Source organism: Myotis daubentonii, chromosome 2 (genome assembly GCF_963259705.1).
Source record: "Myotis daubentonii chromosome 2, mMyoDau2.1, whole genome shotgun sequence".
In the NCBI taxonomy this organism is placed as follows: Eukaryota; Metazoa; Chordata; class Mammalia; order Chiroptera; family Vespertilionidae; genus Myotis; species Myotis daubentonii.
Window position 1 is genome coordinate 105261805 of NC_081841.1, and position 71640 is coordinate 105333444.

The 71640-nt window shown below is 45.0% G+C and overlaps 1 protein-coding gene across 1 annotated transcript; it reads left to right on the top strand.

Moving 5' to 3' along the window:
* The first annotated feature begins 15585 nt into the window (after positions 1 to 15585).
* Positions 15586 to 51015, top strand: ALOX5AP (arachidonate 5-lipoxygenase activating protein). The gene is made up of 5 exons (XM_059684091.1): positions 15586 to 15805; positions 22700 to 22799; positions 32338 to 32408; positions 36774 to 36855; positions 50541 to 51015. The coding sequence occupies exons 1-5, from the start codon at positions 15736 to 15738 to the stop codon at positions 50701 to 50703; spliced, it is 486 nt and encodes a 161-aa protein (XP_059540074.1). The 5' UTR covers positions 15586 to 15735; the 3' UTR covers positions 50704 to 51015.
* The last annotated feature ends 20625 nt before the right edge of the window (positions 51016 to 71640 follow it).

A 71640-nucleotide genomic window follows, 5' to 3' on the forward strand; every position in this document is an offset into this window, starting at 1 on the left:
CCCCGGCCTTCCCGCTGCAGTTTGACAGTCTGTTTGAGGCAGCTCTGCCTCTGTATCTATTATTGTTCAAAAGTTTATAATGGTCTCTATTGTCCATGAATGAGTGAGATCATGTGGTATATTTCCTTCATTGACTGGCTTATTTCACTTAGCATAATGCTCTCCAGTTCCATCCATGCCGTTGCAAATGGTAAGAGTTCCTTCCTTTTTAGAGCAGCATAGTATGGAGTGGCCACACCAGTCCTGGTTTGTGTACTGCCACAATTTTTTATAAATGAGAGAAAATAAAGTTTAATATTTAAGCCATTACTGTTTTGCTTTTTCTGCTTATAGCAGGTACATTTTATTCTAACCAATATTACCATTGACTGAGTCTATTTTGCTTAGTACCAAACCAGTGGTATGTATGCTCAATAAGTATTTGTTGAATGAGTGAATAAATGAGAGAAGATAGAGAATACATAACATTTAGTCTTTCTGCCTAACTGTCATCTGATCATTTTTAGGATCTAGGTACTGTATATAATTCCATGATTCTTTTAAAAGGTCAGTTGAAGATCCTGGATCATTCTTCTAACAAATTACTTAGAACTCTAGTCACCACACATCTCTAAAAATAGTTGATCTGAAATTCCTTTAAACTTTTGATTTGTTTCAGATCCATGGACTCATTGTTAAAGATTTACAAGAAGCAGAAAACGCAAAGAGACTAATGTGTTGGTAATTTTGTGAAGAATTTAAGGTCAGTGTCTAGAGTCATTCTTTTGCACATAACAAAAAATGTTGCATATAGCAAAAATGGTGTTGTTCCAGCACCATTTATTGAAAAGATGATCTTTTCTCAATTGTATTGCTTTTGCTTCTTTGCCAAAGATCAGTTGACTATAGATAATCTATATATATATAGAAGCTTAAGCGACCAAATGACCGAATGACCAGTTGACAATCGCTATGATGTGCACTGACTACCAGGGGACGGATGCTCAATGCACAGGATCGAGCTCCCTCCTGTCTGGATTGGGCCTGTGGAGATGGAGCTGAAACTGGCTATCTGACATCCCCTGAGGGGTTTCAGATTGTGAGAGGGCACAGGCCAGGCCAAGGGACTCCACCAGTGCATGAATCCATGCACTGGTCCTCTAGTATTGTAATAACTATGTATAGTGCTAAGTGAGTACTAGAATATTGGGAGGGATCACTTTGCAAATTATGTAAGTTTCTTACTATGCTGTATACCTGAGACTAATATAAAATGATATTGAATGTCAACTGTAATTGAGAAATAAAAAATAAATAATGAAATAAGTCATGGAGATGTAATATACAGATGGTGAGTATAGTTAATAATACTTTATCATATATTTGGAAGTTGTTAAGAGAGTAGATCTTAAAAGTTCTGATCACAGCCCTAGCTGGCTTGGCTCAGTGGATAGAGCGTTGGCCTGTGGACTGAAGGGTTGTGGGTTTGATTCTGGTCAGGGGCATATGCCTGGGTTGCGGGCTAGATCCCCGGTAGGGGGTGTGCAGGAGGCAGCCAATCAATGATTCTCTCTCATCATTGATGTTTCTATCTCTCTCTCCCTCTCTCTTCCTCTCTGAAATCAATAAAAATATTTTTAAAAACGTTCTGATCACAAGAACAAAAATTGTAAGTATGTGTGTGTTGGATGTTAGCTAGACCTGTTGTGATGATCATTTTGTAATTATACGGATATCAAGTCATTATATTGTATACCTGATACTAATATAATATTATATATACGTTATATCACAATAAAAATACAAAAAAAATAAAGTTTTAAAAAATCAGTTGACTATATTTATGTAGGTTGATTTCTGGGCTCTATATTCTGTTCCATTGATCTATTTGTCTATTCTTTGCCAAAGAATAAAAACTGTCTTGATTACTGTAGTTTTATAGTTAGGTCTTAAAGTCAGGTAGTGTCTGAATTTGTTTTTCTCCTTCAATATTGAGTTAGCTATTATGGATCTTTTGCCACTCCATGTAAATTTAATTGTCAACATCCACAATATAATTGGTAGAATTTTGCATTGGTAGAGATTGCATTGAATCTATATATCAGGTTGGGAGGAATTGACATCTTGACAATATTGAGTCTTCCTACCCAAGAACATCGAGTATCTCTCCATTTATTGCCTTATCCTTTTATTTAATTCATCGGAGTTTTGTAGTTTCCTCATATAAATCTTGTACAAATTTGGTTAGATTTATGCTTAATTATTTTATTTTGAGGGAGAGGTGCTAATGCAAATGGCATTATGTTTTAAATTTCAAATTCCACTTGCTCAATATAAGAAAGTGATTGACTTTTGTATGTTGACCTTGTTCCTGCAATCTTGCTATAATTATTGGTTAGTTCCAAGTTTGTTTGTTTGTTTTTATTGATTGTTTCAGATTTTCTACATAGACAATCATGTCATCTATGAACAAAAGCAGTTTTATTTATTTCTTCTCAATCTATACATCTTTTCTTTTCTTTCATGTCTTGCTGTGTTAACTAGGACTTCCAGTATTTGAAAAAAGTGGTGTATCTTTCCTGACTTTAGCAGGAAAACTTCTAGTTTCTCATCATTAATTATGATGTCAGCTGTAGGTTTCTCATGGATGTTCTCCATCAAGTTGAGGAAGTTTCCCTTAATTTCTAGTTTGTTAAGAATGTGTTAATAATTGAAAGTATCCAGGTTTTATACCAGCCAATTGAGAATTTAGTAGAGGAGCAGAGCTTGCAGCAAAATTCATAAAAGGTGAAAACTAGACCAGAAAAAGAGCTCAGTTATTCCTTTGGGTTATGCCATTTACTAGCTTAAATATTGAGCAAGTAAGTTACTGTGAGTCTCAGTTTCTATTTTGGTAAAATGGACTAAATAAGATAATGCATGTAGTATGTTTAACACTATTTTGAGTAAAAGGTGAGCCCTCAGTAAATGTTAGCTATTACTGCTTGTTCTTTGATGGAATTCCTGTATCAATAAGTCCTTTCCCAGTGCTCTAAGATCCAGGCTTAAGTAGAACTATTCCATTCTTTCTTGACTTGGGGTAGTTTGTCCCTAGGATTTTATTTGGTATTGGTTATACAGTGACCTACTTTTGTGAAGCCTTTCCTAATCAGTTCCTAACAGGAAAAAAGAAAACTGTTAACTGATTTGCTCCTTCTTTTCGCAAATTTGTAGTTAATTCCTTCCTATAGCTTCAAGATGCTTTTTTCCCCCTCACTCTCCTTCAGGGATTAAACAGGTAATCCAATCTCATGGTTGGGTACTGTTTGGGCCAGTTCAGGATATCTGGTCCCTGACCTTAAAATCTCAGACAGGGGATCATACCACCTACCTATGTAAAATACAGGCCAAAACAAATAGTGGAATAAGAGATATATAATAAGATGCTAGAGTTCCTGACTTTGTTCTTTAGGCGGGTTAGCTCTTTTGTGAAGGAAGAATAAATTATGGAGATTTCCACCACCTGATATTTCTAACCTATTTGAAATGCAAAAGCTAGAAGATCCTCTAATCCATACAGTTCATAGTTCAGTTAATATAAACTCCTTTGTTGAACCTTTTTCAAATGAAGTGATTGTGTAATTCTATGCAACTTACTTTAACCTCTAAGAGAAAAATACTACTGAGCTACTAAACCAAAAATTTTTTTAATATAAATTTTATTGAGGTACAATTTACATACAATAAAATGTACCCATGTTAAGTGCACTGTTTTGATAAATAAGTACATCCATGTAACCATCATCAAAATCAAGATATAGAACATTCCCCATATGGTTTCCTGGTGTTCCTCCTGAGTCACTATCCAGTCCAGCCTCAGCTCCAGGCAACCATTAATCTGCTTTCTGTCACTATAGATTATATTATTTATCTTTTCTAGAGCTTCATGTAAATGGAATCATATGGCATGCATTCCTTTGTGTCTGTCTTCTTTTGCTCAGCATATTGGTTTTGAGATTCATCTATGTTGTGTGCATCAGTAGTTTGTCCCTTTTTATTAGTGAACTAGAGGCCTGGTGCACGAAATTCATGCACTTGAGGTGGGGGGGACGGGGGGGTCGGGGGGGGGGCTTGGCCCTCAGCCCAACCTGCGTCCTCTCACAGCCTGAGAGCCCTTGGAAGATGTCCGACTGATGGTTTAGGCCCGCTCCCTGTAGAGATCGGGCCTAAGCCGTCAGTAGGAAATCCTTAGCGTTGCTGCTTGCCAGCTGTGAGCCTGGCTTCTGGCTGATCGGTGCGCCCCCTGTGGGAGCACACTGATCACCAGGGAGCAGCTCCTGCATTGAGTGTGTTCCCCCTGGTGGTCAGTGCATGTCATAGCGACTGGTCAACTGGTTGACTGTCTGCCCCTTGGTGGTCAGTGCATGTCATAGTGAGTGGTTTAGCGGCCTTAGCATATCATTAGCATATTATGCTTTGATTGGTTGAACAGACAACCAGACGACCAGACACCTAGCATATTAGGCTTTTATTATATAGGATTAGAGGCCTGGTGCATGAATTCGCACACAGGTGGGGTCCCTAGGCCTGGCTGGGGATCAGGGCTGATCAGGGCCATCTTGCACAGTGCCTACTTTTGTGAAGTCCTTAATCAGGGTCGATCAGGGCCTGCCGGCTGAGGGGAGGGACCGGCTGGGGACAGGTACTGAAGGAGGTTGGCTGTGGGAGTGCACTGACCACCAGGGGACAGCTCCTGCATTGAGCGTCTGCTCCCTGGTGGTCAGTGCATGTCATAGCGACTGGTTGACTGGTCGTTTGGTCTTAACAGTCACTTAAGCTTCTATATATATAGATAATTTCATTGTAAGAATATACCACAATTTTTTTATTCCATTCACCTGCTGGTGGACATTTGGGTGATTTCCAGTTTTTGGCTATTTTGAATAAAGCTGCTACAAATATAATAATACAGGCCATGTGTCTACATGTGGTGAATTTATATTCCACAAAATTCTGGGGCCTGCTCTTACTGTAAAATTTCTCAGGAATACAGTATTCTGAGACCATGGCAAATTATATATTCCAAGGTAAAGGACAAGTTCTTACATCTGGCCCCTCCTTCCACTAGAAAGAGTCATAGTGCCTGGAAGATCTATGCAGATCTTAGAGGCAGCATATACTTCATTTGGGCATGCTAGTCCAACACATTTACTGAGTAACCAAAAAAGCTGCCAGTTTTCAGTGAGACTCTACAATAAGAGAAGGCTCTGTATACAAATTCAGGCTGCTGTGCAAGCTGTACAAATTAAGACTCAGTGGATATTAATGGTGCTTGAAGCATCAGTGATAGGTAGGAATGCTGTTTGGAGCCTTTGACAGCCACTATAGGTGAACCTGAATGTAACTCCTTAGGATTTTGGAGCAAAGCTATGTTACCCTCTGAAGATAACTATTATCCTTTGGAAAAACACCTGGCTTACTATTGATAATAAACACTGAACACTGTACCATGAGCCATCATGTTGTCTTGTGACCTGAGTTGTTCATCATGAACAGTGTCATCTGACCCACACCAGGAATTTGGCTTCACACAACAGCACCCCATCATCATGGGGAAGGAGTGGATAAAGGAGACAAGGCTCCAGCAGTACCTGAAGACACAAAACATGGCACAAGCAAGCACATGCCCTCAGCCAGTACTGTTGCCAAGTTGACTGCTCCCTTCAATCTGAATCTATGTCCTCATGAGGAGTTCTCATGACCAGTTGACTGAGGAAGAAAAAAATTGAGGCGTGGTTTATAGGTGTCTGCACAGTATGTTGGTACTACCCAAAGTGGCTATCTGCAGACTATAGCTTCACTCTGAGGTGGCCCTGAGGACAATGCTAAAGGATAATCTGCTCAGTGGGTGAACACAGCAGTGAAAGTGAATGTTCCTTTTGCCCAGAGGAAAAAAATGGCCCTAAGCACAAATCTGCAATAACTCCTGGAGAGTAGCCAATGGTTTAGGCAGATAGTCAGGAACTTGGAAGGGATCTAATTGGAAACTGGTGGCAAGAAGGTCTGGGAAAGAGGAATATGGATTGATTTCTCTGCATGCACAGAAAATGTGAGAATTTGTGTCCCATGTGAATGCTTAGAAAAGCAACTGAGGCAGAGGAAGGAGGAGCTTAATAGTCAGGCCGACAAGATGATCCCTTTTGGTGGCATCTGTTAGCTACGCTGGTTCTTACCCAATGGGCTTACGAATACAGTGGCCAAGGGGGTAGGGTTATGTATTGACACAGCAACATGGATTTCCACTCATCAAGGCTAATTGGCTAATTGGCTCTAGCTACTGCTGAGTGCTCTACCTATCATGCATGAAAATCTGCATCAATATGGTGCCATTCCCTGTGTTAGAGCTGGTGAATAGCAAGCCATCTGGTTTAGGGTGATTCTAATGTACCACTCCCATCAGGGCAGGGACATTGCTTTGTCTTCACCAGAATAAACACTTGCTCTGGAAAATGACTTGCCTTCCCTGACTATAGAGCTTCTGCAAACCCACCATCTCTGGACTTAATCCCATTGTCCTGGAATTCTATCCAGCATTGCTTCTGATCAAGGAAGCAATTTTATAGCAAGGAAAATCTAGCAATAGACTCATGATCATGGCCTTCATTGGCCTTGCAATGAAGCAGTTGGCCTGATTAGAACTCTGGAATGGACTTTTAAAGGCTCACTTATAACACCAGCAAGGTGGCAACACCTCGTAGGGCTGTGGTTATATCCTTCAAGATGCAGTATGTGCTCAAATCAGCCAGGACTCTGGGGTCCAGGAATCACTGGGTGAAAATGAGAGTGGATTTCTCACTATCACTCCTGATGTTCCAGTAGTGATTATGCTTCTCATCTCTGCCACTTTTAGCTCTAGTCTAGCAACCTTATTTCCTATGGGAACAATGCTTCCATCAGAGAACACAACGATGGTTCCATTAAACCGGAAGCTGAGTTTACTGTCTCCTCATGCCAGAGAACCAACCGGCAAAGAAGGAGGTTCCTTTCTCTGCTTGGGTGATTGTTCCTGATTATAAAAGGGACACTAGACTGCTACTATGCATTGGGGTGAGGAGTTTGTGCTCCCAGGTCCTGTGATTCCTGTCAATGGGAAACAGCAATAATTCAATACCTACAGAACTGATAATGGTCTGCCTCTTCAGGAATATAGATTTCAGTCACCTCTTCATGAAAGGAAGCTGACCAGCTGAGGTACTTGCTGAGAGAAACTGTGGTATGGATAGTAGAAGGTAATTACAAATATTAGTCAACAGCCAGCAATTGGCTAAAGAAATGAGGACTGTACTAGAGTTGAATATTTCTTCTTTATCTTGATCTGAATATAACTGTGTATCTACACTAATAAAAGAGAAAAATGGTAATTGGCGTACGACGATACCCTTTTCATTGGCTAATCAGGGCTATATGCAAATTAACTGCCAACTAAGATTGGCAGTTAACTGCCAACAAGATGGCGGTTAATTTGCATATGTAGGCACAATGCAGGGAGGTGAAAGGGAAAGCAGGAAGAAGCCCCCTGCCACAGTGATTGGAAACCCAGGGGGGAGCTAAGAGCTGGGGGGCAGGGCAAAGGCGGCCCTAGGGCCGCCTTTGCCCTGCCCCCCAGCCATGATAGGAGAATCAGGCGCCTTTGCCGCCCTGGCCAGTGATAGCAGGAAGTAGGGGTGGAGCCAGCGATGGGAGCTGGGCACGGTCGAAGCTGGCAGTCCCGGGAGCTAGGGGTCCCTTGCCTGGGCCTAAAGCAGAGCCCACGATCGCGGGGCCGCTGCAGCTGCGGGTCCCCGCTGCCCGGGCCGGACGCCTAGGCCAGAGGTGTTAGGCCTGGGCAGGGGCAGAGCCTGCAACTGTGGGGAGCTGGGGGTCCCCTGCCCAGGCCTGACACCTCTGCCAGAGGCCTCAGGCCTGGTCAAAGGGCCGATCCGGTGATTGGTGATCGGAGGGTGATGAGGGTCAACTCCTCTGGCCAAGGCATCAGGCCTGGGCGGGGGGCTGAGCCGGGGATTGGGGGGATATGATGGTCCCCTTGCCCAGGCCTGAAACCTGGGTCAGAGGCGTCAGGCTTGGGCGGGGGGTGGAGCAAGCGATCAGAGGGAGATGGGGGTCCCCTGCCCAGGCATGATTCCCGGGCCAGAGGCCTCAGGCCTGGGCGGGGGCCAGAGCCAGTGATCGGGGGGAGATGGGGGTCCCCTGTCCAAGCCTGACACCTCTGGCGGAGGCGTCAGGCCTGGGCAAGGGGCCGATCAGGCGATTGGAGGGTGATGGGGGTCTACGCCTCTGGCTGAGGCATCAGGCCTAGGCAAGGGGCAGAGCTAGCAATCGGAGGGGGCTGGGGGCAGAACCAGTGATGGGGGGAAATGAGGGTCCCCTGCCCAGGCCTGACACCTCTGTCAGAGGCGTCAGGCCTGGGCAAGGGGCCTATCCTGTGATTGGAGGGTGATGGGGGTCAACGCCTGAGGGCTCCCAGTATGTGAGAGGGGGCAGGCTGGGCTGAGGGACACTCCCCCACACACACACCCAGTGCACGAGTTTCGTGCACTGGGCCCCTAGTATATTAATAATTTTCTATTTCTCCATTCAATTCCCTACTGTATAACATAATATGTGTTAATAGTAGTTAACCTTATATCTCAGCATTTATGTTGCCAGCTATCAACAGGGAACTATGGCTCAGAAGCAGAAAGAATGTCACCTTAAGATGAATAAAGAGATTTATATCATTTTGCAGGGGAGAGGATTAGTGCGTTTTTATTTTTATGAGAAAGTTTCATTATGTTTGATAGAAGCATGATTTTGCCATTGTCTTTTTTAGAAGTTAACTTCTGTTTGGCTTAAAGGGGTGTATATGGCTGCCGAATCGACAAAGGGTGGACTGCAGTAGGTAATGTATTGTGTCCACTTGCTTAGGCTGGAGCCATGCTCTCCTAAGTTCACTTCCCTGCATAGTTCTGGGTTAGTGTGTGCCACAGGGGGCCTTTCTATGAGGCCAGGAAGGTGGGAGTGAAATGGCAGCCATCTGTGTCTGCTGAGCAGGGCAGGCAGGGCATATAACTCTGTTGCACGTACATGGCTGCTTACTGCTGGCTCTCCTGGTGGGCTAAGCCCTCAGCTCTCCCAGCCTCTGCTGTTAACTCCTTCAGCTTCTCTGACTGCTCTGTGGTGAGGCCACCAGGTTTTTTTGCAGAAAGCCCTGGTCATTGAGGTTTGGCCTTAAAATCAGTGAGTGACAAACATGGGCTCCAACCTGTCTTCATGGTTTCCTCACATTTTAGTCTCAGCTCATTCTTATAGGTTCAGGTTTTCCCTTGCTTTCCCCACTCCCTGTCCCTCTTCCCTTCCTGATGGTCTGCCCTTTGGAGTTTAGGCTTCAGTACCAGTTGCAGAAACAGCAATTAGGATTGACCTGTGTATTCCAAAAAGACATGTTGAAGTTTTAACACCTGTTCCTCAGAATGTGACCTTATTTGTAAATGGGACAATTGCAAATGTAATTCAGTAAGAAAAGTCATCCTGTGGTAGGGTGGACTCCTAATCCAATATGACTCTTGTCCTGTAAGGAGATGGCCATGTGAAGACAGAGGCATGAAATGTGAATACACGTGACCATGGAGACAGAGCTGGAAGTGGTGCAGCTGCAGCTAAGGAACACCAGTCAGTGACTGTTTGCCACCAGCAGGAGTTGGACCAGGCAGGCTTCAGCAGCAACGTGGCCCTGCTGACACCTTGATCTCAGACCTTCATTCTCCAGAACTGTGAGACAATCAGTTTCAGTTGTTTTAAGGCACTCGTTTGCGGTCCTTTGTTACAGCTGTCCTAGAAAACAAATACAACACAGAGACTACTGGTATTTAACCAGCTCCCATAGTGGGTCATCACTATTACAAGTTTTATATACATATAATCAATCACTTAGTGGTTCTGCTTCTCTGTTCAAACCCTGACTGATATAGGATATACATTTTCATTTCTTTTGGAAAAAATGCCTAAGAGAGGAATTGCTAGTCAAGTGTGTATTAAGCTTGAGAAACTGCCAAAGTTCTTTTAAGTATTTTTATTTATATTTTGCCATCTTTACACTGTCACCGGCAACGAGAGAGTTTCACCCGATGTTCATCCTTGCTGACCATGTTCAGAGGAGTACAGGAGGCTCTCACTGTTGTTTAATTTGCATTCCCTGCTGACTAAGGTTGGTGAGCATATTTTTATGCACTTGTTGGTCATTTTATATCTTTGTGAAATGTTTGTTTAAATCATTTACCGATTTTAAAAATGGGGTTATCTTCTTATCATGACTGGAAATAAGTTCTTTATATATTCTGGATAGAGGTCCTTTGTCAGATTTATGTATTACAAATATTTTCTCCCTGTCTGTGGCTTGCCTTTGTATTTTCTTAATGGTGACTTTTGAAGTGCAGAAGTTTTAAATTTTGATGAAGTCTAATTTATTCTTTTTTTCTTTACAAACTTTTTGTGCCTTATTTAAAAAATCCTTGCCTTCCTCACAGTCACAAAGTCTTCTTCCTGTTTTCTTCTAGAACCTTGGTAGTTTTGGCTTTTATGTTTATGTTTAAGACTCAATTCCGGTTATGTCTTGTGTGATTTCGGGTAGGGTCAAGGCCCCTCCACCCTGATATGAATCCAGTTATTCAAACACTTTCTGTTGAAAAACCTTGCTTTCCTCATTCAATTACTTTGTCAAAAATCAGCTGAGCATATATGAGCATCACGATTTTTAATTTTATCAGAACTAAATGTCCCCAGGGCAGGCTGTGCCCATCGATGACCACTTCTCCTTGGACAGTCTGTAAGGCAGATCAAGCTGATATGTGGGCAAAGGAGCCTGTGTCCAACCTCTGTTGTGCTCAGCACACAGCATGATGTTTTCTGCACTTCTGGGTTACTTGGTTTATTTTTCCGCAAACTCATAATAATACACTGTGCTATGAATCTCTGTTAGAAGAGGGAAGAGGCTTTCTGCATACTATTGTGGTTTCTTGCAGTCTGTATGACTGTCTGTGGACCTCTGCTTATATTTTCTTATTATCAACTTCTAGCTTGAGATTCTAGGGAATGAAGGTCTTATCTGTAAATGTTATTTAGATTTGTAAAGCACCTAACTCAGGATTCTTAGCATGCGTGGAATTTAATCTACAGCTTTGAGGTTACAGCAAATTCACCTTCTCTCAGTTTCCTCATTTATATAATGACACGAGGCCTCATCTCTATTTAGTTCAATTCGGTTCTGCCATGGCTATTCATGTAAAGAAAGCCCATCTGACTGTGGCCAGGGAAGGAGACTGACACTCAACAGGCTGATTTGGTTCTCTTGGAGACTATTAACGTGTGACATCTGGAGCAGACCATGGCCTGGCATTTGTTCATAAAACTTACCTTTCAGATCAATATTGGTCTGAATAGTCTTTCGATTGACTGAAATTAAAAGAGCTGCTTTGTAACTATCTATGATTTGTGCCTGTAGACCTGGGCTATATATCTCTATGTCCAGTCTAGTGTTGACACCTCAACCTGGGAGAATTCTGTCCCCTCCCTCACTCCCAACGTTATGTGCAGGAGAAATTCTTGTCCTAGTGAACACTGAGGACAACAGTGAATGGAGAGTGAAGAGATGTCATGAAGTGGCAACATGCACTGGAGGTGAGATGGAAGATGTGTGGATGTTGTTGCCTGACAACCCAGCGAAGTGGCCCCATGTTGCCATGGTGATGGAGGTGTGCTTTGGCTAAGTGCATGAGCAGCTCCCATGTTTCAAATAGCCGCTCTTAGTGCCACTGCCTTTTCTGAATTGCTGCCCCCTGAGTTCTGCTTGGCCCCAGCTGTCCAGATCTCTGCTGACAAATGGTTGTCCTTCACAGAGAAATCACTAAGAGCACTCTAATTAATGCATGTGCTAATTATTCTCCCGCATGCCCAGCACATTTGTCTAACTGGCCTGTCACACTAGATAAGTGCAGTGTATGCGCCAGCACTGAGGGCCCTGGAACAAGGGTCTCGGAGGAGAAGGGCTCTGGGCCTTGAAGCTGTGGGATGGTTCTTGTTAAATTACCTTTACTGATGGTCAGGTGTCTGGGGATTAAGTTATTTTCTGTGAAATGTATATGTTTTCCTTTCTTTTCTTTTACCAAAAAATTTCTCTTTAGCGGCTTAGGAACCATCGCTCAATTCATGAGCCCCTGAGGGGGCTGACTGCCCAGCACAGGCTCAGAAGGACCAGAGAGACCCCAGGTCAGAAAACTGTCCCGGCAGCAGTGTTCAGGGGGTTAAAACCCAGACTTTGAAACTAGGCAAGCCTGGGTTTGAGTCCCAGTTCTGCTCCTTACTGTATGTGTGTCCGTGGGCGTGCGGCCTAACCTGTCTGAGCCTCAGTTTCATCTTTTGGGCAATGGGAGGAATAATTTGTACCCAGAGGGTTGTGTTGAAGAGCAAATGCACAAGTGGGGTCCCCAGGACTCAGCAGTGTCCCTAGGACTCAGAAGTGTCCCCAGGACTCAGCAGCTCAGAGCTCCGGGTCCCAGGCTTGGTCTGGTTTGGTCCTGCCTGCAGAGGGCTGGCTGTTTGGCTGGAGACCCTCTTGTTAGGGACCCAGGACCCAGTGCAGGCCCAGTGTTCCCCTCCCCTGCTTCCTGAGTTCTTGCCTTTTTTTTTTCTGTCTCATCAGCTTTCTATTAAGATGAATGTCATTTCCAGAGGCGTCACCTCTGATAAGTGCTCCTCTGCACTGCAGCCAGAATCCTAATGTGTGCACTGGAATTGAAAGGCCAACTTGGCTAACTATTCAAATGCTCTTCTCAGGGAAGTAAGCTCACCCCACAACGCGTGCTGTCCACTCTGGCAGGTGACTCCAGGGAGCCCAGGTGGGGATGTCCCACCACAGGAGGGGGCACAGCTACTCACCTCCTGCCAGATGCTGTTACCAGGTGCTAAAGCGGAAATTGCTTGGCACCCCTCCCCTCCCCTTTGTGGAGCTCCTGGGGGCTTGGGAAACAAGCAGGAGGCTTCCCTTTCCTGGTTCCCTGAGTTTCACAGAGCTGGCAGGGTTTCCAATGGTATCTGGGCAGACTATGTAGGATTCTGGTGATGTTTTCCATGTACCTGCAGAGCATGGCATAAATGCACACACCATGCACATAAACACTTGGCAGGGGAGAGACTAGGGTGAGCCTTAAAGACACCAGCCTGTAGGACAGAGAAACTTCTTTAAAAACTTGACATGTTAATATCTATATCTATATCTATATCTATATCTATATCTATATCTATATCTATATCTATATCATCTAGATCTAGGTCTAGATCTATATAAAACCCTAATATGCAAATAGACCAAGTGGCGGAACAACTGAACAACTGGTTGCTATGACATACGCTGACCACCAGGGGGTGTGTGCAGAGCAAGGCAGGTGTTGGCCACAACGGGCTGGTGGAGCAGGTGAGCCGGAGCACCAGACCAAGGTGAGGAGGCGGTTGCTGTCATTGGGGTGAGCCTCTGGTAGTTACTGAAAATTCTTTGCTCCTGTGCACCACAGTCCCACCAGGTGTTTGCACCTCCTGCTGGCACCGGCCCTGCTTGCACCTGCAGCCGGTGCCTGGTGCCAGTCCCAATTGCCCTTGAGGGCTTCTCTACCTCCCCCTGCTCCTGAGGGGGTGATCAGGGCAGCAGCTGCAAGTGAGGCTGGTACCATCAGCACGTGGGAGCGGTGGTGGCAGAAGCAGGCAGGGCTGCTGGTAGACAGGGGACCAGGAGCCGTTGGTGGAGAGGCCAGGCAGGGGCGTGGAGGATGGGCTGAGACCCACCCCTGTGCCCACTTTAGCCTCATGGCCCACAGGTCCTTTCAAGGTGCACAAATTTGTGCACTGGGCCCCTAGTGGGATTATAAGTAGTGTACAGTCATAGCATGATAGAGGATGCACCCAGGACCCCCCCCCCCAACCCCCTAATCTCTGTTTAGGGAATGATCTCCCTCAACCATATGACAAGTATGGAAACTACCATCTGGTTGTCCTAGGAATGGTTATCTAACTACCAGGGCGGATGAGATGGTTCTAAAACTTAGATGAGTGAAATCAGTCCTTTATAGGTGACAGAAGTTATAAGATGTAAAACTCCACAGTTACAGGTGGACATATTTTCCTCTGTGTGGAGAAAACCGGTCTGTAGAGAGAAAAAGGCTGACAATCTAAAGAAAGTTGAGAGAGACTGAGAGAGAGCACCTCATGAGAGAGAGAGAATTCCTTGGCTCCAAGGCCCAATCACATCTGGACTCTTCAACTTTTGGTTATTCAGGTCCTTGGATTCTTTGAGCCAATAAATTTCCTTTTTTGACCAAGTTAGTTTAAGCTACAATTCTATAGTTTGCAATCAAAGTAATTTTAAGGGGACTGGTCTTCACTTTGAATGCATTACCACTGAATTATGATGACTGCTTGCAGACTAACACTTCATGGGCATCAAAACTCCTTGTCTACTGGGACTTAAGTGTCCCGGAGACTTACCCAACTCACATACAAATGGGATGTTAAGGAGAACACAAAAATCTTTCTAGTGCTGAGGCACTCAGAGGGTGCTCAAGTCATGACCAGCCTGACTGCCCTTGCAGCCGGCCTCCGTGCACCTCGTACTCAGGCCGAGCTGGCCTCTGCTGCTGTCCACAGAGGGTGTGTGATTATCGCCCCATGCTAGCCTCTTCCACACCAAGAGGCAGATCCCTGCTGCCACCAAATATATTGGCCAACATTCTCTTTCCAAGTGAGATTTTGCTAAAAGCTCCTCTTAGTCACTGCTAAAGAGTTGAGTCTGGGATGAAGGTTGCAGGAATCTTGCATTTTCTCTTACAACTTCCAAGGGTTTGCCATTTACCAGGGAAAGCTATCCTGTAAGCTGCCAGGTGACCACCTGCCCCACCCAGCAGGTCTACGCTCACACCTTCTCTGTATGCTTATCAATATGTTGAGAAGACTCCAGGGAAGGTGTCTCCACAATTACCTCATGGGAGCCAGTTGCAGTGTTTAATAACACTTCCTGTTTGGAATTTTTCCTTAGGGGTCATCAGCAACCCTATTTCTGCCCATTGTCTCAATTCTTTGATTGAGTTTTAATTCTCTTGCTGCTTTCAGATGCCCCTCCTCCTCCTCATCCATCCATCCATCCATCCATCCATCCATCCATCCACTCATCCATTCATCCACCCATCCATCCATTCATCCATCCATCCATCCATCCATCCATCCATCCATCCATCCATCATTCCTTCCATTTATCCAGGCCTTATTACCTGACTGCCACTGTGGACACTGCCATGTGTTAAGTATTCCTTTCCCCTACTAGGAATTCAAGAAAAGAAAGGCAGTACTCAGGACACAGATCATTTTGGTGCTCTATAAATAAAAAGTTTCATTTTTTTACCTTCCTGATTCTTTCTCTAGCCCTGCTTCTTCTGGCAGGTCACACTAAGCCAGGGCATTTTGGTGGCTGGGGAGAAGGAGGAGGAGGAGGAGGGGGAGGAGGAAATGGAGGGAGAAGAAAAGGAGGAGGAGGAGGAGGGAAAGAGGAAGAAGGGAAGGAGAAAGCAGCACTGTGTATTGTGCTGGGACCTTCAGAAATTCTAATGATGAAAGACAGAGTGCAGGCTCTCACTTCCCCTTCCTGGACAGTGCAGACGTGGGTGGCACAGAGCAGTCCTCGCTGGTGAGCCTGAAGTAAACATGGATCAAGAAACCGTGGGCAATATTGTCCTGTTGGTCATCGTCACACTCATTAGCGTGGTCCAGAACGGTAAGAGAAGCCTCTCACTTGGGCGGGAAAACAAGGGGAAATTTTATTTGTTAGCTGTATGAAAGTCAGGCTTACACAATACTCAAGTTCTCTCTGTACTTTCGTTTTATCTATGTTTTTTTCTTTTCTATTTGAATGTATAGAGGTGTGTGTGTTTCCATATAGATTGGGCGTTTTGTTTGTCTTGTTCTTTTTTTCACTTTAGTAGTGCTGACTAACCAGGCTTGCAGTACCAGGGCAGCCACCTGGAGGCTTTTCAAAGACCCTCACGGAAGGGCCTGCAATCAGCATTTTCATTATTATTAGTTAGTGGGGCCAGAGAGGAGGGCAAGAAGCCTAGAAAGGGAAGATGAGACATATATTCACTCAGACACTGGGCTTTATTCTGTGCAGCTGGGCTGACTTCAGTACATCTGAGGTTACTGTCAAGTGTAGGCTAAAAAAAAAAAGTGAATTTTGGGGTTTGTGAAAGGGAAATAACCTTATCATTATTTTTTCTTTTGAAGAAACATATCTTTTGTAATGCTTCCCCCCCTCTAGCAACATATATTTTTTGAAGCATTTCCCATATGCATTATATACTTACATAAAAAGAGAGAGGGGGAGAACATTCTTTTTTGTTTGGGGCTGCACATCCATTAACCTTGATAACAGTTTTAAAAAGCCAAACAGGATACCCAGACCCGACAACGGTAGGACTATGTAGGACTCTCTCCTTAAGGTTCTGAGTTAGGACTGCATCAGACTCTGTTTATAAGTATCTCCAGTGGCTTTGTATTTTGCAATTTAGTAAGATAGAAAAAAGGAGAGTACTATAAGGACAGCTCTATAACTTAATGGTAATGAATGTTCACACACCACCACACTTTGGAAATTTGAGTATTTCATCAATTTTGGATATTCTGATTTTTTTTTTTCCAATTTGAATGTGGACAGAGACTGGTGGTTAAACCTTCTGAGCACAGAGCAAGGCTCAGAAGCACACTCTGAGAAGGTTTCCTGTATGGGACAGCACGTTGCAGCTTTCTGACCCAAATGTTTTCCTACAAAATCACACACAGTAGAGTTGCAACTCCAGAGGGAACAACTGGACTGTTTTGGCTGCCATTTCCTCAAGTCACCGCTGTTTCATGGGGGCACCATTTTGTCAATGAGCTCTCTCAGTTTGTCAATGGGCAAAGGGTTCATTCATCCCTGTGCACCCCACCAGGGACCCTGCCCTGTGCCAGACAGTGCTCTGGTTCCCTGAGCAGACAGCTCTAGTTCCTGCCCCCAGGGAGGGAAAGCGCAGTGGGAGCGGATGAGGTCAGCAGGAAGCTCTCTGGGATGCAGCAGTGCCGGTGGTAGGCAGGCAGTGCTGGGTCAGCTCTGTGCAGGCTCTTCCCCCAGCCCTTCCCCATGGAACCATCAACACAGCTGAGGAGTGTCCTGGCCAGGGAGCCAAAGCCTTCTCACCGCCTGCAAAGAGGACTGAGCTTAGCCCGGAGGATGGCCTTCACTCTGAGCTGCTCCCTCTCAGTTCAGACCTGGTGAGGCAGGGAGCTGAGGGAGTTGTTGTGGTGTCTCCTGTAGTAAAGAACAGTCTCTTCATCTCTCCTAAGGGAGATGCACCAGGCCCTGGCCCTGGCCTGTTGAGTGGGTGCTGAGTTTCTCTCTAATGGCATAGTGCACCCTGAGCAGAGATGGTGAGATTTTAATTATTTTCGGAAGATGAGATTAAGAAGTTCTTTGGCACAAAGTGGGAGGAGGGATTATAGATGACCCAATGTCTAAGCCTTAACCATAATCTACAGTCCATTTAAGCTACATAACGATAGAACACTGTGGTGTCCCAGAGCCCCACTGATGAGTGGGATGGAGGCTTCCTGGTGGGGGAGATACAAATATGGACAAGCACAGAGCTACTGTCTTGGGCTGGAGACTTTTTCATGCTGGGCAGACCCCACATGGCCCCCCACCTCAGTCTCTGTCCCTCCCCTGTTCCCCTGTGATCCTCAGCAACTTGGGAGCAAAGTGACCTTGTACAGTGCTGTTCCACCTCGTGTTTGGGGAAAGGACAAACTAAAGCCACAGAAAGAGCCCTTGTCACCACCTGGGTGTCTCAGGACAAGCGTGCACCTTTGTGAGGCACAGGCATGAGGCCTTTTTGTTTGTAACTGTTAAACATGCCGTGTAGGAGAACAAGAAAAATTCCAATGACTTAGAAGACAGCATCTCTGCTTGTTTTCTCTGTGAGTTTCTAGGCAAACACAAAAGTCCAAATGTATGTCACAGAGCCTCTCTTTGCAATTCTAATCAACCTCCATGTAGCAGCCATAGATCTACCTTACAGGATTTGGAAAATATGCAAAAACTGTGCTTCCCCCTTGCCCGCAAAACATTATTCCAAACCCTTCCTGTTTGTTTTAAGAAATATTTACATGCTGTGGCGAGGCACTGCACACTTTGTCTTTGTCCCAGGACAAGTCCCTGTTTGTCCATGCTGGTGTGTGGGGCTCTGTGCCTTGCTACACAGTGTGAGCTCATATTCTGGAGAGACCAGGGTGCGGCCACCTGGAGGAACTTCCTCCTCTGCCTCTCAAACGTCCTTTAGTCATCAAGATCTTTGAACATGTGGCCCTCTTCCAGCTTGATCCAGCAGAACACAGACATGGACATGCAGAAAAGTCTGAAATATATCATTCTAAGAAAGCGAGGCCAGAATTACCAGCGCCTACTTTCCTAGGGAGGATAGAGAGAGGCATTTTCTATGAAAAGCATCCAGTGAACCTTCAATTTCTCCCGCCCAAGTGCCAGCAGCTTTGACATGGAGCAAAGGTGGGCACAGATTTAGAGGAGAGGGTGAGCCTAACTGGTGACGACAGGGAAAAGATTTTCTCCAGCAGGAGAGCTGTTCCCTTAGTCCTGCTGGCGGCAGGGAAGGTGGTAGGAGTTGACATCATCCTCTCTCCTCTAAGAGTGACAACCTCCTCAATCAAGTCTCTTCTTACTTTGAAGCCAAGAAGGGTCATAAGGGTTTGTGAGAATTGTGATTGGAGGGGAATAGAGCTGGTAGGAACTACCTATCTTTCAATGCCTTCCCTGCTACTCCCACCCAAATGCACACACTCACATAGTGAGTCTCATGAGCCTCTGTATCAGAAGACCTCACAACTCAACCTGGGCTCTAGCAACAGGATTAGGGACTCAGGAAGTTCCCCAGTACAGAAATCTTCACACATCCTCAACAGCTCCCCCTGGAATACTGCCAAATGGAGAGTTTCCATCCACTGAGCGTGCCCTGCCCATTATTAGGGGTAGTGAGACTTTGCTCTGTGTCAAGCTCAGTCCTTTGTGCTGATTATTATATTATCTCATTTAATCCTTGCATCCTATGAAATATATACTATTAGTATTCCTATTTTACAAATAAGCAAAGTGGGGCTTAGAGAGGGTAGACCATTGGTTGGAGGTCCTAGAGTCAGTAGTGGTGAAGCTAGGATTCAAACTTCCTCCAGAGTGTAGACAATTACACCATGTATATTGCCTCAAATTCATTTACTCAAGAAATCACTACCCAGGAAGTGCTTTTTAATTTTTTTATTTATTGATTGATTTGAGAGAGAGAGGAAGGAAGAGAGAGAGAGAGAGAGAGAGAGAGAGAGAGAGAGATTTGTTGTTCTACTTATTTATGCATTCATTGGTTGATTCTTGTATGTGCCCTGATTGGGGATTGAACCTGCAGCCTTGGCATATTGGGACCAATTGAGCTACCCAGCTAGGGCAGAAAGTTCTTTCTAATATTGAGGTGAAATCTGCCCTACAACTTCTATCCATCAGCCCTATTTCTGTCCTCTGGAAAAACTCAGACTATGCCTTCTGCTTCTGTGTTTACAAAACCAGCTGTAACATTTCTTCTTCAACAAATCATTTCTCATAGGTCTTTGTTTCCACAGTCCCTTGTCATTGCCCACTCTTTCTACCTTGCCATGTTCTTTCTAAAATGCAGATAGTTGTCTCCTGTGCAGGCAAACTGTTCCCGAGATCCAGATATCAATTCTATTAAACTAATAAACATATGGAATATTCTTTCCAAGACTTGTATGGCATTGCTGGCTCATAACTTTGCAGTTAGCTAAAATCTCACGATTTTTCTTTGCGATCTGAAAAACGTTATTTAACTTTTCTGACACTCAGTTTCCGTATTCATAATCCCCATGTGTGGTGATTGCAGGTATTGCATGGAATAAAATAGGTAAGGCAGCTAGCAGTGCCAGGGTGTGGTTGATTCTCAGGAATGGCTTGCAGCCTTCTCTCTCTGGGTCTATCTCTGTTTCTCTCTGGTTTGGCCTGATGTTAGTAGCTGGCCAAGATAAGTGTGTTAATGGTCTTTGCGTGCACAGTTTCTGCAACAGAGTTGAGGATAACAAGGGGCTGAGGTTAGAATGAGCAAAGGTAGTCCAACTCTTTCAAGTCTAGCTTGGAAAGAAGGAGAGGTAGATCTACTGGAAGATTGGATTGAGACAGGCTTGTTTTTCTTTTGTTTTAAGAGTAGGAAGGATCTGAGTTTGTTTCCAGAGTTAAGAGAAGGAGGGGTAAAAAAGGTTGAAGGTTCAGAAAATAAGCAAAACACCAATGAAACAAAGACCTGGAGAGGTGGCAGGAACAGGGTCAAGGTCACAGGTAGAGGGCAAGCCTTGGGAAACCGGAAGAGGCTTGTTTTCTGAGCAAGGAGAGGAAGAACGGCAGAGTCGGGGAAGTAGAATCAAGTTGTGATGCTGGTTGCAGAAATAACCTCTGATTTTCTTAATACTGTCCCAGTTTCCATGTTCAGAGGCCAGGATGCCACCTTAAGTTCTGGAAAGATAATGGTTAGAATTTTCTACTGGATTTTGTACTAAGGAGAGACATTCCGAATGGACAGACGTGTGCTTAAACCCTGTGTAGCTGAGGGATCCATGCAGTGAGCATCTGTGTGACAGTGAGAGGAAAACACATCCTCATAGGCCCAGCTGGATCTGATCTTCAGCTTTACTGAGCCCTAGTGTAGTGACTCTGACATCGTTATTTAGCCTCCCTGAGGCACAGTGCCCTTATCTACAAAGTGGGAGCAGCACTGGCCCAATAAAGGAACCTATATCCCATGCCTACTAGAGTGCCTGCAATATGGTAGATTCCCCTTCATACAAGTCAGCCCTGGAGATGGGCTCAAAATGAGCCCATTCTTGGGGAAGAAATGCACTTTTGCCAAGCAGAAAACCATAAAAGCTTTTATTCAAATATAAGGCATATTTTCCATACTTTTCTGAGATTAATAAGAAGTTGATGAAAGGGAGCCTTGTGGATGGATTTATGACAATCTCACTTTCCATCCCCCCTTTTCACTCTTGAAATAGGAGTAAAGGAATAAAATAGGGGGAAGGGAGAAAAAGAGAGACCTTCACTCCCTGCCCCCAACACCCAATGTATAGACAAACCCACTGGATTCTGTCTCTTCCACAGCATCTCTTACATCCCACAGCAATCATCCTAATCAGCTCCCTCCCATTTTCTCCTCACTTCTCTCCCTGGTCTCCACACTAAAAACAGGGTGGCTTTCTGATTACACCATGGCTCAGCTTACACTCATCAATAACGCCTCTTTGTTCTCGAGGTAGAAATAAATTCCAAATTTATTAACTTGGCTCTCATCAAGGTCTCAGTGACACTGTCAAATCCAGTGGGTACTTGTCAACCATCATCTTCTTCAAGCCTTGGCTTACTGTTTCCTCACTGAGGTTCACTCTGTCCAACCTGTAGGGCTCTTCCAATGCCCTGTACCATGCTCTGCTTTCTCTTTGCCCATAGCTCCACACACTGTGTAATTGTAATTGCTGTATTTTGTTTGCTTGTATGGTCTGTCTCCTCCTCTTCTATCCTTGCCAGAGCATAAGCTCCGTAGGCCAGGACTCTTTGTGTGTTTTGTTCTAGGATGCAAGCTAAGTGTCTGGATCATGGCAAGTGATAATAGATACATGTCACTGAAAGAACAATTTATCACCTATCTCTTTGGCCTCATTTGTAATTCAACCAGGTTGTACTCCCCACTTCCCACTCCTCATCATAAGCTAGACATACTGAACCAAGGATAGTTCTTGCCTCCAGACCTTTGCATATTCCATTCCACTTGAATAGAATGATTTCCCCTGTTGTCTCCTGCCCATCCTTCTCCTTAGCTAATTCATACTTGTTCTGTAGACTTTATTCTAGGTGTCACTTCCTCTAGGAATCTTTCTATGACCCAAACACTGAATTAGGTTGCCTCCTTGTCGCACTATAGCACTGTGTTCTCACTCAATCTCATCTTAGTATGAATCACGGTACGCTAATTTCTGCTCTACTTCTTTGTCTATTTCAGCAATTCTCAACCTGTGGGTCGCGGGGGTCGAATGACCCTTTCACAGGGGTTGCCTAAGACCATCGGAAAACACATTTACATATTTTTTTGTGATTAATCACTATGCTTTAATTATGTTCAATTTGTAACAATGAAAATACATCCTGCATATCAGATATTTACATTACGATTCATAACAGTAGAAAATTACAGTTATGAATAGCAACGAAAATAATTTTATGATTGGGGGTCACCACAACATGAGGAACTGTATTAAAGGGTCGCGGCATTAGGAAGGTTGAGAACCACTGGCCTATTTCTTTCAACTGTAAGGTGCTTGAAAGGGGGCTATGCCTTGCTCATGATCGCATCACCAAAACCAAGGGGAGAGCAGTTGCTGAATAAATTTTGCTAAATTACATTTAATGGAGGACATTTTGGGCTGTTTGGAAGCCAAAATTTTTTTTAACATTTAATATGAGATGGCAGGCTCATGACTATGTTGGTTATAACCCAAATACAAACCTTTTCCTTGGCAGCATTCTTCGCCCACAAGGTGGAGCACGAAAGCAGGACCAACACTGGGCGGAGCTTCCAGAGGACGGGGACACTTGCCTTTGAGCGAGTCTATACTGCCAAGTGAGTCTAAACCCTGACACTGCTGACTAACAGAGTCGGGGCATGGGCACTGGGGTCTCTCTATTGGAGTGACAACCAACCTCAAGGCCACATGTCTGTGTGGCCCAACCTTCCCAATGTCAGGGAGGTAGGGTTCTCAGGGGAAGTAGAACTCCCCCTGGGAGGCTTTGTGGAAACCCCTCACCATCTCAGTAAGTGTATTAAAAGAAAGGAAGTGGGGAACCTGGGAGTGAGGAGGTGAGATCTCTACAACTCCTCCTTGTTCCAGAGCTTGGGACAGTCATTTTGTCACATAGTTGACCAATTTCCTGTGTGGTTAGTGCAGGGGTAATACAATGAAAATCAGCCACGCCTCACCTTTCGCCTGCAGAAGCAACAGACAAGACCTGCTGACAGCAGCCTGCCACTCATTGACCCTGCAGTTTCTTGGTGGAAATCTGGAGGTGACACAGCACCTTTCACAATGCTGCTCTTCTTGAGCAACCAGAACAAGAACAGAAAGAATGGGGGGATTATGCAATGGCTTTTCCACTTTTAATTCTTTGCTTTTGAATATAAAGACTGTTTTAAAACACTGGAACAGTCCAGTGAAGGATCTGGTGCTATTTGGGATGCAATGGATTTTATTCAAACCCTCATTTCCCTCTGTGCAAAATGCATTTAAACAGAGGGCTCAGCCCAGCATGTCTGCTGCTCCTCTGTGCCTGTGATTGAGGCCTGTAGAAAAGGATGGCTTTGGCTGTGAGCTGGCGAATGGCCTCCAGGCTCAGCTTGGAGGCAACTCTGATGTCTTTAGAGATCCTTCAAAGGGAAGAGTCATGGCTACCCAAGGAAAGGACTTTCAGATTGGCAAGAACAGCACAAGCAAACACAAGGATGGAGTCATCCTAGAGTTGGAGGCTCATGGGAGCAACTTGGGGGAAGGCTCCACAGGGCTACTGATGGCTTCTGAGAAGTAAAGTGACTTCAAAGGCTCTCAACTGGGTAGGCCTTCAGCATACTCCCTGACACACTTTTGCTTCTGTCCTTTGCCTCACCAAGCTATTTTTACTTTTTAAAAAATTTGATGTAGGAATGGGAACGACGGAGGGGGAGTCCTCTCCATTGCCACTTTTCATCATCAGTCCCATAGCCCCCCAAGCTTCTAAATTTCTGCATACGTGGTCTGAGCCACTCCTGGGCACAGTTGTAGGGTCACCCCAAGCTGATTTTCTGGCCCCCATTTTGCCCCCTGTTATTCCAGCAGCCTGATCTCAAGGAAATCCTTTGCTGAATTACTTACAGGGAGATTTCTATTTTAACATTTGGGCCTTCACTGTATTAATTCTCAGAATCAATTGAAGAAATGTAAAGATGTGGTGGCTGTAGGCATTTCGGACCCATTTAAAGGAGAATAGGGAAGCACACAAGGTGCCATCAACCACTTGCAAGGGGAGAGGTGAGAGCTCCCTTCAGGCACAGTCTGTGTGAAACAGCTGTAACAAAGGTGTCTTTGACCTGGGGCGACATAAAAACCTCTTTGAACAAGGAGTCCAAGTAAACACTAATACTCCCCCACAAGTTTGGAAAGAGAAACTTTTCCCCTCCCATATCACTACTTTCTAACCAGTTATGTTGTGTTCTTAGGTACTCCTCAGCTTGTCTACTTGGAAGAGGTTAGGCATTTTGGCCATGCAACAGAATTCCACTGTCCCTAGGGAGAAATTAGGTTGCCTTTTGCTGGCAATGAAGAAACAACAGAGCAGTTTGGGCTATCTGTCTGCCATTCCCCCCCTGAGTGAACTAGCTCTGCTTCTAAGAAGTCGCTGTGTTCACACCTTGCCTGTTGCCAGCCTTTGAATTGCGGAAGTGCCATTTGGTAGTGGTTGGAAGGTGGTTGGAGGTTCTGCAATTTTGTGTAGTTCCTGACATAAGAAGGAACTAGAAGAGCATGGTGGGCCTTATGTGCTGCTAGGGCCCTCCACTCCCAAAACCAGCATCGTTAAGTGTCTTTCCCACTTAACCTTTATGGGACTCAGGGTAAGGAGGAGAAGAATGAAAGGAGGAGAGAGAGAGAGCTGTGGGGTAGGGGGGACAGGAAAAAAGAATTTCTGCAAGATAAAGGTTGCCCAGACACTGCTGTGGTTCTGTTACAAAGACACTTCCTCTCTGACCAGCTTGATAGAAGGTGCTGGGGATTAATGCAACAATGCATGGCATGTTGGTGAAAACCACAGCCCGCAAGTCTGCTTGCCTTTGAAAGCTACAGAACGGGGTGATGTGTTAGTCCAGTAGAAAGCAAACACTAGCCACATCTTTTCCAGGGGCCTCCAAAAGCACCAAAGAAGGGTGCAAAATGAGTCCTGAGGGTGCAAGAAAAAAAAAGAAAATGTCATTAACCTTGCTGTCTAAAAAAATAAAAACTTAAGATTTACTCATTTTTATTTTTTTAAATTTATTTATTTATTACTATTATGTTTAATTGATTTTTAAAGAGAGTGGAAGAGAGAGGGAGAAATATTGATGTGTTGCCTCCAGCATGTGCCCTGGGCCTAGGAGGATCCTGCAACCGAGGTATGTGCCCTTAACTGGAATCAAACCCGGAACCCTTCTGTTTGCAGGCAAATGCTCTACCCACTGAGAAAAACAAGATAGGGCAAGATTTTCTCATCCTATCTAATAAAAGATTACAGTGGGGCCTTGGCTTACGAGTGTCCCGACTAACGAGTTTTTCGAGATACGAGCCGTCTCTTGGCCAATTTTTTGCTTTGAGTTGTGAGCTAAAATTCGGGTTACGAGCCAGCTTCAGATACCCCACCGCTAATTGGAGCAGCGAACATCACAGTGAACGCCACAACATCAGCCCAGCATCACGTGTCTCACTTGTTCACTTTTTGATTTGACATACAAGTAATTTGAGTTACGAGCTCCGTCACGGAACGAATTAAACTCGTAAGTCAAGGCCCCAGTGTAATATGCAAATTGACCATCACTCCAACACACAAGATGGCCTCCCCCATGTGGTCAAAGATGGCCACCACAAGATGGCCAGCAGGGGAGGGCAGTTGGGGGGGACCAGCCCAGCAGGGGACGGCAGTTGGGGGGAACCAGGCCTGCAGAGGAGGGCAGTTAGGGTTGACCAGGCTGGCAGGGGAGTGGTTAGGGGTTGATCAGGCTGGCAGGCAGAAACAATTAGGGGCAATCAGGCAGGCAGGCAGGCAGGCGAGTGGTTGGGAGCCAGCAGTCTTGGATGGTGAGAGGGATGTCCGACTGCCCAGTGGGGTCAGGCCTAAACAGGCAGTCAGACATCCCTTGAGTGGTCCCAGATTGGAGAGGGTGCAGGCTGGGCTGAGGGACACACGCCCCCATGCACGAATTTTGTGCACCGGGCCTCTAGTTTTTAATATATAGATGGAGAGTAGTATGTGTATATAATTATATAAAATATACTTATCAGAGGATTGCATGATAAACACTTTTGGTTGATGGGGTGTATGATCCTAAATATTTAAAGACTGGTTATGAAGGCAAAAGTAGCAGGAAGGATTAATGGTGCTGGTGGTTGAAAAGCCCAATGCATATTTTTCAGTATAAGATATGGCTGTGGACTGAAACAGATAGTTCAAGATTGTGGGGCAGTTGATAAACAGACATCACAGCCAAGTGTGGCCCATCAGCTCAGACTTGGCCTCCGTTAATGGTCTCCTCAACCCCATCCCCATGAGGGCAGACCTGAGCCAGCATTTGAGAGAAAAGGAATCTTGACCTTGACTTTCTGTTCATGGATATAAGTCATAGTTCAAAGCCCTATTCATAGCTGATGAGCACAGGAAGAGCAGTCACAGTTTGTTTTTTGGAGAAAAATATCAGTTAGTGGACCTAAGACTCTTCCCTATTAGTGCAGGTAAACACAGGTTGCAGAGAGGAGATGTCTAATTTCCTAATTTCATAGTTGACAAGTTCGTGTGCTGTTGACAAGTGTTACAAGAAGAACAAGTTCTGTACAGCAAGGCTTTTTGAGAGCCTTCACTGTGCTAAGGGACACTGTGATTTTTGGTTCTCCAAGAAGGGGAGGGGTTTTACAAAATGCATTTTGGGAAATGCCACCCTCACGTTCCTTCTTCCCTGCACCTCTCAGAATCCACTCTAGACTCCCTTACAATTGTTTGAAGGTGATAGATGTACATTGAGTCTATTAATTAGTACTGATACAACTACTCTTATGTACTTATTTTAAGTTAACCAATACTAACTAATGAAACACTGAGTGCTTCTATATCTCATTCTGAAAGGTGGAGAAAAGTGAAAGAGAAAGTAACAACGAGTTCTTTTCTCCATCAAAAACGTTGGCACAACACACCGTGTGGCACAGCAAACTGGATGTAGCCCAGAGAGCTGCTGCCAGATCTGCTGAGTAGCTCAGAGTTAGGCCTCAGACAATGAGAGCAAAATGGGTTTGTCGGTTTTGTCTTGCAGGGAAAAATGGCACAAAAGTCTCCACAAAAGATATTTTGTAATGATAAATATTTGTCAATAGGAAAGACAAATTTAATAGGGGATTCTAAGAAGAAAAACACTGGAGCAAGAATAGCCAGTTTCTTGAATGCTACTGATGAGCAAGGCACTGCGTTATCTCATGCTATTCCTACAACAATCCAGAAAGGGAATTACTGGTGTCTCCATTCACTGTCAATAGATGAGAAAATTGAGGTTCTGGGAAGCTAGGATATGCACTCAATTTCACACAGTTGCTAAGTGGCATTCCCACATTGGACCCAGGCTTTGGGACTTTGAAAACCACAAGAATGCCCACGAGGCACTCCATCACTGACCAAAGCTACTTGAATTCATCCCACCAGCAGCCCTCTGTCAAGAAGAGGCATGTGTGCATGGAGCTTAGTTCTGGTGGAGATACATCAGAGATCCTGGATGGGGAGAATGTACTGGCTTGGTTAGAGTGAGAGACAGGATGGGGGCATATTCTGAAAATCCATAGGAGGAATCCATTCTCTTACAGCTGAGAGAGTTTCATTTTACTCTGCAGACAGTAGGGACCATGGTGACTCAAGACAATAGGCAAGAATGACTGAATGGCTGATCCAATGTCAAATCACTAGACATTCTGTCTAATGAGCAAATTCTAATGATCAATGCAGAATTTTTAGGAATGTTGCATCACCCAGACAAAATCAGTTCTTTAAAATCAATCAACCAACCAACTAACCAATCAAAGCAGAAGCATGAGACTGAGGAGGAAGCAAGGATGATCTTTGGTATTAATAAACTTTCAAGCTGTAGGAGCATCAGATATTAGATCCCATCAGATACAAGATGTTATTTAACTAAATAAAAAGAGATGTTCACTCTTATTTCCTTATACTGGGAAGTGGGTTACATTCTCAGTCCTCAGGCTGCAGTTTTGTTCTCTCATAACATATAAGAATAGAGGTCATGTTCATGCATAATAGCTGCTGCAGCTACCATTTTGGGACCTGTTTATTAACCACCTACTTTATCCCAGGTGGTATTTGTAAGGGGCTCCTGCCCTGCCCACTAGGTAAGTGACAATGAGGCTCTGCTCTCTCCTGTGTCTATATTCCAGCATAGGACACACTGGTTTCTTAGCTTTTACATTCATTGACTCCTCCAGTAAAGGCTGTTTTAATTATCAGAGGGATGGCAAGGCCCCTATGGCCAGGAACACTGCCAGCCTCTCTGAGTTCTCTGAAAGGAGTGGCCCCAGGGCTGGTAATTCCAAAGTTCCCTGTGGTCCCCTTGAGGCCCAAGGCCCTATTAGTGTGAACAGGTGTTCATAGCCGATTGAGGAGGAAAATCATGAGAACAGGATCAAGAGGGATCCAGATGAAGGAATCCAAGGAAGGAATTTGGGTCAAAGGCCAAATATATTTTGAAAATTGCCTCTTGGCTTTTACTTGCATAGTTTGAATTACATGAGAACAATGGAACTCAAACTTGAACATACATCAGGATCACTTGGAGGTCTTGTTAAAATAAAGACTCCTAGACCAGCCCCAGAGTTTTTTTTTTTTTAATTAAATCTTTATTGTTCATATTATTACATTTGTTCCTCTTTTTCCCCCCCATAACTCCCCTCCTCCCAATTCCCGCCCCACCCTCCGCCCTCACTCCCCACCCACTGTCCTCATCCATAGGTGCACGATTTTTGTCCAGTCACTTCCCGCATCTCCCACACCCCTTTCCCCTCCCAAGAATAGTCAGTCCATTCCCTTTCTATGTCCCTGATTTTATTATAATCACCAGTTCATTCTGTTCATCAGATTATTTATTCACTTGATTCTTAGATTCACTTGTTGATAGATGTGTATTTGTTGTTCATAATTTGTATCTTTACCTTCTTCTTCTTCTTCTTCCTCTTCTTAAAGGATACCTTTCAGCATTTCATATAATACTGGTTTGGTGGTGATGAACTCCTTTAGCTTTTCCTTATCTGTGAAGCTCTTTATCTGACCTTCAGTTCTGAATGATAGCTTTGCTGGATAAAGTAATCTTGGTTGTAGGTTCTTGGTATTCATCACTTTGAATATTTCTTGCCACTCCCTCCTGGCCTGCAAAGTTTCTGTTGAGAAATCAGCTGACAGTCGTATGGGTATTCCCTTGTAGGTAACTGAGTTTCTTTCTCTTGTTATTTTTAAGATTCTCTCTTTGTCTTTTGCTCTTGGCATTTTAATGATGATGTGTCTTGGTGTGGTCCTCTTTGGATTCCTTTTGTTTGGGGTTCTCCGCGCTTCTTGGACCTGTAAGTCCATTTCTTTCACCAGGTGGGGGAAGTTTTCTGTCATTATTTCTTCAAATAGGTTTTCAATATCTTGTTCTCTCTCATCTTCTGGCACCCCTATAATTCTGATGTTGGTACGCTTGAAGCTGTCCCAGAGGCTCCTTACACTATCCTCGCATTTTTGGATTCTTTTTTCATTCCGCCCCTCCGGTTGGGTGTTTTTTGCTTCCTCGCATTTCAAATCATTGACTTGATTCTTGCGCTCCTCTGGTCTGCTGTCGGGAGTCTGTATAATATTCGTTGTTTCAGTCCGTGTATGCTTAATTTCTAGTTGGTTCCCCAACATAACATCGAGGGTCTCATTAGTTTTGTTGTAGAGCTCATTAAGTTTATCGGCAGCTTCTAAACAGTTCTTGAGAGACCTTAAAAGTGTGGTTCTGAACTCTATATCTTCCATTGACAATTTTGTCCTGTTTCTTTGTCTCCGCATTTTGTTATGCTTCCTTGGTGCACCCCCTAGTGGTCTTTGTTTGCAGTCTTATAGTTAAACCTTGATTGTTGAAGCAAAAAACCAGGGAGGGTTTGACCTCCAGGCCAAGTGGCTGTGAGGATCAGCTGTGTCTGCAGAGAGAGAACTTCTGTCCTCTAGGGAGGTGCTAATCTAGCCTTTGCCTGAGGCTATCCGGCAAATGCCTCTGTGCAGGGCTTGGGCAGGGCGGGTCGAACAGGATCAACAGGGTGGGCCGGAGAGAGCAGTTATGGTGGCTCTCAGTCCTGTCCCCAGGGGCTCTGCCTCTCTGAGTCCCAGCACCCGCTGCAAAGCTCAGAGAGAAAGCTGCACTCGCTCTGACCGAAGCCAGACAGTCCTGTTTCTCCCGTTTGAGTCTGAATTCCTAAAGACTCACCTGTATCTGGAGCTCAGAGCCTGAGACTCTCTCCTGATTGAAAACGCCAACCGGGCCCTCCGCCGCCAGCCCGCTCCGCGCTCTCCGCACCTCAGAATTTGACTTCAGCACTGCGCCTCCTCTGAGTGTCCGTATGTGTTTCTCTTTCCTCCTGGTTGTAGGACTTCCACTCAGCCAGCGTTCCTGTGGTTCTGGGTGATGTCTGTTCCGTGTTTTAGTTTCACTTTTGAAGTAGTTGTTCAAGGCAGCAAACTCCGGCGTTAGCCTATGCCGTCATCTTGGTTCTCCCAGCCCCAGAGTTTTTGATTCTAGAGGTCTGAAGTGGGCATTAACACCTGCATATCTAATGAGTTCCCCAGGGGATTCTGCTGGTCTAGGACCACACTCTGAGAACCACCAATTAGACCACTAACTCTTTGAGCTTAAATGGATCTCAGAGTTATTTATCATCAGTCTCTTAGTTTTATAGGCAAGGAGACTAAGTTTAAAGAGATTGCTGTGCCAATGACCAACAGCTTGTCAATATCAGGTCGGGGACTCAATCCTATTTCCATGCCCCTCTATCGTGTTGCCCCTCCCTTTCTGTGCTTCCTTGTACTGTTGGGTTATTTTTCTGTGGACATAGGTATCGTCTTTCCTGAAGGAGACTATAAGCGCCTCAAGAGGACACTGGTAATTTAATTTCTTATAGTCAAAGGGGTAACAGACCTGGTTTAGAGTCAGACTGACCAGTGTGAGAATCCTGGCTTTGTCACTCCATAACTGGGTGACACGGGCAACTTATTCAATTTCTCCCAGCCTCTGTTTCTCACCTGAAATGTGAAAGTAGTTGTAGGCAGAATCATGGCCCCTCAAGGATCACCCTAGGCACCTATGAATATGTTATATTACACGGCAAGGGGAAGCCAAGGTGAGTAACCAGTTGACTGTAAGATAAAGAGATTGTTCTGGATTATCTGGGTGGAAGGAGGCAAAAGAGTTGGTGTCAGAGAAACTCAGTGTAAAAAAGACTTGATCGGCCATTGCCGGTTTTGATGTTGGAAGGGGCCACCAACAAGGAATACAAGTGATATCTAGAAGCTGAAAAAGGCAAGGAAATGGATCTACCCTAGTTCCTCTGGAGGGAATGCAGACACCTGGATTTTAGCCCAATGAGACCCATTTTGGACTTGTGATTTCCAAATAATAGATTTGTCTTGTCTTAAGGCAGTAAATTTGTGGCTACTTGTTACAGCCACCATCAAAAATTCACACAGTCACCATGTGTACTCACAGGTTCGTGGTAAGCTTGAAGGAGACAAAGGTGTAAAACACCAGTATGGTGCTTGGGGTAGAGTGAGAGTCCTTCCATGGGAGCAAGGACGGAGCCCTGCACGCAAAAATCACACAATCAGCAAGATGACTTTCTGAACATAAGCTTTTCTTAACCTACCCTGGTTTCTTTAATGTGTGACGTTGCCTTTCCTTCCTCAGCCTGGCCTTGGGTCTGAGCTGACTGTGTGTCTACCATAAAGGTCTTCTTAGCTGGGCTCTTCTCCCAGCCACCCCACCCTAACGGCCACCACTGTGTTGCTCACTTGTCAATTTCAGAAGCACTTTGGCAAAGCCAGGTGCAGGAACTCTGCCATAGCGAGTCCATTAAGAAACTGAGTCTCCAATGGGCTTCACTGAGGAAGAGAGTGAATGGGTTCTGAACACATGTCGCTTTACACTGCTGTCCATTTCTGATGTGGCAGCTGGTGCCAGTCTTCATGGGTAGATGTATGTGGAATTATGAGTGGGGCTTTTGCTCCAGATGTGATGGTGTGTATTAATTTGTGGTTTAAGGTAGTTTTACAGAGGACACTGTGGTAACATGTTTTCTGATTTTTCTTCTTTAAATTTATTTATTCTACAGCCAAAACTGTGTCGATGCGTACCCCACTTTCCTTGTCGTGCTCTGGAGTGCGGGGCTACTGTGCAGCCAGGGTAAGCAGCTTCTCTCTGTGTTCTCTGTCTGAAATGTGCCAGAGGAGGCCCCAGTTCAGGCTCTTTGTTGAAAGGAGTTTGTCTGACCTCCAGCTCTGATCTGTGAAACCCTGGAGAGGTGCGGCCGGAGGCCGTGTTTCCCGTGCTCTGTGCCAGAGGATTGGTGAATAATGCAATGCTAATGCTGGCTCCCTGCGGTTGAGAGTGCCTGCACTGACAAGGGTGGTTTAAGGCTAAATGTGACTCAGAATCCGTAAGCAGTGTTAGCTCAGATACAAGGGCATTATAAATGAGAGTGCCAGAGGGATCTATTCTGGGGCTGCTGTCACTTGGCTCTCCTGCTAATAAGCTTCCAGGCTGGCAGTCCTCCCTCGGGCCCTGTCTGCAGAGTCTCGGGCTGGATTCCAGGTCTCCAGCCTTTCCCAGTTATCAGCAGCCCACAGTCTTGACTTCAGTAAGTTGACTCCAGAGTGGATTTAAAATTAAATGGAAACCAGAGTAATATTTTTTGGTCCCCTTTGGACACTGGCACTGTGTCGGGGGGAAGGGTGGCATGACTTGGTCAGCCAAGCAGGGTGTATCAGAAGAGGTCACTAGTGTTCTCTGATGAACTATTTAACCCTCATCACCTCCTTCCACTTCATAAAGCAGGTAGAGTGGATATCCTTCTCCCATCATCCTTGGGGACACTTTGGTTCAGAGAGATACGTCATTTGCTCAAGGTTACTCAGCTGGTGAATAATGAGCCACATTGAGAGCCCAGGTCTTTTGGCTATAGCCTGGATTTCTCACAAGTAGCCTTTTACTTTATTCATTTATATAATACACATACATAGAACACCTACTCTGTGACAAGCCCTATGCTTGGATCCACAGTAACTGACAAAAAGATGGTGGGGAAGCCCACAGTAGTTGGCAAGATGAAACACAGAAAATCAGTGAATGGATAAATTGTCACCAAGAGTGGGACGTGCCATGAAGGAAAAGAATAAGAGCAGTGATAGAGAAGAGAGGTGAGGGGTGGCAGAGAAACCATTTCAGGGACACCTGTGGCCTTTTTCTGTGCTCCATGAGGCTGTCACTAGCTCACTATTTTCCACTTTCTATCCTGAGTTAAATAAGAAATATGTCCAGCAAGACCTGAAAATCAGGTCAAAATATGCTCACAGTAGGAGTTATGATTCCTTTTATGTTTTAATGATACTTGATGTAGATGAATATAGAGTTGTTCCAGCTAGACAAATACAGAGGGAGTCTACAGGTGTTTCAGAGCCTGGGACTATGCATTCCCTGTCAAACATGTGTTGGCATTGTCAGGGGACAAAAGTGTCAGTAAACTCTGTTCGATAATAGTTATATCATATAAAAATAGTAGGTGGTAGAATTTCTTAGCTGAAAGGAACCTTGGGGATCATTTGAGCCCAAACTCTTTACTTTATAGAAAAGGAGGCCAAGCCCCAAAGGGACAAGTGGCTCGCTCGGACTTCAGAACTGTAGAGCCCTGATTCGCACCCACTGTGCTCCTCTTGCTGTTCTAGGCAGCCCAGGTGCACAGAGGCGCACACCATACCCGGCATGAGGGCAACAAGTGTGGCCATTTCCCACCCTGACTCCTATTATAGTCCAGTGCAGTTCCTGGTAAAAAAAAAAAAAAAATGGGCTGGTAAGTTAGTTCAGAGCCATCCCGATGGAACAAACCAGGAAAAACTTTGCCCAGAACAAATTGTAAATTGTGACAATTTTGTGACTTTTGGATGAACTTCACAAGCAGTTTCTTTTGCTTTGGATTCCTTATCTGTCATGTAACAATAGTATTTTTGGAGGCAAGGCAGAGTTGTGGAAAGAACACGGGTCTTGGGGACTGACAGACTGGGATGATTCCACTGCTGTTGTGACCCTGGGCTGTTACTCAGCTTTCCTAAGCCTCAGTTTCCTCATGTGTAAAACAGGAATGACCGGATTCCCAGGATGATTGTGTGAAATAATATGCATTCAGCCCCTGACACAGTGCTTGGCATATCGGGTTAAACCATATAAAACTGCAGCTATTTGACTGTTTGTGACTCATGAAAATGGCACTTTCATATAGTTCAGCTTAAAAGTAGAAGCCCAATAAATGTTATTATTGATGGTGCTAGTGATAGTAATAATGCTTTGAACTCAGACCTGTTTTCAAATTCCACCTCTCCTCTGGCCAACCTATATGACCTTTATTCATTCATTTGACAAATACAGAAGGCCAATATGTGCCAGGCATGAGGCCAGGCACAGAGATGAAGACTGGTAAAATATGGCTGTCCTCAGGAGTCTTTTGGTCTGGTAGGTGACTCTGGGCAAACTGACTTCTCGAAACCTAAATTTCCTTAAATGTCAAATAGTGACAGCAATGTTCTCCTTGCCAGGCTGAGAGGATAGAAGACCCATGTATACAAAGAGCCTTGGCAGTACTGGCATATAAAAAGTGCTCAGTCAGCACAATTCATCTGGCATTTGAATAATGCTAACAGGTTTTCCAAGTGCTTTCATACTTATGCTTCACTTTATTTGACTCTGAATTATTCCTGATAGGTGAGGAGCTGTAATCGGCCCTTTATCTAGATGTAGACCAAATTAAGTATTAGCTCCAGCTTATGGTAGTCCTAGCGGGGCTGTGCTTTCTGACTGGGCTCCAAGCTCCTGGCTGTAGGATTTTTTGGGTGCTGCATACGGTTGCTCCTCACAGGCTAGAATGCAAATGGAATCTCTTCCTCCAGAGACCTTTTCTGAATGGTAGCAATTGTTCAGAGAAGTTTGAGCATTGTGCTGCCTGGAAGCCCAGAGGTGAAGGTTATATTTTTAAGAGAACTAGGCTCAGAGCTGGGCTCGGGGTCTGCCCCTTCCTCCCACAGATACATCTAACACCTGGCAGTATCATACAAGCCTCTGGCTGCTCAAGCCCAAGTTTCCTCCATCTGGAAACAGAAAAGATGATACTGGTCATATAGGAAGGATTCAAATTAGATGATGGTTATGAAAATACTTTGCAAACAAAACCACAATGCCAATATAAATAACATCACTCTTATTATTTTTAATTTTTAATTACAGTTGACATTCAATATTATATTAGTTTCAGGTGTACAACATAGTGATTAGACATTTATATATTTTACAAAGTGGTCCCTCTGATAAGTCCAGTACCCACTCGGTACCATTCTAGTTATTACAATATTATTAACTACATTCCTTATGCTGTACTGTACATCCTTGTGATTATTTTGTGACTATCAATTTGTACTTCTTAATTCTCTTACCTTTTTCTTCCATTTGGCATTTATTAGTCTGTTCTCTGTGTCTATGAGTCTGTTTCAGTTTGGTTTATTCATTAATTTTGTTCTTTAGATTCCACATGTAAAAGTGAATTAATATGGTATTTGTCTTTCTCTGTCTGATTTATTTCACTTAGAATAATACCATCTAGGACTAGGTTCATCCATGTTGTTACAAATGGTAAGATTTCATTATTTTTTAGTGGCTGAGTAACATTCCATTGTGTGTATGCACTACCTCTCTTTTATCCATTCTTCTATTTATGGACACTTAGGTTGTTTCCATATCTTGACTATTGTAAACAATGCTGCAATGAACATAAGGGTGCATATATCTTTTCAAATTAGTGTTTTGGATTACTTTTGGATATATACCCAAAAGTGGGATATTGTTGGGTCCTATGGGAGTTCTATTTCTAGTTTTGTGAGGAGCCTCTATACTTTTTTTCCACAGTGGCTGCTCCAGCCTGCCTTCCCACCAGCAGTGCACGAGGGTTCCCTTTTCTCCACATCCTCATCAACATATTGCTTGTTGATTCATTAATGGTAGCCTTTCTGACAGGTGTGAGGTGCTATCTCATTGTGGTTTTAATTTGCAGTTCTCTGATGATTAGTGATGTTGGGCATCTTTTTATATGTCTATAACATCACTATTATTAAAATGTTCAGATTTCTTCCCGCCCTAGGCTGTTTGCTGAAGTTCACATCAGCCCAGACTGTCAGAACCTGAGGCCTCTGCTAGATTTTGTGACAAGCAGTAATTGCACAATGACTATATTTTTAAAAAAATATTTTTATTTATTTCAGAGAGGAAGGGAGAGGGAGAGAGAGATAGAAACATCAATGATGAGAGAGAATCACTGATCAGCTGCCTCCTGCATGCCCCCAACTCGCGATCAAGCCTGCAACTGGGGTTTGTGCCCTGACCAGGAATTGGTCGATGCTCAACCACTGAGCTGTGCTGGCCAGGCCACAATGACTGTATTAACATTGTGTTAACTTAGCCTGTTTGGTATATATGAAACTAAGGTGTTTTTCTTTTTCTTTTTCCACTTAGTTCCTGCTGCCTTTGCTGGGCTGATGTACCTGTTCGTGAGGCAAAAGTACTTCGTCGGCTACCTGGGAGAACGAACTCAGAGGTAGGCACTGGGAGTGTTTAAGAACCACACAGCAGTCATGCTTCTTGAGCATGAAGAGTGGTAATTCACAACCATATTCTGTGTAGCATTCAAAGGCTTGGGGGACCACTTGAGGTAAGATGGCCAAAGCTGACTAGGATTCCCTCCTCTTTTTCTCCCTGAACTTTGTGGGCTCTGAAAATACAGCTGGGGGACTTGAACACTGAACAATTCCTGCCCCTGGTGTAGGGCTCACAAAGGGAGCTTTAATGCCATGTGCTGCACATTCCTTGCAACCCCACACCCGCTACTCCCACCCTTCACAGTCTGGGTCTTGAATGTTATCCTATGTCTAGTTTTCCCAGCCTCCGGTGAGTGAAACATTCCATTGTTTGCCTAGAGAAATGAGAACTAAAGCTTGCACCTTGTGATAAGTTCTCTTGAATAACAGATTTTCCAGGGGCCAACAGAAGGAATGTTGAGGACATACGGTACAATCATAGGCAGAGGATGGGGACTGAAAATGGAGTCAGCATTGCATGGCTTACAGATGGTGCCAAATTAGCAATGACACACCCACTCCACCTGGATTGGGAAATCCGATTCTAGTAAAATAAATGATGGCACTTACAGAAGAAACATTCCAGTGGCAGCACACCTAAGAGAACAGGATCCCTACTGTAGCAGAGGGGCTCCAAGAGTCAGGAATTTGTTCTGGGAGGTTGAGCTCAGCCTTCCCCTTCAGTTTTCTTTCTTGTCTACTTTCACACCCCTCCCGGCCTTTTACAATAGCACACTTCTCTAGTGGCTAATGGGTTCCCCGTTTAGATAGCATCCTTCCACAGTGACAAAGGCGCTGACATCCCAGGAGGTCAGCAGGTGAAAGCATTACTCCTGGAGAACTGGGAGCTGCAAAGCTAAGTGACTTGGTGGCTTGGTAGTGAGTGGCCAGAGAATAATGGCTTTTTCTTACAATTCTTTCCCGGTGCTCATGTCTCCTTCATTCCTCTCTAGTGGCCTTCCTATTCATCCTCTAAAACCACATTTCCATTATCTCTCTTATTCTTATCAACACTGTCCTAAATAATGTTCTTTATTCTCTTTGACCTGGGAAAGCCTCTATTCTGCCTTCCCCAGGAGATTACCTGCTGTCAGGAGTTGTGGGGGTGTCTATCAATAAAACAAGGGGGCTTGGCTTCCCATCATCCCTGTCTTTCTCCCCTAAGACACGGGCATTTGGTTAGGTCACATTTTTTCTCTTTATCAGTCACCACTTGCCTGAGATCTTAAAGTTGCTTTAATTCTAAGACAATCTGTGGCTCATGACAAAATTAGTCCATTTACCCATAGGCACTTCTTGTTTTAAACATAATCACTACTAGGAAATGGATAGAGGCAGCAAAAATAAACAATAGACTATAGACTTAACATCTGAAAAGTATTTGATTTCTCCAGACCTCATTAAAATGTAAATGGCTTAACCTCTTCTTTTTAAGTCATTTACAATTTTTTTTTCAATTACAGTTGACATACATTATTATATTAGTTTCAGGTGTACATCCCAGTGATTAGACATTATATAACTTACTAAGTGATCATCCTGACAAATCTTGCACCATCTGACATCATATATAGTAATTAAGTTATTATAGACTACTAGAGGCCTGGTGCACAAAAATTTGTGCACTCGGGGGCGGGGGGGGGGGTCCCCTCAGCCTGGCCTGTGCCCTCTCGCAGTCTGGAACCCCTTGGGGGATGTCCACCTGCTGGCTTAGGCCCTCTCCCCGGGGGATTGGGCCTAAGCTGGCAGTCAGACATCCCTCTGGCAGTCCAGGAGCCCTCGGGGGACATCCACCTGCCAGCGGAGAGCAGGCTTAAGCTGCAGTTGGACATCCTTAGAGCTGCTGAGGAGGCAGGAGAGGCTCCCACCACCACCACTGTACTGGCAGCCATCAGCCTGACTTGTGGCTGAGCAGAGCTCCCCCTGTGGGAGTGCACTGACCACCAGGGGGCAGCTCCTGCATTGAGTGTCTGTCCCCTGGTGGTCAGTGTGTGTCATAGTGACCAGTCATTCCCAGTCATTCTGCTGTTAGGGTCAATTTGCATATTACCCTTTTATTATATAGGATATTCTCTATGCTGTACTTTACATCCCCATGATTATTCTGTAATTACCAATTTGTATTTTTTAATCCCTTCACCTTTTTTACTCATCCCTCCAAACCCCCTCCAATCTGGCAACTGTCAAAATGTTTTCTGTGTCTATGAGTCTGGTTCTGTTCTGCTTATTTTGTTTTTTAAGATTCAATTGTTGATAAATATGTATTTATTACTGTTTTATTGTTCATATATTTTTATCTCTTTTTTTTCTTCTTAAAGAAGATCCTTTAACATTTCATGTAATACTGGTTTGGTGGTGATGAACTCCTTTAGCTTTTACTTGTCTGGGAAGCTCTTTGTATGTCTTCTGATTCTAAATGATAGCTTTGCTGGGTAGAATAATCTTGGTTGTAGGTCCTTGCTTTTCATCAATTTGAATATTTCTTGCCAATTCCTTCTGGCCTGAAATGTTTCTGTTGAGAAATCATCTGACAGTCTTATGGGAGCTCCCTTGTGGGTAACTGCTTTTCTTTTGCTGCTTTGGAAATTCTTTCTTTGTCTTTAACCCTCGGTATTTTAATTCTGGTGTCTTGGTGTGGGCCTCTTTGGGTTCATCTTGGGACTCTCTGTGCTTCCTGGACTTGTGTGTCTATTTCCTTCACCAACTTAGGGAAGTTTTCCATAATTATTTTTTCAAATAGTTTTTCAATTTCTTGCTCTCTCTGTTCTCTTTCTGGCACTCCCATGATGTGAATGTTGGTATGCTTGAAGTTGACCCAGAGGCTCCTTACACTATCCTAATTTTTTGGATTCACTTTTCTTTTTGCTGTTCAGATTGTGTGTGTGTGTGTGTGTGTGTGTGTGTGTGTGTGTGTTCACACATGTGCATGTGTGTGTTTTGTTTTCTTCCTTATATTCCAAATCACTGATTAGATTTTTGACTTCATCTATTCTACTGTTTATTCCCTGTAAATTATTCTTCATTTCAGTTAGTGTATCATTTCTGACTGGTCCTTTTTTATGCTGTGGAAGTTCTTACTAAGTTTATTGAGTATCCTAATAACCAGTGTTGTTTTTATTTTTATTTTATTTTTTGTTAATCCCCAGCAGAGGATATTTTTTCATTTATTTATTTATTTATTTATTTATTTATTTATTTATTTATTTATTTTAGAGAGAGAGAATGGAAGGGTTGGGGGCAGAGATACAGAGAGAGAAACATTGATGTGAGAGGGACACATCAACTGGTTGCCTCCCACATGCAACCTGACTGGGGCTGGGGATAGAGCCTGCAACTGAGGTATATGTCCTTGACTGGAATAAAATGCACTACCCTTCAGTCTGCAGGCCAATGCTCAACCACTTAGCCAAAATGGCCAGGGGAATAACCAGTGTTTTAAACTCTGTATCTGGTAGGTTGCTTGTGTCCCTTCTGTTTAGTTCTTTTTCTGGAGTTTTGTTCTCTTTCATTGGTGACATGCTTCTTTGTCTCCTCATTTTGGCAACCTCCCTATGTTTGTTTCTATCTATCAGGCAGGGCTGCTACATCTCTCAGGTTTGGTAAGTGGCCTAATATAGTAAGTGTTCTGTAGGATCAGTGACATAGCCTCTTGATCACCCAAGCTGGGCTCTTGAGGTGCAGCCCTATGTGGGCTGTGTATATCCTTCTTTTATGGTTAGTGCATTAATGGGAGGGATTTACCTATAGGCAGATCAGCCACAAGGACTGGCTGCAACTACTGACTACTGATCTCTGATAACTGTGGAGGATCAGTTGTGCAGAGGCCCACCCCATAGAGCATAACTTACTTCAGCAGGGGTCTGGTGCCTGCTGAGTCTTCCCCTTTAGTGTGTCCCTTGTGGAGGTGGTTGGGTGGTGGTGTTTTGACATAATCTGAAGCTTTCCTGGATAGACTAGCTTTGAGGCCTGCCAGGAGGTGCAGGCCAAGGTCAGCTGCTGTCTCTGTTCTGCTTGGGTCTACCTGGCATGAGCTACAAAGCGATCTGCAGATGGCTGTTTCTTGTGCTAGGTTTGGAGCTTTCCAGAGAGGCCAAGCTGTGAACCAAGGTGGCTGCTGCTAGAGTTAGGCCTGGGCCACTTAGTGAGAGGTATGGGGCACACTGAGGCCAGATGCTGCTTGTTTGATATATTTTAGGATAGTCCAAAGCATGAGACAAGACAGGCCATTCATATGGAAAAGCCACTGGAATCAGCTTGGTGGGCCCAAAAGTTGGCCTCGGGGAATCACCAGGGTGGGGAAAACAGTTTGAGTCAAGTCGGTGGAGTCTCAGATATGGCACTTCCCTGCTGGCTTTATGAGGGGAGGTTCATTGAAGGAATGGTTGTCTCTGCCAGCATTTCTGTCTGGAAGAAAGCTATTCCCCAGCTCTTGCCCTGATGATAGACAATTTAATTCCTCCCCATATGTCTCTGGTGCCTTTCTAGCTGCTGCCCTAGCACTGGAGCTTAGAGGGAGTGAGTCCAAGTAAGTCTGTGCCTGGGCCCTTTAAGAAGAACTGCCTGGGACTCCAGCAGCCCTCTGTCTTCCTCAGCCTCAATTCCTGCTGGTTTTTACAGCCAGAAGTTACGGGGACTTCTCTTCCTAGAACTGGAACCCTAGGCTGCCTGATGTGAGGTGGTGACCCTCTTGTCTCTCAGGTGGGACCTATACAGCCAAGATATCTGTCCCACTTTTAAAAAAATAGTTTTATTGTTTAAAGTTTTACATATATCTCCTTTTTCCCCCGATTCACACCTCCACCCCCCACCACTCCCAACGCTGAGGACAAGCCCCAACCGCCCCTGTGTCTGTGTCCATTGGTTATGCTAATATGCATGCATACAAGTCCTTTGGTTGATCTCTAATCACGCCCCCCCCCATTTGTCTCTGGATCTATTTTTGTTCATCAGTTTATGTTATTCATTATATCCCACAAATGAGTGAGATCATGTGATATTTATCTTTCTCTGACTGGCTTATTTAGCTTAGCATAATGCTCTCCAATTCCATCCATGCTGTTGCAAATGTTCCTTCTTTTTTATAGTGGCATAGTATTCCATTGTGTAGATGTACCACAGATTTTTAATCTACTCATCTGCTGATGGGCACTTAGACTGTTTCCAAATCTTAGCTATGGTAAATTGTGCTGCTATGAACATAGGGGTGCATATATCCTTTTTGATTGGTGTTTCTAGTTTCTTGGGATATAATCCTAGAAGTGGGATTACTGGGTTAAATGGGAGTTCCATTTATAATTTTTTGAGGAAACTCCATACTGTCTTCAACAGTGGCTGCACCAGTCTGCATTCCTACCAGTAGCGCACGAGGGTTCTTTTTTCTCCACATCCTCACCAGCATTTGTCGTTTCGTGATTTCTTTCTTTTCTTAAAAAATATATTTTATTGATTCTTTACAGAGAGGAAGGGACAGGGATAGAGAGTTAGAAACATCAATGAGAGAGAAACATTGATCAGCTGCCTCCTGCACACTCCCCACTGGGTATGTGCCTGCAACCAAGGTACATGCCCTTGACCAGAATTGAACCTGGGACCCCTGAGTCCGCAGGCCAACGCTCTATCCACTGAGCCAAACCGGTTAAGGCAGTTTCTTGATTTCTTGATGATAGTCATTCTGACAGATGGTATCTCATTGTTGTTTTTATTTGCATCTCTCAGATGATTAGTGACTTTGAGCATGTTTTCATATGTATCTCAGCCTTCTGTATGTCCTCTTTCAAAAAGTGTCTATTTAGGTCCTTTGCTGAGGTAGGGGGTCCCGCAGGGGTGAGGCCGACGGAGTCCTAACGAAGCATGCCCGACTCCGGAGACCGGTTCAAGGCGCAGTCTGAGTTTATTGTTTAAGTACAGGGACATATATAACATTCCAGACCAATCAGAAGTTTACACCATCCTTAGGGCAACCAATGGTAGGAAAGATAGGGTACTATGTAGGGGCTCTAGAGGGCTTACTCAGGCGGGCGCTGCCACTTCCCGGTGTGCCGAGGAAGCTTGTATAGGCGGAGTGCGCTCACACCATTGCATCTGCCACTGCACTGAGATAAATCTCCTGAGCTCTTCCCACACTTTGCCCATTTTTTGATTGTATTGCTTATCTTTCTTTTGTTAAGTTGTATGAGTTCTCTGTAAATTTTGGAGATTAAACCCTTATCTGAAATAGCATTGACAAATATGTTCTCCCATGCAGTGGGCTTTCTTGTTGTTTTTTGATGGTTTCTCTTGCTGTGCAGACACTTTTTATTTTTATCTAGTCTCAAGTCCCATTTGCTTATTTTCTCCTTAGTCTCCATTGCCCTAGAAGCTGTATCGGTAAAGATATTGCTATGACTTATGTCTGATATTTTGCCGCCTAAGGAGTCATCTAAGATTTTTATGCTTTCCCATCTTATATTTAAGTCCTTTAGCCATTTTGAGTTTGTTTTTGTGTATGGTGTAAGTTGGTAATCTAGTTTCATTTTTTTGCATGTATCTGACCAAATTTCCTAGCACCATTTATTTAAGAGACTGTCTTGACTCCATTGCACACTCTTTCTTCCTTTGTCAAATATTAATTGAGCATAATGGCTTGGGTTGATTTCTGGGTTCCCTGTTCTGTTCCATTGGTCTATATGTCTGTTCTTGTGCCCGTATCAGCAGTTTTGAGAACTGTGGCTTTGTAATATAGCTTGATATCCGGTATTGTAATCCCTCCAACTTTGTTCTTCTTTCTCAGGATTGCTGTGGCTATTTGGGGTCTGTTTTTATTCCAGATGAATTTTTGGAGAGTTTGTTCTAGGTCTTTGAAATATGCTGTTGGTATTTTAATGGGGAGTGCATTGAATCTATAAATTGCTTTGGGTAGTATGGACACTTTAATGATGTTGATTATCTGTACCATTTAAAATTTTTTTTTGTTAATCCTCACCAGAAGATCTATCTCTACCTCTATCTCTCTTTTCCCTCCCTTCCTCCCTTCCACTCTCTCTAAAAATCAATGGAAAAAATAGATAGAGATAGAGATAGAGATAGAGATAGAGATAGATCTATTTGTTGCCTCCCCCACTCACCCAGACCAGGCTGGGATCAAACCTGCAACTTAGGTATGTGCCCTTGACTGGAAATTGAACCCATGACTCTTCAGTGCATGGGCTGACTCTCAAATACTGAACCACACCAGCCAGGACCCTCCCAATTTTTATTCACTGCACAAGGGTGTGGGACCAGCTTGTTCCATGATTCTTCCCCTCCTACCAGTTTCCCTGTGGCTTCTTTTTAAATTCCCTAGTTGTAGGACTTCCATTCAGCCAGATTTCAGGTGGTTCCTAATGATGGTTGTTTTGTAGTTTAATTGTAATTTTGATGTTGTGGGAGGGGATGGGTCCTGCATTTACCTGCCCTGCCATCTTGACCAGAAGTTTAATGACCAGAACTTTAAATCCCTCCCTGGTCTCTCCCATTACATGGTTATAAGAAGATTCTACCAGCTCCTTTCCTCATGATCTATGCTTGCAGACATTACTTACCAGTCACAGTGTTCTTTCCTGCAGAGGCTAAATGTATCCTCATAGTGCTTCTTAACACACAGTCTTTGATAGAAATGATACACTGTATACTGGATGAGATGTTCAATCCTAATCTAGACCAAAATATAGCCTGAAGTAGATGCAAGCCTGAGCGGTCTGTGGCTAGGCCCAAAGAAATTTTCAATTCTGCCTTCTAGAAACTACTTGCTAAAGCCCTCGTACATCAGGGACCCCCCTCTTTTGTTTATCTGCCTCTGTATCTGGTCTGTGTCACACTTAGTCTCTGCAAGACACCTTAATGCCCTAATGCTTTTAGGGTCTGCTTTAGTTCTTGACCGTACCCACAGAGGAAGGTCCTGCTCAGTGAGTTCCTTCCCCAGAAATTTCTCCCTTGGGCTCTAGATCATCTTTGCTTTTCTCCAGAAGTTACTTCGGCCCATCCCCTTCAGAAGTTCCAGTGGGTAGGGAAGACATTCCTTAGTGTACATCCTCCTTCAAAGCTCCTCCTTCCCCTTCCCCTTCCCCTTCCCCTTCCCCTTCCCCTTCCCCTTCCCCTTCCCCTTCTCCTTCTCCTTCTCCTTCTCCTTCTCCTTCCCCTTCCCCTTCCCCTTCCCCCTCCCCTTCTCCTTCTCCTTCTCCTTCTCCTTCTCCTTCTCCTTCTCCTTCTCCTTCTCCTTCTCCTTCTCCTTCTCCTTCCCCTTCCCCTTCCCCCTCCCCTTCTCCTTCTCCTTCTCCTTCTCCTTCTCCTTCTCCTTCTCCTTCTCCTTCTCCTTCTCCTTCTCCTTCTCCTTCTCCTTCTCCTTCTCCTTCTCCTCCTTCTCCTTCTCCTTCTCCTTCTCCTTCTCCTTCTCCTCCTTCTCCTTCTCCTTCTCCTTCTCCTTCTCCTTCTCCTTCTCCTTCTCCTTCTCCTTCTCCTTCTCCTCCTTCTCCTTCTCCTTCTCCTTCTCCTTCTCCTTCTCCTTCTCCTTCTCCTTCTCCTTCTCCTTCTCCTTCCCCTTCCCCTTCCCCCTCCCCTTCTCCTTCTCCTTCTCCTTCTCCTTCTCCTTCTCCTTCTCCTTCTCCTCCTTCTCCTTCCCCTTCCCCTTCCCCTTCCCCCTCCCCTTCTCCTTCTCCTTCTCCTTCTCCTTCTCCTTCTCCTTCTCCTTCTCCTTCTCCTTCTTCTTCTCCTTCTCCTTCTCCTCCTTCTCCTTCTCCTTCTCCTTCTCCTTCTCCTTCTCCTTCTCCTTCTCCTTCTCCTTCTCCTTCTCCTTCTCCTTCTCCTTCTCCTCCTTCTCCTTCTCCTTCTCCTTCTCCTTCTCCTTCTCCTTCTCCTTCTCCTCCTCCTCCTTCTCCTTCTCCTTCTCCTTCTCCTTCTCCTTCTCCTTCTCCTTCTCCTTCTCCTTCTCCTTCTCCTTCTCCTTCTCCTTCTCCTTCTCCTTCTCCTTCTCCTCCTTCTCCTTCTCCTTCTCCTTCTCCTTCTCCTTCTCCTTCTCCTTCTCCTTCTCCTTCTCCTTCCCCTTCCCCTTCCCCTTCCCCCTCCCCTTCTCCTTCTCCTTCTCCTTCTCCTCCTTCTCCTTCCCCTTCCCCTTCCCCTTCCCCCTCCCCTTCTCCTTCTCCTTCTCCTTCTCCTTCTCCTTCTCCTTCCCCTTCCCCTTCCCCTTCCCCCTCCCCTTCTCCTTCTCCTTCTCCTTCTCTTTCCCCTTCCCCTTCCCCTTCCCCCTCCCCTTCTCCTTCTCCTTCTCCTTCTCCTTCTCCTTCTCCTTCTCCTTCTCCTTCTCCTTCTCCTTCTCCTTCTCCTTCCCCTTCTCCTTCTCCTTCTCCTTCTCCTTCTCCTTCTCCTTCTCCTTCTCCTTCTCCTTCTCCTTCTCCTTCTCCTCCTCCTCCTTCTCCTTCTCCTTCTCCTCCTTCTCCTTCTCCTTCTCCTTCTCCTTCTCCTTCTCCTTCTCCTTCTTCTCCTTCTCCTTCTCCTTCTCCTTCTCCTTCTCCTTCTCCTTCTCCTTCTCCTTCTCCTCCTTCTCCTTCTCCTTCTCCTTCTCCTTCTCCTTCTCCTTCTCCTTCTCCTTCTCCTTCTCCTTCTCCTTCTCCTTCTCCTTCTCCTTCTCCTTCTCCTTCTCCTTCTCCTTCTCCTCCTCCTCCTCCTCCTCCTCCTCCTCCTCCTCCTCCTCCTCCTCCTCCTCCCCTTCCTCCTTTCCTCACCCAAGGATCTCTTTCCATTGATATACATTTATATATTTTAGAGAGAGAGTGGGAGAGGGGAGAGACAGAGAGAGAAACATTGATTTGAGAGAGACATATTGATTGGTTGCCTCCGGCACATGCCACCATCAGGGCCTGGGCTTGAGCATGTGACCGAGGTACATGCCCTTGACTGAATTGAACCCAGGACTCGTCAGTCCATGGGCCAGCACTCTTCCACTGAGCCAAACCAGCTAAGGCAAAGCTGCTTCTTCCAGGAATTTTGTAGCTCCTGCGTTTAGTACTCTTAAAGTTTATGTTTCTTATTCTCAGTCCTACATCCTATTCCCCAAGCCCATTCTCCCTATCCTGACTGGGTTGTCTGTAGCATCCTTAACCAAACAGCAGTTAAGGATGAATCTCAGTTTTTTCACTGTTCATTCTAAACTACTATCTGGGCCCAAACTCAACAGCAGTTGGCATTATATTACAAGAATATCTGACTTTTATCACCTACCGTCACCAGCTGGCACTAGGTTGCTCTCTCTTTCTGTCCCAAAGCACCTTGTGCCCTGTTGGAGTTCCCACTAAACTCTTCTGCAATTTGAGGTTCTCACCTAAGTGGTTGGTAGGTAAAGATTAGCAACTCTCAAGGCCAATAAGCTCAGGTTACTCAGCTCCACCTTCTTCTCATTGTTTGCTCACTCCTCATTCAGCATTCATTTAGTAAATATTTAATGATCATCTGCTCTGAGCTGGGTACTTTAGAACTGTTCCCCCAAGGAGACCCTGGGGATTAGGGGCATGGGGCAAATTCAGAAATATTAAACTACCAACATACTAATGGGCACAATTTTCAAAAGAACTGATCCCTCCCAATCAATTTCCCTTTTAGTGTCAATATTTTGTTTATTTATTTTATTATTATTTTAATTTTTTAGTCCTCACCAAAGGACATACTTAGAAAGAGGAAGGGAGAGAGAGAGAGAGAGAGAGAGAGAGAGAGAGAGAGAGAGAGATAGAGAGAGAGAGAGAGAGAGAGAAAGAGAGAGAGAGAGAAACATTGATGTGAAAGAGAAACGTCAATTATGCTATGTGTGTGGGGGGGCACATCTGTTTCAAAACTAAAAACCAAATCCTAGCCTCCAGAATCTGAAGGAGTTCTCAGGAAGTCAATGTGGCAGAAAGAGGAAGACTCTGGCCTCACACAGACAGGTTTGAATTCCCACTCTGCCTCTTCCTGGCTGTGTGACCTTAGGCAAAGTGTTCAACTTGTCTGTCCTCCTTTTCCCCACCTAGAAAATAAGCTAATCACACCTCATGGAGTGGTTCTGAGAGTTAAATGAAATCACAGGTATAAAACTCCTGGTTTCTACAGATGCTTAATGATTTCATTCTGACCTTCCCCACCCCAATTTAGAGAGAACTATGTAATCCTAACCTTAATTTTTATTATTTAAAAACAATTTCAATTATGGTTGACATTTAATGTTATATTAATTTTGCTCAACATAGTGGTTAGACATTTATATAACTTAAGAATGATCCACCAATAAGTCTAGTACCCACCTGGCACCATACGTAGTTCTTACAATATTATTGGCTACATTCCCTATGCTGTACTTTACATCCCCATGATTATTTTGTAACAGCTAATTTGTACTTTTTAATCCCTTCACCTTTTTTTACTCCCTGATCCTCCTCCCATCTGACAGTTTGTTCTCTGTATCTATGAGTCTATTTCTGTTTTGGTTGTTCATTTATTTTGTTTTCTTAGATTCCCCATATAAGTGAAATCATCTGGTATTTGTCTTTCTCTGTCTGACTTATTCACTTAGCATAATACCCTCTAAGTCCATCCATGTTGGCCTGCACATGGTAGGTGTTTGCTAAGTTCTCTGCACTGCCTGAGAAGACGACATATCTCCTTTGGGGGAGTTATGCCTTGAGACCTTTGCAAAATCCTGCCCACATTTAAGAAGACCACTATTCCATTAGGAGGCATCATCATTTTGTTCCTCACTACAGACTTATCTTGCGTATGTTCTGAACAGCTTCACAAATCCACGCCCACCCCACCCCCGCCTTTTTTTGTAATGAGCATATGGTGGCCTCGTTCATGTGGTAAATCAGAACCACCACAATATTTGACTTTTCACAATTTAATGCTTCTGCACCCTCTGTTCTCTGTCTGAAAAATAGACTCCTTGACATTCTTTTCTCTTCCTTACTAGCATTAGCAGATAACTCGATATTCATCTGCTAGGGCCACCATGACAAAGTGCCACAGACTAGGTGGTTCAAACAACAGAAATTTAGCATCTTTCAGTTCTGCACATTGCCTCCTTCTGAGGCCTCTTTCCTTGTTGTGCAGATGGTCACCTTCTCCCTGTGTCTTCACTCATGGTCATCCCTCTGTCAGATTGAGTCTTTAAAGGCCCTATTTCTAAATACAGCATTATTCTGAAATATGGGACTTAGTATTTCAATTTATGAATTTGAGTGGGACACAATTTAGCCCATAACCCTCTCTTTTGGGACCGCCCTCCCCAATACGGAGATAGAACTTCTCATTTCATGAGCATGACTGTGAACCAAAAAGTCAAGGAGAGACGAGCACAGCTGGCCAAAGACCAGGGTGCCTCAGCAGCACTTCTCAAACGTGAATGTGTCCGGGAGTCACTGAGAAAGCTTATCAAAATGCAGATTCTGATCTGTAGTCCCGGGAGGGGCCTGGAATGATGAATTTCTAACTAGCTCCATGCTGTTGGTCCAAGGAAGGATCACACTTTGAGTAGTAGGAAAGCTGATACTCAATTATTGAGTGGTTTTCAAACTCTTGACATGGGAAAATTATGGGTTACATTGTGAACCTTTGGGGTCCCTTTCAAAAAGATAAAATTTCTAACAAACTTGTGGACACCAAATTTTGCTCTCTGATTATATCAAGAATCAGACTCAGTGGTATTAACTCACATATTCGGCTGGGCTAGCTGTTCTTGTTGAGGAGTCCTGGTTGTCAAAGGCTCCCTCACCAGGGTCCATCCTAACAGCCATAACGAGCCATTTGGCTGGACTTTGCTAATGCCACACAGATGGACCCAGCCACAGAGATTACAAAATTCCGCAGATAGAGGGAGGAAGCCAGGGTGGCTGCTGTGAACAATTAGGTGGTCACATATCCCTGGGGAAAAGGCTCTTGACTCTAGCTGACAATATGCTTCAGCAGCTCATGATTAGAGCCTTTGATAGAAGAGTATGAATGTACTAGTATAAAAAGCCTCTCTCCCTCCATTCATTTAAAACACCCGTCTTTCACTGCTGGGGGCCCAGCTCTCATTAGAGTGAACATGAGTTATTCCCAGGCAGATGGAAGTCTCAGATGCCAAAGCACTTTTTTAGATTTCACCAGCCTTGTTAGCTCATTTAAACCATCACTTCTCTCCTGGAGGCCCTTCAAGGCTTGCATTATACACAGCTGTCCCAACCCTCTTATAGGTGCTCCTGGAGAGGAGCAGCATAGAGAGGGTCTGGATGAGTCGATGGGATTCCTAACCCCCAGTCAGAATGCCCAATGACCAGCAAAACCTGCTACTTTCATGCTGTCGAGGACTAGAGTTCAGAGGAAACCAGGAGCACACAGAGCAGCTGTATGCTGAGCCTTATCGATGAGGGGTCTGAGGTCTGGGCTCTTTGGCTGGGTTTTGAAATATGTTCAATGAGTAATAATAGCTAAGAGACTGCCATCCTTCATATGAAGTAAATGGAGCATTCTTGAGTGAAAGGAGCTATAATTTAAACCCCATGTATTTCAAGTGATAATGTGTGTGTGTGTGTGAGAGAGAGAGAGAGAGAGAGAGAGAGAGAGAGAGAGAGAGAGAGAAACAGGTGTCATTTGTGCAGCTTTTACAGGTTTCTCTCTTCTTTTCCAGCACACCTGGCTACATTTTTGGGAAGCGTATCATACTGTTCCTGTTACTCATGTCCGTTGCTGGCATACTCAACTATTACCTCATCCTATTTTTCGGAAGTGACTTCGAAAACTACATAAAGACGATCACCACCACCATCTCCCCTCTGCTTCTCATTCCCTAACTCTCTGCTGAATACAGGGATAGTGCTCTCATCTGATCAATACCTAGAAGTCATCATCACTCAGCCCTTGAGAGATGTAGCCCCTCTTAGATAGGAAATAAATCTAATGACCATCTGGGCTTCACAGCTTGAGTTCACCTTGCTTTCCTGGAAGAAAATAATCCTGCATCAGCTCCACCCCTGGAAAATGGCAGTATCCAGGATTTGTTACCCAGACCCACTCTCTATGTTCCTTGATTTATCCTGCTTTCTGAAGATGTTTTGGGACCAGATTTGTGTTTTCCTAAAATAAAATGTAGAGACATGTTTGAAGCTGGTGTTTGAATTTTGTGTGTGTCTGTTGCTAAAGTTGAATAACTAGTTTGTTTTACTCAACCTAAATGATGATAATAAGACATACATTACACACACACACACACACACACACACACACACACACACACACACACCTGGAAGGGTATCCACCAAAATGTCAACTGTGGTTATCTCTTAACGAGAAGATACATAACTGAAGCCTTGCCTTTCCTAAGAAGCCTTCCCTAACTCCAGGTTGGTCTATGTTGCCCTCTGACCTCCCACAGCACCCTGTGCACATCTCAAGATATTTCCTAAGAAGTGCCACTGTGCCCCACTAAATCATCAGCTCTTGAATATCCCCAATGTCCTGTTGTGCTTTTCATGTGCTATGCTCAGGATGGGCCCATAGCAGGTACCAATGACTCAAACTATCTGGGAACTCAAACAAACATCCTGTAAAGTGTTCTATTGTAGGGGACTGTAGGTGTGAGTTTTATGAGATTAAGATGTGTGTTTTTAAAAAATACTTTAATGAGATAAATTGTGGAGAAATGCCAAAACAAAAACAAAAATAACAAAAAAAGGAAAGAAAAGAAAATGCATTACTCATCCTACAAACAGACTACCTGAAGAATCATTTGTTGACTGTGCATCCCGCTCCCCACCTCTCGGCCCCATGAGAACTAGGTTGCACTCATATTATTTAGTTTGAAATGTGCTGTAACTTAGTGCCAACACCTATGATAAGGCCAGGTCCATCGCAGGTGTCCCCACATAGTGTTGAATAAGTGAATAAATGAATGATTGAGCTCATAGACTGCTGGCTGGCAGTATTTAATAAAATATGTGTTGAGTCATTTCCCATATTGTGGATAGACTCGTGGTGGTCCAACCATCATAACACATGGTGTCCTTTGGCACAAAGAGCACAATTTGGGAGATGGCTGGGTGTGGTCAGGAGTCCAGAACACCCCACAGAGAGAAGCTAGCCCCTACAGGGGAGTCAACTCATCAGGGCTGAGCTCTCAGTTGAGGTGACCAGCAAGAGGTGAGTGCCCTTCAATCCCAGCTGAGTCTTTTTTTTAAAATATATTTTTTATTGATTAAGATATTACATATATGTCCTTATCCCCATGTTACCCCTTACCCCCCCCCCCCCTCATGCCCTCACTCCCCCATTGTCCATGTCCATTGGTTAGGCCTATATGCTTGCATAGAAGTCCTTTGGTTGATCTTTCCCCCTTACCCCCACCCTCCCCTACCTTCCCTCCAAGGCCCGACAGTCCAATCAATGCCTCTCCATCTCTGGATCAGTCCTTGTTCATAAGTTTATGTTGTTCATTATATTCCACAAATGAGTGAGATCATGTGGTATTTATCCGCTCTCCAGTTCCATCCATGCTGTGGCAAATGGTAAGAGTTCCTTTTTCATCTTCCTCTTCTTAAAGAATACCTTTCAGCATTTCATATAATGCTGGTTTGGTGGTGATGAACTCCTTTAGCTTTTTCTTATCTGTGAAGCTCTTTATCTGACCTTCTATTCTGAATGATACCTTTGCTGGATAAAGTAATCTTGGTTGTAGGTTCTTGGCATTCATCACTTTGAATATTTCTTGCCATTCTCTTCTGGCCTTCATGGTTTCTGTTGAGAAATCAGCTGACAGTCGTATGGGTACTCCCTTGTAGGTAACTGACTGTATTTCTCTTGCTGCTTTTAAGATTCTCTCTTTGTCTTTTGCTCTTGGCATTTTAATTATGATGTGTCTTGGTGTGGTCCTCTTTGGGTTCCTTTTGTTTGGGGTTCTCTGTGCTTCCTGGACTTGTAAGTCTATTTCTTTCACCAGATAGGGGAAGTTTTCTGTCATTATTTCTTCAAATAGGTTTTCAATATCTTGCCCTCTCTCTTCTTCTGGTACCCCTATAATTCTGATGTTGGTATGCTTGAAGTTGTCCCAGAGGCTCCTTACACTATCTTCATATTTTTGGAATCTTTTTTCTTTTTCGGTTGGGTATTTTTTGTTTCTTTGTATTTCAAATCTTTGACTTGATTCTTGGGATCCTCTTGTCTGCTGTTGGATCTCTGTATATTATTCTTTGTTTCAGTCAGTGTATGCTTAATTTCTAGTTGGTCTTTTTTCATATCCTCCAGGGTCTCACTAAATTTATCGGCAGTTTCCATAAAATTCTTGAAAAACCTTATAAACGTGGTTTTGAATTCTATATTCAGTCATTTGCTTTCCTCCATTTCTGTCATTTGTGACCTGTTTCTTTGTGTCCGCATTTTTTATGCTTCCGTGTTGGTAGAGTGGTTTTGTGTGCTAGGTGTCCTGTAGGGCCCAGTGGCTCAGCCTCCCCAGTTACTTGAGGTGGACACTCTTGGTGCACCCCCTTGTGGGCTTTGTGCATAGTCTTGTTGTAGTTATGCCTTGATTGTTGTAGGATCACTGGGAGGAATTGACCTCCAGGCCAATTGGCAGTGAGAATCAGCTGTGTCTGCAGTGGGAGAACTTCTGTGCTGAAGACACCCTTCTGGGGGAAGACTTGCTTCAGTGGGGCTTTGGTGCTCACTGAGTCTGCCCCCTGAGTGTGTCCTTATGGATCTGAGGAGTTGTAATCCGGATGGTCCCCCTCTGACAACTGGGTACACTGGCTCTTGGATCTAAGGAGTTGCTAATTTAGCCTCGGCCTGAGGTTACCTGGCAGAAGCTACGAAGAGAACTGCAGATTCCCCTTCCTTTTTTGGAGTTTGGAGGTGCCCTGATGAGGCCCAGCTGTGAAGCAATGCAAGCTGCTGTGGGGCCTTGGGCCTTCTCTTGGAAGTTCTGGGTCTGTCTGGCCCAGCTGCAATTTTTTTAGGTAATTTTCAGGTTGCAAAGGGCCGGGGCATTCATATGCAAAAGCCTCTGTCGCAGCCTTGGTGGGGCAGGGTCTCAGGGAATCAAAGGTCGGAGCAAGCAGCTATGGCAGATCCTCAGCCCTGCCCTAAGGGGCCGCGCGTCTCAGTGTCCCGATAATTGCTGCAAGCACCTCTGAGGGAAAGCCGCCCTCAAGTTCAGAGTTTTGCCTGCTACCAGACAGTCCAGTTTCTCCCCGTATGAGTCCTGGGTCCCCAGAGACTTCCCGGAACCAGAGTTCAGAGCAGTCGGGAGCTTGTGACTCCCTCCTGATTCAAAAAGACAGCCGCGTCCTCAGGTGCCAGCCCCTTTCCGCGCGCTCGTACCTCTGCACTTTACTTCCGCAGCTCCTCTGACTCTCAGTGTGCTTTTCTTTCCTTCTAGTTGTATAATTTCCACTCAGCCAGCCTTCCTGTAGTTCTGGATGATGTCCGTTTTGTCTTTTCGTTGTATTTTTGAAGTTGTTGTGGGAGGCAGCAATTTCCCGGTATTTACCTATGCCGCCATCTTCCAGTTTGTACTTCTTAATCCCCCAGCTGAGTCTTTAAGGGTCCCCATCTTAGGCAGGAAGAGGCAAGTCTAGAGGTCAAACCTCCCTCAACTTCCCCTGAGTTGCCCGGTTGGGGAGTGGAGCAGATGAAGACAAGGAGTCTGGCCTGTGTGGTGTCCGGGTCAATGTGCCTTATGTGAGATGCTCAAGGCAGCAGACCTCTGGACTTGGGGAAAAGCCCCCAGGCGGACAGTCTGGCCTGTCTGATGGTGCTGGCTAAAGCCTGCCTGGGCTTTCCCTGCCGAACCTATCCAGCAGAAGCTTCTTAGTGCCATTGCTTTGGTAGAGTTGCTTCTGCTCTTCCTAGTAGCTCCCTGTTGAGGGTAGAACTCGAATATCCTAGCTGGGCATTTCTGTTCTTGGTGACAGGAAAAATCATGGCCAGCTTCAAGGGCGACGTGGCCCCTAGGCCCACCTCAGCCTGGGCCTGGTTTGCAGGGTGATTGATTGTCGCAGCTTGCCTGAGGCTGAGGAGCTCCTGGGAGGCTGGGCTTTCAGTTTTAAAACTGAGGCAGTCCTGGGAAAACCAATATGAGTTGTCTCCCTAAGAGTGGACTAGGCCAGAATATTCCCAGTGGATCCTCGGGAAACCTTAGCTCCTAGAAGCCACACTGTGCAAAATGACCATGGGACCTTGCAGTGCAGGGAGAGGAAATGATGAGTTGACCCATTCAGAGGCTCTGTGGATGGTGGCCTGAATGGAGCATGTGTAACTGAGGGCAAGAGGGGTTAAGATGTGGCTGCAGCAGGCTTCTGGCTGCACAGAAAAGAGTCTCAGGTGCAGGAGGGGCTCCTCCTCTGATGGGAGGCGGTACTGAAGTGGTCAAATTCTCTGTCTTCGGAGCTCTGGGCCTGGACTGAATCTGTCACCTCCTCAGTTCTGTGACTTTTTCCTAAGCCTCAGTTTTCTCATGTGTTAGACTGGGATAATAATAGTGCCAAATTTAGAGAGTTGTTGTGAAAGATAGTAACATAAAGCAAATAAAAATGGTGAGCACATAGTAAATACTTAATATTACTATTATCTATTATTGCTGTATTTGTTATTGTTATCTTATTGTATTAGTTTTCTATTGCTGCAGAACAAATTCCCTCAAACATAGTGGCTTAAAAACACATACATTTACCATCTCACAGTATCCATGGGTCAAGTGTCCTCAGGGTGAGCTGGGTCCTCTGCTCAAGGTCTTCCCAGGCTGTAATCAAGGTGTCACTCTGAGCTGTGATCTCTGCTGAGGCTTCGGTTTCTCTTCCAGGCTCACTGATTGTTGGCTCAGGGCTTTGCAATTATAGGACTGAGGCCCCCTGTTCCTGGAGCCCCTTCCCTGACTTATGGCCTTCTACACAACATGGTGGTTTTCTTCTTTAAGGCCAACAGGAGAGTATCTTTGGTGCTTTTTTCATTTCTGACCTGTAGACCCACTTTTATGGGACCTACCTGATTAGGTCAGGCCCACCCAAAGCAAGATCCTCTTTGATTAACTTAAAACCAACTGGTTGGAAACCTTAGTTACAGTTGCAAAATCCTTTCTCTTTGACTTTATCATGCACCAGTGTGATCACACTCATGGGGAGGAGATTATGCAAGGTGTGAATCAGTTTAGGACTCTGACTGCCTCTCTTGCCTTTGGGAGCCAAAGGGAGCTGTGTAGACAATGATTGCGGGTGCTCTGGGTAGAAGCAGGCTAGAATGTGTGTGTGTGTGTGTGTGTGTGTGTGTGTGTCTCTGCATGCCCAGTGTGCGAATTTGTACATGTAAACACCTTGGGGAGAATTCTATGAGGCAGGAGGCCGGGGTTCCTTCCAAGTCCTGAGGACAGGGAAGCTCCTTAACCTCCTTAATAGAACAGACGAAGCTGAGACATTACATAAGTGAGCCTGGCTGGTGTGGCTCAGTGGTTGAGCATCGACCGATGAACCAGGAGGTCACAGTTCATTTCTGGTCTGGGCACATGCCCAGTTTGCAGTCTCGATCCCTTATAGGAGCCGTGCAGGAGGCAGCCAATCAATGATTCTCTCTCATCATTGATGTTTCTATCTCTCTCTCCCTCTCACTTCCTCTCTGAAATCAATTTATATATATATATTTAAATAGGTGCACTCCTCCTTCCCCTTCTATTTTGACTAAAATAGGATTCTTTTCATGCTGAGAACCTCCCTGGCTGTGAAGAGGGAATCTGTGCAGCTGTTTTTTTCTATTCCCCTCTCCTCCACCCCACGCTTTCTCCAGTTCAAGACATGTCCCACCATCACTCAGTTGCTCTTCCTTCCCACCCCATGTCAATCATTACACGGAGCTCTGTCAGCTCTACTTTAAGGTACATCCCATGGCTGGCCCCTCCTCACCATCCCCATGCTGTCCCTGCTGTCTGAGTCAATGCCAATCTCTCTCCTGGAAGCCTCCATGCCCACTTCCCTCAGCTCTATATCACATGCCCTTGCTGAAAATCTGCGAGGGAATTTCATTGCTCTTAGGACACAGGTATATCCTTGATGTGGCTGTGTGGGGCCTGTGCAATGGTTGGTACCTGTGGCCTCTCTGCACACCGTCCCTTGTTCACTCCCTCTGCTTGCTCAGCTCCACCCACACTGGCCCGCACCTAGACTGCTTGGTGCTCCTACCTTCCTTTATCCAGTGTCTGCCAATGGTCACCTGCTCATGGAGCCCTCCAGAACCACCGCACCATATCTGCACAGAAGCCCAGTCCTTCCTTGGCCCCACCCCCATCTCCTACCCTTCCTTCCTTCTCTTCTGTGTACTTATCACCACCTGAGATTAGATCACTGACTTACCCCTTTACTCATTTATTGTCTGTCTCCTCCACTGGACCAGGAGTTTCAAAAGGGCAGACTTTGCCTGTTGTTTATCCCCATCTCAGGGCCGAGAACAGTTCAGTTCTTGGATCAGTGCTCAAGACATACCTGATGAGCTAAGGACAGAACAGACAGGGTTGTGGGATGGTGTCGTCTGGTGTGTGTGACCCTGTGGGGTGGGGGGATAGGAGGTGGTGATGGCTAAAGGGCTAAGAGCAAATCTGGGACCAATTGCCTAAGAGAAGTTCTCAAATTTCAGTGCACAACGCTCCAGCTGGGGAACCTGTTAAAAATGCAAGCCTTTAGCGCCACCCCCAGAGAGATGATTGGTAGGTCAGGGATAGGGCTCAGGAATTCATGTTCTTAAGATTCTCAGGCTTTTCCTGATGCAGCTGGTGGCAGACCACGCTTTCAGAAGCTCTTAGCTTGAGAGCTGTACCACCAATATCAGCCACATGTGGCTACCGAGCCCCTGAAATGAGGCTGCCCTGACTTGAGTATGCTGCAAATGTGAAATGCATAGCAAATTTTGAAGACAATGTAAAAAAGTGAAATATTTCAATAATGGTTTTATATGGATTACCATTGAAATAATCTTGTGGCTTTATTGTGTTAAATAAAATGTATTATTAGAATTAATTTCACCTCTTTCTTTGTAATTTTCTTAGTAGTGGCTACTAGAACATTTTACATTACAGGTGCGGCTTGTGTTATATTTCTGTAGGACAACTGACCTACTTCTGTGGGGCCCAGCAAGTTCTCAAGGCTGAAGAGAAATGCTGGCTCTTACCTTAGGTATGACTTCTCGCAGACAACACTAAAAAATGTGCCAGTGAAAATTGCCATAGGACACCAACTGGCTTTGTCTGAATCTGGAAAATAGTTCTTCAAAGCTTGTTACCATGATCATGAGGGTGTTTCATTAAGTATTTCTGATCACAAAAGTGGCACATTATTAAAATATCGTTTTTATGGTACCCTAGAGGCAAAGGTTATCTGAATGTGGAGAGAGAGGCAGTTTGTGGAACGGTTGTATAAATGAAATCACTGGAAAGCAGTGCACTCGATTGAACGTTGGCTCAGGGGCGAATTCTTATTAAAATGTTTAGGTAGCAGTTTCTGTTCATTTCTGCGGAATTGCTCTCCAAATTAAAAATCTGGCTCAGCACCCCAATATCCCTGAGTCCCAGAAGAAGTTTATCCTCTTTCCTACGATCCTTGCTTAAGCTCTTAATGCTCTGCTGGTAGACAGTGCAGATTGTCTGTAAGGAGCACCTGCATAAAATCTACCATAGCCCTGCAAACTGGCACGCTCCCCCTTGCCTCAAAGAAGTCAGCGCAGGCTTCAAGAAAATCAGAAGATCTATCCACAGAAAAGCAACAATTCTGTTTCTGTTTCAATCATTTTTGGAAACAATTTTTAATGGAATTTGGCCTTAATCACTGAAGTTGCTGCAAAATGGACTTGCTGTTTAGCAGACTGGAAACACCACATAAACATAATTAAATATAAATTTTTATCAGAATTCAAGTTAATAAACAGCTGCTCAGCTAATTAACAAGAGGGCAAAAGAATGAAGATTTGGTGCACGACCTTTTAGTTCCGTGTGCATACATTCAGGTCCTCAATGGCAACCAGCATGTGGCCACAGCACTGTCAGGAAATGTCTATTCTCACCTGGAGCCAGGAGGCCACCCTCTCTGGGTGCATAACTCCCTCCCTCACCCCAATTATATTTCAACTTATCGGTGCACTGGCCAGTGACATATACAGAGTGCTAGCTGATATGATTGACCCCATGAGGCTGGATAAAAAGAGGGGGGTCTGAGGGAAAGCTGTGTGTGTGTGTGTGTGTGTGTGTGTGTGCGCGCGCAGTTCCTACCTACTGAGAAGGAAAAACCACAATAACATTTTGTGATTCAGTGAATCCTTCCCCCTTCAATCACCTGGATTAATGGTGACCACAGAAAGCTTAGCTAATGCCTGAGCCTCATCTCATTGCAACCCTTGTCTCAAAGCCCTTCCTTTCCTGAGTTTCCTGCCTTCATTCTTCCTACGTATTGAGGCTATAATTGAGAAATTAAATGAGAGAGACCAGACAGAGAAAGGAAGTGAGTTGCCAAGAAGCTGAGAGGTGCTTATATACTCTTCTAGAATGTTCGGCTTTCCCTCAGTGAGGGATTCTCACCTGGTTATCATGAAACAAGTAAAATAAAATCTGAGCCCAGGGCCTGATCTTCATAAATGGTAAAACATATAAGTAAATAAATAAGTAAATAAATAAATAAGCCATTGCTTATACCTCTTATCACTCTTTTTTGTTTGTTTGTTAATCCTCACAGAAGAATATTTTTCCATTGATTTTTTAGAGAGAGTGGAAGGGCGGGGGAGAGACAAAGAGAGAAACATTGGTGTGAGAGAGACACAGCGACTGGTTGCCTCCTGCACATACCCTGACCAGGGCCAGGGCCAGAGCCTGCAACTGAGGTACATGCCCTTGATCAGAATCGAACCCAGGACCCTTCAGTCCACAGGGCACCACTCCATCCACTGAGCTAAACCAGCTAGGGCTTATCACTCTTTTTATCATTCATTAGGAAGCATTCTAAAGCATAGCATCAGAAAAACTCCTGCCATTGAGAGCTAACTCAGTGTTTGGTTCAGTCAGACCCAAGAAAAGAGGAAAGGTGAAGTAAGTGTCATTGAGGGGTCAGGAAATAAGAGGAGAAAAGAGAAGAAAGAAAAAAAAAATCAATAAAATGAAAACGTTGAAGAGGCACTTTAAAGTATGTGAAGAATACAGAATACACTGCTGCTTGTGTGCAGAGATCAAAGCTGCTACACCCAGAGGTAAGCCTGGTGTAATAGAGGGTCTTTGTCTCAAGGGGGCTACCTTTTATTTGGGGGAACAGAATTGTTTATGAACAGATAGTCAATAGTTTACCCTACAGTGGGCAGGAATAGCAGTAGAGACCATGGGATCTCAGAGGAGGCAGTGGCTGCTGCCCCAAATAGTCAGGGATAGGGAGGAGGGACCTCACTGGGGCCTAGATGAGCAGACTGTATGATTGTGATAGTGGGGGAAATGGTGCTCATTGGTGAGCTATATGACCCAGAAACCACTTAGCTGGGCATACACCTCTTCTTGGACCCTGGAGGTTGGACTCATTCAGTTTTACAGATGGCTATAATCTAAAATGTTTTTATATTAAGGCAAACATGGGTATACTTAATGTGATAGAAATGCAAAGTCCATATGAGTTCTTAACATAAAACACAAGACTTGAAAGCAACATCTTTCCCTACGTTCTATAGTCACCCTCCGCTGTGGTTGAGGGAGACTTTGGTAAAAAGTTTTTGTTTTTTTTTTAATTAAATCTTTATTGTTCAGATTATTACATTTGTTCCTTTTTTTTTTCCCCCATAACTCCCCTCCTCCCAGTTCCCGCCCCACCCTCCGCCCTCATTCCCCACCCACTGTCCTCATCCATAGGTGCAGGATTTTTGTCCAGTCTCTTCCCGCATCTCCCACACCCCTTTCCCCCCCAGGAATAGTCAGTCCACTCCCTTTCCATGTCCCTGATTCTATTATAATCACCAATTCATTCTGTTCATCAGATTATTTATTCACTTGATTCTTAGATTCACTTGTTGATAGATGCATATTTGTTGTTCATAATTTGTATCTTTACCTTTTTCTTCCTCTTCCTCTTCTTAAAGGATACCTTTCAGCATTTCATATAATCCTGGTTTGGTGGTGATGAACTCCTTTAGCTTTACCTTATCTGTGAAGCTCTTTATCTGACCTTCAATTCTGAATGATAGCTTTGCTGGATAAAGTAATCTTGGTTGTAGGTTCTTGGTATTCATCACTTTGAATATTTCTTGCCACTCCCTTCTGGCCTGCAAAGTTTCTGTTGAGAAATCAGCTGACAGTCGTATGGGTATTCCCTTGTAGGTAACTGAGTTTCTTTCTCTTGCTGCTTTTAAGATTCTCTCTTTATCTTTTGCTCTTGGCATTTTAATGATGATGTGTCTTGGTGTGGTCCTCTTTGGATTCCTTTTGTTTGGGGTTCTCCGCGCTTCTTGGACCTGTAAGTCCATTTCTTTCACCAGGTGGGGGAAGTTTTCTGTCATTATTTCTTCAAATAGGTTTTCAATATCTTGCTCTCTCTCATCTTCTGGCACCCCTATAATTCTGATGTTGGTACGCTTGAAGCTGTCCCAGAGGCTCCTTCCACTATCCTCGCATTTTTGGATTCTTTTTTCATTTTGCTTTTCCGGTTGGATGTTTTTTGCTTCCTCGCATTTCAAATCATTGACTTGATTCTTGCGCTCCTCTGGTCTGCTGTCAGGCGTCTGTATAATATTCGTTATTTCAGTCCGTGTGTGCTTAATTTGTAGTTGGTTCCCCAATATAAGATCGAGGGTCTTATTAGTTTTCGTGTAGATCTCATTAAGTTTATCGGCAGCTTCTAAACAGTTCTTGAGAGACCTTAAAAGTGTGGTTCTGAACTCTATTTCTTCCATTGACAATTTTGTCCTGTTTCTTTGTCTCCGCATTTTGTTATGCTTCCTTGGTGCACCCCCTAGTGGTCTTTGTTCGCAGTCTTATAGATAAATCTTGATTGTTGTAGCTAATTCCAGGGAGGGTTTGACCTCCAGGCCAAGTGGCTATGAGAATCAGCTGTGTCAGCGGTGAGAGAACTTCTGTCCTCTAGGGAGGTGCTAATCTACCCTTTGCCTGAGGCTATCCGGCAAATGCCTCTGTGCAGGGCTTGGGCGGGGCGGGTCGCACAGGGTCAACAGGGTGGGCCGGAGAGAGCAGTTATGGCGGCTCTCAGTCCTGTCCCAAGGGGCTCTGCCTCTCTGAGTCCCAGCACCCGCTGCAAAGCTCGGAGAGAAAGCTGCACTCGCTCTGACCGAAGCCAGACAGTCCCACTTCTCCATTTGAGTCTGGGTCCCTAAAGACTTGCCTGGATCTGGTGCTCAGAGTCTGCGACTCCCTCCCGATTGAAAACAACAACCGCGCCCTCCGCCGCCAGCCCGCTCCGCGCACTCCGCACCTCAGAATTTGACTTCAGCACTGCGCCTCCTCTGAGTGTCCGTGTGCGTTTCTCTTTCCTCCCAGTTGTAGGACTTCCACTCAGCCAGCGTTCCTGTGGTTCTGGGTGATGTCCCTTCCGTTTTTTGGTTTCACTTTTGAAGTAGTTGTTCAAAGCAGCAAACTCTGGCGTTAACCTATGCCGCCATCTTGGTTCTCCGGATTTTTCTTGGTAAAAAGTTTTGAGAGACACTGGACCTTGAACCCCGGGCTCAGGAGGACATAGTAAGCAAACCACTTTGGCTAGAGTGAAGGATTTCTTTTCTTTTTTTTTTTTTTTAAATATATTTTATTGATTTTTTACAGAGAGGAAGGGAGAGAGATAGAGAGTCAGAAACATCGATGAGAGAGAAACATCGATCAGCCGCCTCCTGCACATCTGGGGATGTGCCCGCAACCCAGGTACATGCCCCCGACCGGAACCGAACCCGGGTCCCTTGGGTCCGCAGGCCGACGCTCCATCCACTGAGCCAAACCGGTTTCGGCGGATTTCAGGGAGGAAAGCCCATGGGTTAGGTGTGTGAAGATGTCAAGTGCCAGCCAGGCAATGGGATCTGGATGCTCTCAGTAGAGTTGTTGAATGTGTTTTTTGTTTTTTTGTGTCTTTTTATTTTTTTGAGAGAGAATGATGACTTGTGGAAAGAAGAGCTTTAATACAATATTCTGGCAGCTTTGCAGAAGATAGTTTGGAGAAAAGAACTAGCTAGATGCAAAAGAGGAAACAAGCTGGAAATAGTGGGTAGGTAACAATTTCAATGGTCTAAATGCAAGATGGTGGCTGAGGGAATGGAGAAGACAGAATGGAAGATGTAACATTATGAATAAATAACCAACAAGAAGTATGATTGGTTGAATGAGTGCAGGAAAAGGGGAATAAAGAACTCGTGGTTTTGAGCATTTTTTTTTTAATCCTCACCTGAGGATATTTTTCCATTGATTTTTAGGGAGAGTGAAGAGAGGGGGAAAAACAGAGAGAAACACCAATGTGAGAGAAACACATTGATTGGTTGCCTCCTGCATGAGCCCTGACCAGGGCCCGAGCCTGCAACCGAAGTACATACCCTTGACAGGAATCGAACACAGGTCTGTTTGGTCCGCAGGCTGACACTCTATCCACTGAACCAAACTGGCTAGGCCTTGAGTGTGATTTTGAATATTCTCTATCATATTCCAGGCCCAGGGCTAGGTGCTGGGCATCAGTAGTGCTATGAAAGACAAGATCCCTGCCCTCAAGGGATGTTTATTCTAATAAGGACATTAAATAGAGAGTGCAGGTCACAAAAGCTTGTGGATGGTTTCAACTTACAGTTCTGTGTAAATATCATGAAAAATTAACATCAAAGAACATTGGCTAGCCACTTATAATAAGGAGAAATGAGAATCCCTAAACCCTTGATAACAAACTTGACAATGCCTTTATTACTCTCTCACTGTGTGCCAGACACTTAACTATGTGTTTTGTATGTTTTATTTTATTTAATCCTTTAATAATCCACAGGTGAGGACATCTGCCCCAAGGTCAAAGAGTTAGGAAGTAGCATATCCAAGATCCAAATTCAAGATTATTTTATTTTAAAGCTGTGAATTGACTTTATCAAATAGGTCCAAGCACAACTCCTGGGTAATTTTGGGTATATGGTGGCATTGAGACATTTATGGTGGATGAGAGTTAGCTATGTGCTCATACCTCACCATCATGTTATTAAGAAAGCAATTCTCAGACCAAATCTGGCTTCAGATATGTACAAAACAAACATTCCTTTAGAAATTAGGCCCAGGACAGTTTATACAACTGTGAGCTTGATGAATTCCATCTCTTGAGCACCTTTTAGAATATCTCACCCAGCCCTCCAGACTCGAATGCTTAATTGTATCATTCAGAGTCTATTTCTGATAGTCATCATGTAGACTAACAAGCCTCTCATTTCAGCAATAAACACTTATTTCTGACACTCACTATCTTAATTTCCAAAGCCTCAGGTGACGACTGAGATCCCAAGAGCTGATGTCTCTCTGCTTTATTGCTGCTGGACCATCTCTGGAGGCTGACTTATTAGAGCATCTCAATGCCCTAAGAGTCAAGGCTCCCACCAGCACAAACTCCTGTTCCCATGCACAATGTCAAACGATTTTAAAGTATGGACATCATAAAGTAAACCCATACTCTTAACTATGACTCCTTAAAACCTATAAAATAGGTTTCTTTAAAAAAATTGATCCTGATAAAGTGTTTATTTTATTTATTTATTTATTTATTTATTTATTTATTTATTTATTTATGGCTAGGGAACCTTAAACTCATGGCCCAGGCATAACAATAACAGCTAATGATAACCAGCTTTCATTATGGGCAAGGCACTCTGCCAAGAGCTTCAGATGTACCTTTATTTTTGATTTTTTTTAAGTTCTTTTTAAATCTTCACCAGAGGATATGTTTTCATTGATTTTTAGAGAGAGAGGAAGGGGGAGAGAGAGAGAGAGAAACATCAAACCTACAACCTAGGTATGTGCCCTGACCAGGAGTCAAACCTGCAGCCTTGTGGTGTATGTAACCATGCTCCAACCAACTGAGACACCTGGCCAAGGCTACCTCATTTATTCTTCAAAGCAACGTATTACTATTACAGACCCGCTGTACAAGGGAAGAGAATGCACGTTGGAGAGAGCAAGTAATTGAACACAGATACCACAATTCACAACTGATAGTTATGGGATCAGGGTCTGGACCTGAGGGGTGGGGAAGCTGAAAACACTGAAATTATACTCAAAATTGTGTGTTGGCATCCGTGTTGTTCATGTGTTCCTGGGAGTGGGGGGTGGGTAAGGGTTGTGGTCAGTTTCTGTGACTTTAAGTGAATTATTGAAGGCTTTCAGCACTGGGGTGGAAGCTGGCTCCGTCAGAATGCAGACGCCTGGCCTGACAGCTGCCAGTCGTAAGTCATAGTCCTAATGGAGGCACAAAGCAGATGCTTCATTTCCTCCTCTGCGGACAGACCTATTGAACCAGGTCTTTAAATCTGAAAACACAGCAATGTTGTCCTAATTTATGGAAAACATGTCGGGTAAGAAAAATCACATTCATAAGAAATCAATTGATCCTTTGTATTTTCTAGTTCAGAAGTGCCTCAAAGAGCAGCGTGGCTCCACACCAGGGAACATAAAAGTGCAGGTCTTTTTCTCATGGTTTGTCAAAGAAATGCATGTCTCCTACCAGAGACTTCTTTTCTTTTTCGCCTCTAGATTAAAATATCCAATTGCTGGGTCTCCACTTAATATGTCAAAACACAACCCCTAACTTCCCCAATATCCAAATAACTCCCCCCAGCCTCCACCCGCCACCCTGTAAATGGCAACTCTGTACTACCTGCTCAGGTCAAAGCCTCAAGGTCAGTGTTGACCTTTCTTTCTCTCTTACTACACATCCAATTCTCAGCAAATCCTATCAATTTTACCTTCAAAAGATGTTTTGAAAACCTGATCATTTTCACCACTCTGCCATCTCCACCTTGTTCTAAAGTTCTGCAGTGAAGACAGAGACCTTGCCTGTTTCGATTATTGTCCTATTTCAGTTCCTGGATCACAGCGGGGCACATAGTGAGTGCTCAGTACTATTTAATGAGTAGATCTCTTGCCTGGATTATTGTAGTAATCCCCTAACTCTGATGTCTCACCTTTGGCACTACTGACATGTTGGGCCTGTCAGAGCCAGCAGCAAGAGCACCACACAGCTCCGCTGGTAAATTCTCCTATGCGACTGCGCCAGGGCTGGTTCCTGCTTGAACCCTGCCCACTGTACTAACTGTTGGGAACTTAGTCCAAGTTCCTCCTTTCTCCTCTGCTCACTAGTAACACGTGTTGGGTCCGAGCCCCTCTGCCTCGGGCTGGACTTTCTAGGACACCATGATGGAGAAGCCATGAGAGGTTGTGGGTATATAAGAATGAGTCTTTATTGCTGAAGCCAGTGGCCATATCGCCATCCGACAAGAACAGTCCTCACAGCAAAGTCCATATAGGCAGGCAGCTGGACACCAGCTGGTGAACATATATCTTTCCCATAAGCAGCATCAGTCTCTGTACCCACAGCTATTATCTGAGCAGCCACTCACCACCTCACATCGTAGCGGTACCTGAGCTCTCTGGCTCAGCAGCTTCTCCTCTCTCCTGCCCAGCTGCTCTCCCTAGTAGACTTCTTCACACACCCCATCCTCACTGCTCTCTCTCCATACTCCAGCAGACTTCTTCTCACTCCTGCCTCAGCCGACTCCAGCCAACTAGGTGGTTAGTAACCTACTTTCATACCATTTAGACAAAGAAGACTTCATGCCAATAGTGACATCAATCATATTTGCTACTGAAGGGCACAGTGTACGATGTGTCCTTGCACCCGCTCATGGTATCTTAGCCTGATTAGGATTCCCAGGCTCAGAGTCCTTGGACATCCCATTTAGGCTCATGCCCAGAGCGGCCTTTGGCCATTCTGGAGTATTGATAACAGGGACTCTGTGCTCCCACTGGTCTTGACTACCCAGGGACCTGGCATGGTTCCCACAGGGCCTCATGAAAGTCTCATGCACACTGTAGGATGGTTAACAGCGTCCCTCTGCTTACCAGATGCCAGTAGCACACTCTGTCCCACCCATCACCCTAAGTTGTGTCCCACCCATCACCATAAGCAAAAATGTCTTCAGACATTGTCAAATTTTCACTAGGGAGCAGAACCACCCCTTGAGCTGGTCGTCCACTTTAACATTCATGCCCCATAGTCTCTGAGTGTCCAGACTGACCCTAAACATGGAAGCCTTTCAGCACTGATTAAGCCTCTCCCATCTCCTCTGACCTTGTCCCTCCCTGTGGCTCCCTCTGTCCCAGACCCACTCTTTGCTTATCCTCTGGACACACCAGGCACATTTCTGCCTCAGGGCCTCTATGCAGGCTGTCCCCACCCTGGACCCATGCTAAGCCTATAAAGCAGAGTCCTTCCATTCCTGCCTCTCCATATCCCCTACCTTGTTCCTGGGCCCCTTTAACACTTACCACCTCCTGATAGACACATGTGCCCAGAATAGGGCCTGGCAGTGATTAGGTGCTCAAAAAAGTCACTGAGTGAATGACAAATAAGCAGGTGGGTTGGACACAGAAGAGAGTGGTTCTATTGGTGGTCTTCATTGGCCTCCTTCCTCTTCTGTCTTTGGCTCTCTCCTAAGTCTTTCTGAGTCACAGTTGGTTGTCTTTCTCCTCACACTGAACATATGAGCAGAACTAAACAAATGGTGTAAATAGAAGTCCATGTAGATAACCAAAAGCCTCGCAGGGAATGTCTTCCAGAGCCCAGCTTGGACCCAGTCCCCTGTATGTTCCAGGATTTGGGCTGTATTGGGAGTCACCGGTACAGCTTAGTGGTCTGTGCTTAGAATTTGGAGTTGGATGGCCTGTGTGCATCCAGGTATCCCCTGACCCCTTATGTGCTCACGGGAAATTTACTTTTACCACCTGTGCTCCAGGTCCTCCCTCATCTGGAAAATACAATGAATACTAAGACAGAATTCCCAGGGCTGCTGTGAGGATTAACTGTACATTAAAAGATGTAGGTATGTAATAGTCCTGCACAAGTATTTGCTAGTGTTATCGGTCTGTGTATATGCTGTCTGCATGAGATTTGGTGCCTGGTGAGATGACAAAGCTTTGAAAATTTCTGCAAGACATTCGTTCATTCAGTCCATATGTATTGACAGCCTACTATGTGTTACATGTTGTTCTAGGTACTGGGGATATGGGTAAATGGGACAAACAGAGCCCTGTCTTCCTGAAGTTTACATTCTACTGGCAGGATACAGACAATATGCAAATAAACAAGAAATCATCAGATAGTGGCCAGTGCTATAATCAGAATAAAACAGGGTGATGAGATGGGAAGGAGAGGAGAGGGGGAGAGGAGGGTTATTGTAGGTTTTATGATCTGGAAAGCTGCTTTGACAGGTGACTTTTAAGCTGTTACCGGAATGACTTCAAGGTAGCAACCAGCCAAACACCGGTGGCAAGACTTTTCCAGGCACTGTAAGGGGTGAAGCCTGGTGTGTTTGAGCAGAAAGGAGAGAAGTGTGGGTGGGGCAGAGTGAGTGTCAGCAGAAAGTGGACACAGAGGTTGACTTGTAGTACATTGTAGACCACAGGAAAGGGTCTGAGTACTTTTCTCTTAAAGGGCTAGGGAGTCATCGGAAGGCTTAAAGCTGGGGAATGGCATTTTACAAAGATTCTGCTGGTGCAAATGGAGAAGGAACTGAGGGGCAAGCAAAACAATAGGGACACCAATGGAGGACTAGAACAAGTGGGGGGTCACAATGTGATGCTTAGGTGCAGTTCTCAGCCTTGTTAACATGAGGTGTCAGCACACCAGCGAGGACGTGGTACCAGGTAGCTAGTGGTCCTCCTGCCTCAGGACAGAGCTGGCTTGCCCCCAGTCCTCTTGCTTTTTTTTGTTTTTCCCAAGGAGGTTTTAATGTAAACTTGTAATGTTATCAGTGTGGGGCAAATGGGTAAGGCTAGATTCTCTTTACTTCTAGAACCATCTCCTATGGCTCCTAGGGATATTAAGAAAATCAGCTAAAATAGTGTTGAATCTAACAGGAGAACAATAGTTTTATACAAAAGCCAACCAAGAATTCCATGCTGACAATGGGCTGTACTTATTAAATACTAGAGGCCCAGTGCACAAAAATTTGTGCACTCAGGGGGCATCCCTCAGCCCAGCCTGCCCCCTCTAACAGTCTGGGAGCCCTCACAGGATGTCCTACTGATGTCCCGGTGGGGAGCGGGCCTAAGCCGCAGTCTGGCCTTCCTCTGTGGAAGGCAACTGGCCAATCAGGTATATAGATACTTTCTGAAGGCAGCACAGACTCCTTTCTTATTTCTTTCCTCTGTGGTTGGAGAATAGGGGACTAAAAGGTGGGCACAGAACTGTGGCTGGGCCTGGGGCTCTTGTAGGCAGCAGAAAGGAGGAGAGGGCTGGGGAAAGTCTAAACACGGTTTTCTTCAATTGTCCTCCCTTCCTCTGGGCCCCTCGCTCTGTTCTTTCCTTGTCGTGGTGGACGCTTGGGCCTCAGACTGACAGGATCCCAGCAACAGTGGAGTTCAGCCCCCTCACTTCTCAGCTGAACATACAACCGCCTCACATTCCAAGTGGAGCTGTTTTCAAGTGGCTAAAGTGCTGGCAATTCATGCCTCCCGGCCTTTCCCCTCTCGGGTTTCCTCCTTGGGTCAGTTGCAAACTTCACTGAGACACCGAAGCAACTCTGCCCTGGTAGTTCTGCACCGGCCCCTGCCTGGGCCCGGCCGGGCACTCTTCCTTGAGGCCTCTGGGTCCACAGTCTGAGCTCAGGGAGGTCACCCAGAGCCCATTCCCCTGGACAGGTGGGGCAGGGGGGCTAGCTTGAAGAGCTGGAGGAAGATGGCAGAGTAAGAGTTGGTATGAACCAGTGCCTGCTTAGCCAGACTTCCTAAGCTCCCCACCGGGCCCAGGCTGGGCCCCTTCCCCACACCAGGGGATCCTAGCTGGGGTCCCCTCCCTGCACCCAGCGCTCTCCTCCCTGTTCTACCACTGGGGGAAGGGAGCAGCTCACCTGCTCTGGACCCTGCCAACCTGGCAGGCTGAGGCACAGGCAGTGCAGCCTAGGTTGCTGGTGGCTGCGAGCCTTCTCCCCCTCCCTGAAGCATGGAGCGGAGTTGCAACAGCTCATAGCCACCCCTGGGCACCATGCATGGAGACACTGCTCTCCACTGAGCCACCATCCGCCCAGGATCTGTGGGGGTTGGGGTGGCCTTGGGCTCCCAGTGGCCCCACTGAAGCCAGACTTGGCTTGGCCATCCACTCCCGCCGCCCGAGGGCTGCGCATGCCCCATAGGCCTCATCGCCCTCATGAATTGCCATGGTCCAGCTGTCCCATCCCAGGAAGTGGCCATCCCGATCGCCATGGCTCACTCCCCGGTGTAGTTGGGCCTGCCCAGCAAGCATGTAGGCAGGAGCTGGGCCTCTGAGGGGAAGGAGGAGGGATGCGCAGGCCAGGGCAGAAGTGGGGAACTGGTGGTGTAAACACAGCCCCCCCATGTCGTGCCGACCCCTCGTGCTGCATTCCCGAACCCCTGGGTGCCCCTGCCCAGCACTGTGCTCTCAGGCCTGGGGTGGGGGTGAGGGACCTGAAGGTGTGGCCTGAAGGCAGCCCTTGCTGGCTTGGAATCCCAGTGGTCGATCAGGGAGGGACGCGGGGTGCCAAATTCCCTCTCTCTCTCTCTCTCTCTCTCTCTCTCTCTCTCTCTCTCTGTAGGAGTGGGCCCTGTGTCTCCGGCGGGTGGGCGGGGACTCAGGCGAGGCAATCAGCATCGCTTGCCTTCGCCTGAGCCCCCACCCACCCTGGGTCGCACATGGGAGTGGGCCCCATCCCCGGCTCAAGCTGTCCCGCCCTGCCTGCAGTATGCAAATTAGCCGCCATCTTTGTTGGCGGTTAATTTGCATATTGCTCTGATCAGCCAATGGTGGGCATAACAGAGGTATGGTCAATTACCATGTTTGTCTATTATTAGTGTGGATCAGTGATATAACTACTTGTGGACGATGTTTGTTTTAAGAGTCTTTAAAAAACACATAGAACTTCTTCCAAAGGTTAAAAACAGAAAGGCCCCTTGTGCTCCTGTTGAATAAATTCTATTCAGAATGAGGCTATATGTTTTAGATTTCATAAACAGTTACTAGATTGGAAGGATTTATTTTCTGGATCCAGTGCACTGAAGGCCAAATTTTGTTGTTTTTTTGCTGTTCTAATTTACACCATTCTTTATAGACCTGCCATTTTCCATACTTAGGATGCTTTCCAAAATGCAGGGAAGAGGCCAAATGAAGTTGCTAGAAATCTTCTCCCTTCTGGTTATTCAGAAGAAGCACAGCACCCCTAACAATGGGACTTATGCCCTAAAACAGTAGTCTTGGATCAGACCATGTCTGCTGTCTCCTCTGTTGGTCTACCCAAGATCACCTATTGGGCAGCCTGGTTTACTTATTTATTTATTTATTTATTAAAAGATTTTAAAAAATGTTTTAATTGATTTTTAGAGAGAGGAAGGAAAAGGGATAGAGAGGTAGATATATCAATGAGAGAGAAACATTGATTGGCTACCTCCTACAGGCTCCCCACCAGGCATGTGCCCTGACTGGTGACCTCTTGGTTCATGGGTCAACGCTCAACCACTGAGCAACATCAGCCAGGCTGGGCAGAACACCCAGTTAAAT

What these genes read in the sequence shown, in the direction of transcription:
- ALOX5AP (XM_059684091.1), top strand. Translation starts at nt 15,736, where the DNA reads ATGGATCAAGAAACCGTGGGCAATATTGTCCTGTTGGTCATCGTCACA. An exon ending in GAGCGAGTCTATACTGCCAA is followed by an intron (nt 22,800 to 32,337) that starts GTGAGTCTAAAC and finishes TTTATTCTACAG; the next exon opens with CCAAAACTGTGTCGATGCGT. An exon ending in GGGGCTACTGTGCAGCCAGG is followed by an intron (nt 32,409 to 36,773) that starts GTAAGCAGCTTC and finishes TTTTCCACTTAG; the next exon opens with TTCCTGCTGCCTTTGCTGGG.